Source organism: Anastrepha obliqua, chromosome 3, assembly GCF_027943255.1.
Source record: "Anastrepha obliqua isolate idAnaObli1 chromosome 3, idAnaObli1_1.0, whole genome shotgun sequence".
NCBI lineage: Eukaryota > Metazoa > Arthropoda > Insecta > Diptera > Tephritidae > Anastrepha > Anastrepha obliqua.
This window is the reverse complement of record NC_072894.1, coordinates 84,674,599-84,746,687: the sequence shown is the minus strand read 5'-3', so window position 1 is coordinate 84,746,687 and position 72,089 is coordinate 84,674,599. Positions and strand designations below refer to the sequence as shown.

At 36.5% G+C, this 72,089-nt stretch overlaps 4 protein-coding genes and 1 pseudogene across 5 annotated transcripts; 2 read left to right on the top strand and 3 right to left on the bottom strand.

Annotated features, from left to right (window-relative positions):
- Nucleotides 1-29,139: 29,139 nt before the first annotated feature.
- On the top strand, nucleotides 29,140-40,630 carry LOC129240257 (ribonuclease Oy). Of its 2 annotated transcripts, none has more exons than XM_054875942.1 (2): nucleotides 29,140-29,277; nucleotides 39,078-40,630. In XM_054875942.1, the coding sequence occupies exons 1-2, from the start codon at nucleotides 29,219-29,221 to the stop codon at nucleotides 39,997-39,999; spliced, it is 981 nt and encodes a 326-aa protein (XP_054731917.1). In that variant the 5' UTR covers nucleotides 29,140-29,218; the 3' UTR covers nucleotides 40,000-40,630. The 2 variants fall into 2 exon arrangements, with proteins under 2 accessions (XP_054731917.1, XP_054731916.1); XM_054875941.1 differs by having other exon boundaries at nucleotides 29,182-29,793.
- On the bottom strand, nucleotides 34,665-36,917 carry LOC129240256 (serine protease inhibitor 28Dc). Its single transcript, XM_054875940.1, has 2 exons — nucleotides 36,251-36,917; nucleotides 34,665-36,162 (listed from the first exon to the last, which is right to left on the bottom strand). The coding sequence occupies exons 1-2, from the start codon at nucleotides 36,811-36,813 to the stop codon at nucleotides 35,199-35,201; spliced, it is 1,527 nt and encodes a 508-aa protein (XP_054731915.1). The 5' UTR covers nucleotides 36,814-36,917; the 3' UTR covers nucleotides 34,665-35,198.
- A 100-nt stretch (nucleotides 40,631-40,730) lies between the features above and the next one.
- Nucleotides 40,731-42,256, bottom strand: LOC129240258 (UBX domain-containing protein 1). Its single transcript, XM_054875943.1, has 3 exons — nucleotides 42,099-42,256; nucleotides 41,436-42,011; nucleotides 40,731-41,366 (listed from the first exon to the last, which is right to left on the bottom strand). The coding sequence occupies exons 1-3, from the start codon at nucleotides 42,146-42,148 to the stop codon at nucleotides 41,036-41,038; spliced, it is 957 nt and encodes a 318-aa protein (XP_054731918.1). The 5' UTR covers nucleotides 42,149-42,256; the 3' UTR covers nucleotides 40,731-41,035.
- Nucleotides 42,257-43,608: 1,352 nt separating this feature from the next.
- Nucleotides 43,609-47,120, top strand: LOC129241579 (probable ATP-dependent RNA helicase DDX20). The gene is made up of 4 exons (XM_054877987.1): nucleotides 43,609-43,916; nucleotides 43,971-45,586; nucleotides 45,647-46,108; nucleotides 46,170-47,120. The coding sequence occupies exons 1-4, from the start codon at nucleotides 43,727-43,729 to the stop codon at nucleotides 46,947-46,949; spliced, it is 3,048 nt and encodes a 1,015-aa protein (XP_054733962.1). The 5' UTR covers nucleotides 43,609-43,726; the 3' UTR covers nucleotides 46,950-47,120.
- Nucleotides 47,121-56,912: 9,792 nt separating this feature from the next.
- Nucleotides 56,913-57,502, bottom strand: LOC129242099 (NADH-ubiquinone oxidoreductase chain 5-like; annotated as a pseudogene).
- Between the last annotated feature and the right edge of the window lie 14,587 nt (nucleotides 57,503-72,089).

Below are 72,089 nucleotides of genomic sequence, written 5' to 3'. Positions count from 1 at the left end.
CGTTTACCAGCATAAACAACTGAATGGTTGTTTGTGGTTCCTCTCGGCCTCTACTCCCTTTTCCAATAATGATTAGATATGGTCGCAAATTCGTTTTTGAGAAGAGGCGAATCAGATTACGAAAAGGCAAAGATTATACCTTTGTTGTACTTGAATGGAGAACCCTGGAGCTGCAATACTTGATAATTATAATTATATAAAAAAAAATTAGATGCAATCTTAACTTTGGAACTTTTTACTTGTGTGACCTTTAAATCAAGAAAAGTCTTTTACTCAGTAATATTTTCAAGATACTTCAATCATAGAATTACATCCTCTTGGCTAACAAGGTTCAATGTTCCGTTGAAATGTTGACCGCTAATGTTGACGCTCTGAGTCAACTGATTTGAGCTTTGGTTTTTTTGTTAGGTTGTCACATCTGTGATTAACCTTCCTACCAAAATTTTATCGCCATTGCTTGATTTGTAAAACTTACGCCATCTTGAGTAAATCCTCTGCACGTGTTTTCGAGTTTTTACAATTTTACAAATGGATTTGAATTTGCTACAACGAGTTGATATTAAATTTTGCGTTAAAAATGCGATGCAGATTCAATGTTGTGAAAACTTTAGAAATGTTGGGAAACTGTTTTGCTAATGATACTTTTAAGAAAACATCCATTTACGAGTCTTATAAACGCTTCAGAAGAGATCGTGAGCCCATCGACGATAACGAATGTCATGGCAGCCCATAGACATCGAAAGCTGATAAAAACATCACTAAAGTCAAAGAAAAGTTCATCAAAAAGAAATTAAACATCAAGGCTGGCAGAGGATTTGAACATCGCTTACAGATCCGTTCAGGACATTGTAGTTAATTATTTGGACTTACTCCGTGTTGCTGTAAAGTTAGCCCCAAAGGACCTGATTGTTTTGCAAAAAAGTAATGTGCTGATATTGCCAAAGAAATGATTTTCAAGGCTGAATCTGACCCAACATTCATCAAGCGAATCATTACTGGAGACGAGACGTAGGTTTATGAGTACTACACACAATCCGGGTATCCGACAAGTGAGTGGAAAGCTCCGAATGGACCGAGACTAAAAAAACCACATCATTTTCAGTAAAAAAAGTCATACAGTTAATAATGATTATTATTTGGGCGTTGTGAGACCTTTATGTGAGCTAATTCGCCAAGAAAAAAAGGAGTTGCCATCAGTGAATAAGAACGAAACGAATACCATCTAGCAGCATAAATTACTGAAACCTATTAACTAGGAATATGAGGCATAACACAAATAATACTCCATGCAAATTACCCATGGGTTGCACACGTCACGATGAAAAAGAAATATGAGACTGTCAATTTCAATGCTAGTAAAGCAAATTAAGTATTAAAGATGTAAGATTTTACGAGAATACTCCAAACAATATGAATGAGCTAGTGAGCGTTTACTCCATACGATGCTTTACTTCGATTGTGTTTGAAATACATAAACACTTTTAAACATTGGTGGCTTATTTAAACAATGATGCTATGTGCGGCAATATTTCAAAAATATCGTCAAAAAATATGGTAGCGAGCAAACGACTTCAGCACTCGAACTAATTCCAACAAATACATCGATGCACATCTGCTGACAGACTTCCAAGCTTCACTTGAGATATGGAGAGGAGGCGTAAGCCCGACGACTTCATCTCGACGTCTATGTTAACAAGCAAAACTGCCGCATCTGGTGAATTCTGGAGAGACATATACACGATTTTTCGAACCGCTAATTGAAGACAAGAACTTGGACGATATTGAGCTCCAGCAGGGCGGCCCACCAAGCCGCTGAGTCCATGATACTTTGCATTCATAAATAATGGAAATGTTTTCTCTTTCGACCAATCCAATAATATTCTGAAAACAATTTTTTACTTTTTTCAATTTTTTTAAGTGAAACAACAATATGAGCTATTCCATATATAAAACTATCAGACGAAAACTAACGAATCCTCTTAATTGGGCAGCAGCATCTCTTTTAAGGATGGTGGCCCTAAAGATGTATGCCGAATGTTGAGGAGTGGTTAGACAGAACACATTCGGATCTCAACTTCCACTTAACATAGATCCTTCTAGGCACAGCATTTTTAAGGGTTGCATTTTCAGATTCCGACAGGACTTTGGTACATACTGCCCGACTTGTCCTTCAAGCATGGAATGCGTAGGAAACGTTTTACTCTTTTATTCCCGGTCGATATACCCGGTCCCATATACCATAAATAACCCTCAACCTTAGATGGCACCCTAGAAGCACTGCATATCAAATTAAAATGGACTTCCTACCGATAGTACTGGGTAAATAAGTATTAGTTATACGAATTTTTGAATAAAATTTGGTACCAAACCGAGTGGTGACTTTTGAGCCATTTTCGATAGCTCATGCCTAATTAGGATTTTGTACGAAACAAATATTAGTGCATAGAATTAAGTTGGGCAGTTAGATTGTACTTCTCCAAGCCTTTTAAAACCAAGGCGGCCCACTTTAATGTAAGAATTACAAAGAAAAAAAGTAACCGCACTTTGAGCAAAACGATACGACAGATCCTTATTATAGCCACTCCAGTACTTAGATTGACGCATTCGGCATGTGGCATGAAAATTTCAAATATTTTTACAAATTATTTAAAACTTAGAAGAAGGATATTTAAGTAATATTCGTTTAGAACTTCAAAGCTTTTTAATAGTAGTAAGTCGGTTCATTCAAGTTATCTCCCATCAGCCATTAGAAGATTTTTCACTTAGTCAATAATTCAGAATCAATTCAAACCAAAAAACCACAAATGCAATAAAAATATAAAAAAACAATAGCAAACAAAGAGCTTGACGAAAATATGAGCACACACACGCAAAAATCATTTAGCAAAATCAACACAATAAACAATATTAATCTTCATTAAAATGGAATTTCATTGAATTTATTATTGAACCACGTCTTTGTGGCGCCAAGCTACTTACTTTCGCTCACTTACATACATACTTATCTAGACACATATATACAAACAAACAATTTATGGTGTTTACATTAAATTCTGTAAGATGCCTTGGCACAGAGTGCGAGAAGACCATTTGGCCCTCCTGTAATTGGTGATTTTATTTTGCCTTTATTCACATTCGCACTTCACTTAGCAATAATTTGAAGATAAATAAAAATGCAGAATTTTATTATTTTAATATTTTATTGAAATGTTGTTTAGCCGTTGTGCTATTTACAGGCTGTAATTTTGAGTGATTGGGCTACTGAGCGTTTTCACACTCCACGACGACGCTCACGTGAAACCAATGCGCACTCAATGTGGCAGTCCGCAATTTAAATAATCATAGAGGCATAAGCTCTGCTCCCACCATCTTCTTGAAAGCCGCGAACAGTTAAACATTCGCAGCGAAATCCACCATAACCTCTACCGCAATTTACTTTGCCAAGGAAGCAGCTCTATAAATGTCATGTAAACATTTCAGCGCAAAACAAAGTCGACGCTTTTATCGCAGTTTGTAGGGCTGCGTAGATGTCAGCATATTCGTACAACGATTCTACACCTTTTGGCGTATTTACAATACCCTACCGGATTTACAATACCACACCATCACAATCTAAACACTAATGGGTAAACACGAGCTGCTGTAACTTAAATGCATACATACATACACATTCTGTTTTAACTGGTGGTTCTTTTATTTTTGCTTTAGAGAGCTACGAGTACTAGCACAAATATTTCACCGCTAAGTAGTAGAAATTTTGTATACATAAGCGTGGTTTTTCGGTGTTTGTAAGCATTTCTGGTATTTGGTAATTGGCATTTCAGGCATTTTTTTATATTTCTTAAATGAATACGACTTTAAATCACAGTTTCAAGAATTTGTTAAGTCAGCTATATGAAACCTTGGAGCAAGAGTAAAATCGAAAGAATTTTGTTGGAACATGCAGGGTTGGGCATTTTTGCAGTACAACTAAATTGCACTGCCAGAGTCGATTCAGTATTAATATAGTTAAAATGCAAAATCGATTATCAGTGGCCCACTAAACTTTTAGAGACAGTTAATTTTTTTTCACTATCACTTTTATATTTATATTTTATGCCCGATATTAGTTATCAACTAGTTTGTTGATATACTATAAATGCTTCTCGGTGTAGGCGGTGCAACTAAACGATGTCATTAAGCCATGACATTTGGCACTGAAAAAGCAAAAACAGGTTAGCTAAGCTATGCTACAAGCTCGAAATTTCCACTTGGAAATATATGCAAGAGTAATGAAAACCTGAGACTTTAAAGCAGCTTCCGACAGCATAATTAGGAACCAGCTCTTCTTAGCGATGGCAGAGTTCGGTATTCCCGATAAGTAATAGTTTAACACGCTCGATCATACAGAATGTAAGGAACGTAGTAAAAGTTCAGAACAATCCGCCGCGAGAGTTCGCCACCTTGAACGGACTTCGGCAAGGGGATGGGCTCTCATGCCTCCTCTTTAATATTGCCCTTGAAAAGGTTATCAGACACTTTGCCGTAAACACAAAGGGAACTACAGTAGATTCTGTTTTTATCCGGTTTTGAAATAGTGCGGTTTTTTTTTAAATTAAAAAATGGATGTCGACCTATCGGGAATTATACATATAAACAAGATTCTAAACCAGCTAAGCAAAAACTCATCACACATTATATCAAAAATGCTAACCCTACAAGTATGGACCCGCCTGCATCACCATCCAGATCAGACGTGTACATTTCCTCAAGTGACGGAAGTGATTTTACGCCAAATCCTAACCGAATGCGCAACATGCTGGTATTGTCTGATTCTATTTCTGACGATGTAAATTTCTTTTTCGATTCTGACGTTTCTTAAATAAAGATATAATTTTCAAAAACACAATTTTTTGTTTATGCGATTTTATTTAATTATTTCAGATTCATGCGGTCTATGGAACGTATCTATACATTATTTCAGATTTATGCGGTTCTTAGCACTTTTGAAACGTATCTATAATTTTACTATAGAACTGGTAGCTTTTTTTATGCTGTTTCTTGCGGAACGTATGTACCGCATAAAAACAGAATCTACTGTATTTTGTTTAAATCGGTTCAATTGCTGGCTTACGCGGTCGCTGCCGAGTTTGAAAGAGACCTTCGCAAGTATTGAGAGAGCAGCAAAATGTAAGGGTTTAGAAATAAAAACTAACTAACCAAAACTAAAGCGCTAGTTTCAACTACATCGGACTCTGTCAGAGACAATATGTGTCAAATACTAAAAATCGGTGACTATGGTTTCGAGGTTGTTAAGGAATTTAATTACCTTGGGGTAATCATTAATCATGACAACAAAATTTCTGCAAAATCCTTATGGCCAACCGCTGCTATTTTTCGCTGTGACAACACCTAAAGTGTCGCCTCCTAGACAGAAAAATAAAGATTTCACTGTATCGCTCAATTATAATTTCCAACTTGCTATCTAGGTAGTGCAAAATGGACACTCAGATATGTAGATAAACAGAAGCTACTGATTTTCGAGAGGAGACTTCTGCGAAAAAATTTTGGCGGAAACGCTACAATCATGAACTCGAAAAAGTATCTGTGGTAACCACAATCCTGATCAAAAGATTGAAATGGGTAGGTCACATATACCGGGTTAATACGGATTACCCACCTCAACAAATACTCTTCGGTAAATTCCACAGACAGAGAAGAGGGGCAGCCCACCGCTTAGATGGATAGACGGCATAGAAGAAGATGCAGGTTTATTGGGATTTCGGGCATGGAGAACACAGGCACGAAACCGAGACAATTGGAGGCATATGCTACAGCAGGCGAATACTCGTCCAGGGTTGTTAAGCCAACAATGATTATGATGAATGAAACCTATCACGGTAACAATCGACTTCCTTCAAAGGGAACAAAATAAATTGTTTGGTCATTTTATTCCCGCTTTAGAGTCCAACAAAATAAGAATGCGACGTTTAGCTTTCGAAAACTTAAAATCTCTTTCGGAAATGAATATTCAAATGCAATCAAAGTTGCTGCAAATGTTTGAAAAATATTTTCGCTTGCACCCTCACTCCTGGGATGCAGTTATTGCAGCAATCATCTTTCCTGTTATCAAATTAAAATTATGCAAAGTTTTGATGAATTTGATAAGGAGTCGTCAGGTATTCGATTAAATAAAACCAACCTGCGAAATTTTTGTAAACAACTTTCTGTTTTTAGATTAAAATTAATATAGTATATTGTATAAGTATTTAGTTTAGTATATAATTTTGTACTTGAATGACGATAATAGAGTAGTGATGGTTTGCACCGCTTTCCTGTGATAAAAGAAAATATTTTTAAAATATAACACACCTCTGTGCCAGTGGAAAGACTTTTCTTTGGCGAAATCGTCAATCGATCGATACAACAAAATCTCACTGACTGTAATTTTGAAAAATTTGTTTTAAAAAAAAAGTTGATAAAAATTAAATATATTTTCCTATTTTTGATGAGGTATAATTAGAAGCTTTTATTCAAAATTATGGTTTATTTTGAAAACATTTCCTTATACTGCTTCTACTCATTAGTTTTACTTTTTTTGAACAAGAAACAGTGTTATGTTATTGAAAAATCATTAATTATCACTAAAGATTTTCACTGTCTCTAAATATTTAGTGGTAGTGCAATTTTGTTTCACTGTTCAATATAAACTTATCGGTTTACTTTTTCCAAACTGAAATGCTAATATGAAGAGGCACATCATTGTGATTATCTTGGAGTAGTAGTAAAATAAAGCAGACTCTTTTAATTTGTCCGCATTCGTGGTGTGAAAAACGTACATTACATATTTTACAAACTAATACTATCATACATTTGTAGTTAATTTTATTTTCACTTACGATGTATGTAAAATACAAATCTAACGAGCATTCTCTAATTATTGTGTCGCATATTTTTTTTAGCTGCATGAGAACTATCGACACCGATAATTATGGCTTGACAGCTAAGAATCTCAAATTGTGCGGATATTTCTGTTCAGAAAAATTTAGCCAGGTTTTGACGAATGGCGAGCGCGATCGAGCCATGCTGACGGAATTTTTGTTTCTAAAAATTAATCAGCTAAAAATCAACGACATTTGGTTCCAACAATATGGAACAACTTGACATACAGCGGACTATATAACTCGTAGCCGCGCGGATGCCAGATATTATATCCATAAAACAAATGCCAAGAGATTCCAGTATATCATATGATAATAAAAAAATCATTCGAACAATATTTCTATCATTATTTTAAGTTCTCAAGCTCTTAAAAAACGCCCGATCTAATGTGGGCAAAAAGTAAGGTGAATTTATTTTTATTTATTATACTTCGCGGGATTAAAATTTCGCTCTAGTTATTTTTTTCATGAATTGGCAGCACTGTAATTAACATCTGGACCAACTTTCATGTGAATGTCATTATCAGTAACGACCAAGAGTGCATTTTTCGATTTTTACAATGTCTGATTTGATTGAGCAGAGAAGTGCCATCAAATTTCGGCTGCGGAAACGTTTAGCATGTTGCAGAAGGCATTTGGTGATTCGACCATGTCGCAGAAAAATGTTTATAAGTAGTACAAAGACTTCAAAGAGAACGTGTTGATGACTTGGAACGCTCCGGACGACCATCGACGTCAACAGATGACCAACACGTCAATAAAGTGAAGGAGTTAGTGCTCAGAAATCGTCGGTTGACTGTTAAAGACCTTACTGATATGATCGGAATATCAGAAGGATCTGTGAAAACCATTTTGAAAGACCATTTGGGCCTACGAAAAGTCAAATCTCGTTTGGTACCGAAAACTCTCAATTTCTTGGAAAAAAGTCGTCGCGTTGATGTGTGTGAAACAATGCTTTCAGACTATCAGGACAAGCTCAAATGCATCATTACGGGAGATGAGAGTTGGATTTATGCTTACGGTCCTGAAACAACTGACCAATCAAGCGAATATCGTGCTAAAGGCGAGGCCAGACCGAAAAGTCGTTCAAAAATAAAGGTCATGATGACAGTTTTTTTCGATTTTCGTGGTGTGTTGCACTATGAATTCCTTCCACCTGACCAAACTTTTAATAAGGAATATTATTTGAGCGTTATGCGTCGTTAACGTGAAGCAATTCGTCTAAAAAGACCAGAATTATGGGCCAACAACTCTTGGTTTTTGCATCACGATAATGCACCGTCTCACACTGCACTCGTTCTTCGTGACCATTTCGCCAAAAATTCCACGCATATCGTTCCGCAACCACCGTATTCGCCTGATTTGGCTCCGTGTGACTTCTGGCTATTCCCAAAACTCAAGAGACCACTCCGGGGAACGCGTTTCGAGTAGATTGAGGAGATAAAAGCTGAATCGAAGAAGGTGCTGATGGCTATACCGGAAATGGACTATTTGGCATATTTCGGGGATTGGAAAAATCGTTGACATAAGTGTATTTCATCGAGAGGGGATTATTTTTGCCCACAGTAGTATACACACGCACACATATACATACACATCGTACATCAAAGATAATCACACTCAATCTCACTCTCACCTGTTCTAGCAAGATTTGTAAAATCGGTGTATGCAATTTAATAATAAAATAAAAAGTTTACTCAAAAACAGTTTGCTCGTCCCTTACTAAAAATACGCGTTCGTTTCATTTCGTTGGCAATTTTCGTTGACTTTCTATCTCCAACTTTTTCTTTTTATAGCATTTTCAGATTTTATTAAATCTGACGATAGGAAAAAAGAGTTTAAAATATCGATATTAATATATATGCTTTAGATTCTTTGCTCAATTTTGTACTTCTGTCCTCCCTTAAGAATTTAAAATCCCTATTTTTTCTCTCCTAGCTAACCTATGGGTATAATTGCTTGGTTTGTAACCTCTGGTTCGTGGTTAAAATCTTTGTGATCACTTGTCGGCATATTAAATGAAAATAAGATAACAAGTTAGTTTCCAATGTATTGAGTTGGGGAATAAGTTCATAGCGTTTTTATATTTTCTTTTATTTAACAACGATTTGTTTGCTCTTTGGCAAAGGATAAGTATTCAGTCAATAGAACTTTTTCTGATCTACAAAACTAGATAATTGTATATCTTTGAGTTATTTAATTTTTTATTAATCTCAAGATTTACCTGTAGAAATGGAATACCCAGGAGGCAAAACTTAACATTTTCGACTGAAGCTGCCGGGAGCTTTGCGACGTGTATGGAAAGGTGTTATAGGCGAGTCTATAGCACGGAAATTGTTTGAAAAGTTGAAAAATGGCGACTTTGACGTCGATGATACGCCGCGCAGCGGAAGACCTTCTAAATTCGACGAAAAACGTCTCAAATCACATTTGAAGGAGAAATTCCTTCATTCAATAGGGAGCCTGGGTGCCTCACGAGCTCACGCGATTTTTGGCAGAACGGTATGAACAAATTGATTGAAAGGTGGGAAGAGGTTGTAAACAGCAACGGCGAATATATTATTCATTAACTTTTTGACATAATTTTGGTTTTTTCGTTAAAGAAACCCTACGTTCAAATTCTTTATTTGATCACTTGCTTCTAATTTAATCAAATTTCTGCATAGGTGCCCGTGATTTTTTAATGCCGAATCTAAAATCTAAATCTTTAAAACAGCTACACTGCTAGGGGACTCTAATGCAAATTAAAATTCTTTATGGATTTCCTTTTACCTCAAAGTAGGTATGTATGCATGTACATATGTAGGTATTACGTTCATTGTATGCACGACGCTTTATTATTTACATGCTTAGGTATTTATATTGGTATATTTATATATTTTTGTTTAAGCCTCAGCGATGATGGTCACATCGGCAAAGATCAAACTATCAATACCGTTTCCCATGTCAATAAAAAGGCATTTATGTACATAAACTCGTATATGTATGTATGTTATAAGCAGCGGCGTCAAAGGCAATGACTCTGGAATCCCCATTATGGCGGAGATGTACTTGTCGTCCATTGTTGAGTTTACTTTAAACGGTAGCTTAACAGTTGCTAATGGCATAATTAAGCGATGCTTATTTACATAAAAGAGGTGAAATTTGATTTTTGTTTGCATTTCAGATTTTAAAATGATTTACAAACATTTTGAAAATACGGAGTATTATTTAATGCTATTGTCAAACTTGTGCGGACACACATAAGCATACAACTTGTAAGTATGTACAGGGTTAGCCTCTTTAAGTAAAAGAAATTTCCGGTTCAACACCAGCTCTATTACGGCTGTTACAAACCCCTTTGGAGTATTACAGTGAAACTGGGAAAGTAAAGGCAGAAGTTGTTCTCTCGCACATTTTGTACATTGACAATAGTGAGTTGGCTGCAGACTCTACTGAAAAATTAAGGTAATAGAAATGAAAACTTGAAATGCGTTTTTGCTTTTCAGAATAAATCAGAATTAATAAATGTTACTTTTAATACTTTAGTACTAGCACAGAACGTCTAAATAAAAGAAACTGCACTTCCGGTCCGTTCCGTTCTCTAAAAATCCACGCGGCTCACTTCATCACGCATAAAAAAACCAAATTGGACTGGTCGCTGCTTTAGGCGCAAAAGGCAGATTTTCTTGCTATTCCAGAAGCAGGCCGTCGGCAGATGTACTAACAGGGACACCTGCAAAATAACTAAACAAACGTGGCCCAATTTCAACAAATCCACAACTGACGAATTGTTAAGAAAGCCACGAGCAGACATATTCAAAATTACGTCAAAAATAACCGGCCACTGGCCTTTGGGAGACCATGCCAAGAAGATGGGGTAGCCGTTCGATGATAGATGCAGAAGCTGCAATCAAGAATCTGAAAAAACAGTATTTCACTACCTGTGTGAGTGGCCAAGTCTACGACACAGAATGCTGGGCGAATTCTCAATGGCTAACTTGAAAGAAATTGCAGAAAAGAAAATAGACGACACAGGCAGATTCATAGTCAAATCAAGATATTTCGACTAATAAAAAGCAGTGATTCATTTTCGTGCAAATTGGGTCTGGGCTGTGTCACTCAGACAAGACCTCCCCACCGTACAAGTAGATTTCTCTGTTTATAGGCAATTAGAGAGATAACATGACGACATACCCACGAAGTGTTACTTAATTAGTCCTTTCTGTTAGGAGTTCTGATGTGTTTTCTTTTCTTTTGAACTGAAAATGCATACCTACTTTGAAAATTATGAAAATATTTACAGATACAGGCTTCCCAATGGAAGCGTGACCACTATAGCTTAGAAACTATTTGACCATATCGATTCTAGCAAATTGCATTGCAAAGGCTTATCATATTTTTTAAATAAAATGTATAGTCACCAACATTAGCTATAATGGCTTCATATCTATGAGTCGTATTATGAATTAATTTATGAGCAAGTAGTGGTCTGCGGAGCTGATAGTAATAAAGCTTTTTGATAAATTTTATTCATTAAAACGGGTAATTCCGTTTCCGGAGGAGCAGCCCGAAACATGAACTTTAACAGTATGTTGAAGTTGTCGATTACCAGCAGTACATCGGGACCGACGTGTGCAACTATTCGCCCGAAGGAAAGCGTCATCCGTAAATGTTACTTTTGCTCCATTCCGTTTTGAATTTGTCTTATCCCATGCAAGCATTTTTTGAATGTGCTCCAGAATTTGACATTTTCTGCACGTAAACGTCCGCGAATTGTGTCTTTGGATACATTAACATCACTTTTCCTTAAGTCTGTTTCACCTTCATGCAACTTTAAGTTCACAAACAAATGAATAGCCTTGCACTTGCTTTGCAGAGGTCGGGGAAATCATTAATGTTTTTAGCTTCGGTATACCGTTTTTTTATTTATGAGTATCTTCGACTTCTTCAAATATTTTGCTGCAGATGAACGTGCCACTTTTGGACATTTAGGATATGTACCTAGGAACACCGCTTCGAATCGTTTTGCATGCGCTAACATTTTTAAAAAACAACTAACAAATTGCACAAAATTTTTCTAATAACTGAACTCTAAGTTTAAATTTAGCCGATCACGCTTCTACTAGACAGACTGTATATTAAACAAAATGTGTTCCAAAGTAGTTATACACTTTTACGCGTTAACCGCCGAAAAAACCGTTGGAAAAATTTGTTTGTGGGTTTTATAAAAAAATTCACGTGGAGGTGGAAATTTTGTAGTTTAGTATACATTTCTTTTCATGAAAAAGCGAAAGAAATCATAGTTTTAATGATTGGCTCTCTTTGTGGGGCGATTTACACAAAAACCTAGAGCCTCAAAATGTAACTAACAAAGAACTTTCATTCCCTGTCCATCGTCAATGAACTGATGCGATTTTAACAGTGTAAAGTGGTAAATCTGTCAATGGTTTTGTGGGAGTTTTCATGAGTAGTTATTTTTAAGTGGTGGGCACCAAGGATGGGTCACATAGCTAAATCCTGTGGTCACTGATTTAAGAACATTCTGAAAAGGGAGCCGCTTACTCCAAAACAGGTGTTACGGGTGTTTGGTTGCTAATCAAAGTAATATACATACGTACAAACATACTTATATACATAGGTATGCACAACGCAGAAAGCAACTAAAAAATCAAAGCCTTCCAGAAAATATCCGCAATAAAGAAAATCTACAAGTAATGACTTGGAAATCTATCCGACTTAATTTATAACTAATTGTCATATGACCACAATTAAACACACTACTTAGTGAAGGTACTTAAGTGCATACTTACATGCATAGGTAGTGCATACGTATTTGTAATCAATTTTAGTAAATTCATTGTTAATGTGACTGGGATCATGCAGTATTGTGAAGTGCAAACCAACGTGCACAGCTCAACTCCTCAAGTGTAGCCAACCACTGATGTGAGGAAGGTGAAGGAGTATCGCGCGTTTTATTGGCGCGACAAGCGTTAGCGGTTGCTCCTCGATAGCACCATTTGTTCAGTTTCTGAGTGTGATATAATTAATACTTTCGCGAGTATAAGTAGTAATTGAATAATAACTGTGCTTAAATATATTTATAATTGTTGACAACATTCACCTACACATTGGTGACATCGTTGACGAGTTCTTTTTAATGAGCTTCACTATTTATAACACCCACATCAATATTTCCAGCGATAAATGTTATAAAAAAATACAACAACAAATTCATTGCATATTCGTCGCACCGTACGTAATACTAGTAGTCAGCTATTTACTTACTCAACTGCAGCGCCGCTCCCTCGGCAAACCAAACATCTACATAAATAAGGCTCCTTCAACCAATGATAAGCTTAGTTTAGTGGAAATACATATGTCAATATTTGAAATCAGTTTAGCCACCCTCAATAAAATTGTTCGTTTTTCATATTTGTTTTATACTGGCCACATATTAATGCCTAAAGTTTTCATGGCATGTAATTGTGGACTAGTCATATAATATAGCTACAAGGCACCAATGGCTACAAGCATCTAATAGATTAACTGTGTTATTAGATTGACGATAATTAATTCCTTTATTGATAATTGAAATTTTTTATCAAGCAATAAACGAACACAAGACTGCGTGAATAACAAGAACTGCAGTGGTCTGACTCGAGTGAAGCATAGACCGAATGTACGATACAGTAGCTGGAAGTATATGCATAAATATGTATCCAATATGCCTGTGTGCTGAGCTAATATAATATAAATATGTAAAATAAATACATTTTTGATAAATGTTGTTGTAAAATACGATTAACGGGCACGTTTCCAAACATTTGGGAGTGGAATATTTATCAAGCATTGGATAGTTTTAGTACGAGAGCAGGTCACGCTGCCACCTCAAAACCAAAAATTTACTTGTCAAGAAACATCTTTCATTTGAAACGCAGCATAATTGTCCGACTAAAATGCCTAACATATGTAGGGTGACCAAGTAAGAGCGCTAGGAGAAAATTTAATTAAAACAATAACGGTGTGAGGCATGCCTCGTGCAAATCGGTTGGCTTGTTAGCGCAGACTAAGAACTTGACGTGGCACCAGAGAAAATAATCGAGAGGTGTCAAGTCACACAATCGCGGCGCCCAATTGATAGGCGTGAGTTGGCACAATCATAAAATTTCTTCTTCACACTTTCAAAATTTGCATCGCTTATGTGGCATGGAGCGCCATCATGTTGGTACCACAGCACGGGTACATCGATGTTGTTAAGCTCTGGTCGATTATCATTGGTCTATACCTAGAACCATTGACGATAAGACTCCATCAAAATTTCGAAAGAAATAAGAATGGCGATGCCACCGTACCACAAACCGCACCAAGCAGTCAATTATTGTAGATACATTGATGCCTGTGTAGTTGAGCAATAGTGGAGTATGTGCCGTTCACACTGACCCTAAATAAGCCACGTCTGAGAAGATGATTTTTAGGCCAAATCAGGATATGCATATTTACAATCGAGCTGAAGTTTCGATAACATATTTTGATAACTACGGCACGATTATTTTCGTGGAAATGGAACGAAGTTAGTTTCGTGTATACATATCTTACACACTTACACACTCATACCTTAGACCAGAGTGACCAGTACGATGGTGGAGGTCAGCGAATTTGTCGCGTACCTGAACAGAGTAGATATTTCGTAGAGGTCCAAAATCATCCTTGACTCTATTCCATTGTTATTAGGGAGGGTTATGTCTATCGGGAAACCATCGATGATTTTGAATACTACTGATATTATTTCTGTGCAGCTAATACATATTTAAACCTTACGAATAGAACTAGAGTCGGATCACACTTCTGCTATTATAAAACCAGGATAACATGAGCGTTGCCCTCACTGCCAACCAAAAGATATAAGATAAATAAATAGGGTAATTTAATTGATCTTATCAAATAGAGAGAACGCGGTATTCGATTAGGAAACCCAGTCGCCACCAAGTGTCAAGCGACTGAAGCGAGTATGCGTAGAATTTCGAATGATTTGAAAATCATACCTGGAGAATTTACTGGTAGGGCAAAAAGGGAATTCAGCAATAACTGCTTCCACGTTATTGATTTCGACTGAGAGACGATGTAGCACAGGCGTAAAGAGATCTAAATTTCTAGTGCTTGAGTTGAAAAGACGGATCCACTTGGATTTGTATTTCATTCCAGTTAAGATGTGTATACGACTCTGTGCTGCAAAAAAGTGAGTGTTGATCTCAGCGGAGATCGTACAGGCAATTATAATTAAAAAGAAAGCAGCGAGGATTGTTGGAATACCAGCTTTCCAATTCTTACTTATATTATTGAATTATAATATATTATTTTTGCCCAAATAACCACGGGATTCGGAAAATTGCTGTCTCGACTGGTATCAAAAAAAGGTAGGAATATGTATCAGGAATTAGAAGATATTAACAAACACATATACCCATACACACATTCGATATATATACACCCTTTGCTGGGCATTTCACCTCCTTCAATCTGTGACGTGCGTCTTGATGTTGTTTCATAAATGGGGGACCTACAGTTTTGTGCCGCCCTCAACCTCGGTTTTTTATGAGGAGCTTTTTCGTGGCAACAATACACTCGGAGGTTTGCCATTGGCTGCCGAAGGGTGATCACTGTTTGAAAAAACTTGTTCTATCATTTGATATTTCGTTCCCGAAGATTGGAACCTGCGCACTTACGAATCGTAATCACGCACAAATCCATTTGGCTACGGCGGTCGCCATGTATGCCCAGATAGCTTAAAAATCGGTGACAAGGTGCGTGGAGTAATATATCCCTAACATCTGAGGATCTTCTTTAGTTTTTGGCTCTCAAACTATTACAGTGTTTTTCCAGGCTGAAAAGATTGCAAAAATTAAGGCCGTGACCCTGACATCCAGTCGGCGATAAAATCAGACGCAGGGCAGTCGACAACCTCCAAGGTAGCCATGAAATGCAGCACATCTCTTAACGAGATGGCTGAATCATTTCGCCTAAATGTAACATGGGTTCCTAGCCATTGAAATATCGAGAGGAATTGAAAGGCCGTTTAAGTAACAAGACTTGGCACCGCAGCACCACACCTCCGAACGAGTGCATATAAAATGGTATTGTTATACCCCTACAAACCAGCTGCGTACTTTTGAGAAATTTTTAGGAATAGCGAATGAAAGATGGTGTAACGAACCCACCTGCAGAATCGCCGAGCATTTGAAGTCGAATGGTGAATTCAAAGCATTGCTGCTAAACGAAAATAAGCGTACCCTTACCACACCGATTTGTGTTATAACGGGACACTGCCTTATAGGCAGACTCGTTCTGAAGCGAGACTTACAGGCACATGACGGTGCCGTGGTCTTGCTCTACCCAGCCGAAGGTTCACCACCTTAGGTAGACATTTTTTTTATGAGTTAGAAGGTCTCAGCGCTGTGGGTATCAGGGATGTTCCAAAATTTTTAAAAAATTCACATTGGTTTTAGGGGAATCAGAGGAAATTCTCCATGCTTTATCAAAATGACCTGAGTGTGTCACCTGCTGTAGTGGACAACCGCTACAACCTAACCTAACCATACTGCCTAAAATATAAAGTCCGACGAATCCTAAAAGAGTACAACAATAAGTAATAATGACCACGAGTAGATCGCGGGCACTCGAGGGAACTTTTGAGGTTAACAAAGCCGCATCCCTCGAATATTGTGGATGTCTTTACTAGGCAGTGTACTTTAAGTTTCCATGCTGTGAGACTTGGGATTGCTTCAAGTCTTTTCTGTAGAAGTTGTCTGGAGAATGAAGTGGAATCATCTCAACACCTTCTCCTCAACAATTTTGCTACACCTGCGTATATAGCAGGTTTAAATATTTCACAACTGGTGTATTTCATCAACAGCTTGAAGCGGTTAGTGCAGCAATTAGTCACAGTTTAGTTGTCATCCTCCAATCTAAAGCCCTTTTCCCCCTGTTCGATTTTTCTCCCTCTGTTTTTCTTCTATGTGGCACCGCACTGGACGAACTTGAATCTTTGGCCAAGTGGCCCCTCACGGGGTAGCCATTATCGAATGTGGTTAAATAAGGCGTTTTTCAATAGGTGCGCTTCAACTTTTTTCCGATAGAGAGGGCGAACGACGCAATATTTTTTATTTTTCGCTTGTCATTTGTAAACTTCATTAGTATACATTTCATCATGGAACGCTACACACTTGAGCAACGATTGCAAATCGTGCAAATTTTTTATGAAAATAATCGTTCTGTTGCTGCTACTTTAAGAGCATTTTTTCCAAAAAATCATCTTCAGTGATGAAGCTCACTTTTGGCTCAATGGCTTTGTCAACAAGCAAAATATGCGCTACTGGGCAGAAAGCAATCCACACGTGATTCATGAGGCACCGTTGCATCCCGAAAAAATCACTGTTTGGTGCGGTTTACATGCCGGCGGCGTAATTGGCCCATATTTTTTCGTTGACAAGAACGATCGCCACGTTACTGTGAATAGAAATCGATACCGCGACATGATAAACGATTATGTTTGGCCGCAATTGAATGGTATGGACTAAGACGACATGTGGTTTCAACAGGACGGGGCCTCAAGCCACACAGCACACGCTACAATTGATTTGTTGAAGAGTAAGTTCGGTGAGCGCATTATTTCCAGAAATGGACCGGTCGAATGGCCGCCGGGCTCGTGTGATTTGACGCCTCTAGACTATTTTCTTTGGGGTTATGTGAAGTCATTGGTCTACAGTAACAAGTCGGCGACGATTTGTGAGCTCAGAGCCAATATTGAACGCGAAATTGCTGGAATTTCGGCCGATTTATGCAAAATAGTGGTCGGAAATTGGGTTCAACGATTGGACTTCGTAAAACGTGCACGCGGTGGTCATGCAAAAGAAATCGAATTTCATACTTAAATGTATATGTTCAAACTCGATAATAAAAAAAAATTAGTTAAAAAAGTCAAACCGTTTGTGTTTTATTAAAAACAAAAAGTTGAAGCGCTCTTACTGCAAAACGCTTTACATTTTTAATAATTAGCCTTCACTACAGTGGAAGTTATAAAGATTACATCGAGCGAAAACGTACTAAAAACTTATAAATTGTAGTAGGTTATTTTTCCACCCAAAAATGTACTAAAAATACTTATTTTTTAAATGTCATCGATACTTAAATGCTACTGATACTGCATTCTTGTCCTTTTTTTGGCTTCTGCAAAAAAATTTTTGTTTTTTTGCCTTTGTTCGCAAAACTCAATGTGTGTACGATTAAAATGTGTTACCTTTGATTACAAGTTTCGAAAAGTCCATCTGAAACGAATAAAAATCAAAAGCAAAAAGTAAACATCCGTCGAATGTACACAAACAAAGCATTAACATAATAGTTCCTTACCAATTACTGACTTTGTGGCCAAACCATCTTTATATGTACGAACTCTATGTGTAAGAGTATAATAAATAAGTAGATTCTCTTATTTTAGCTGTCTCACAAAAGAGAGAAAATGAGGTTTAAAAGAAATTAAGAAACGATAGCATAGCGATAGAAACAATTGTAGAAAAGCTCATTGATGTGACCGCTTTGAACACAATACCCACAAACAAAGTTTAAGTAGCTTCCGGTGATGCCGCCAAGATAAAGATTGTTCCGCATGGGCTGGATCTTGAGATCCAGTCGCATGGTCAAATAGAAGACACCGCTTCCAAAGGATGAAATTAACGCTTGGTACGAGTATCATGATCAAAGTGTCAAACCGGCTGTCATTCAATCAACTCGCCAGCCAACCGTTTATCATCCCACACTTGCAATTTGCATTTTCAAGCGTGCACATATGCACCTAAATATGTATGTACGGCTTATAATTCTACAAGTATATGAGTATATGTACATATATGTACATGTGCCAAAGCGGGTCCACGAGAGGGTGGGGTAGTTGCTTTATGATATCCGAACCTCCTTCAGAGTTTTTTCGAATGATATTGACAATATGATATGTTCCTTATCTAGCGTCGAGCGACTTTTATAAGGTCAGTTATTACTTCCTCAGAGCAAATTTGAATTGAAAATAATAATATTTAGGTCCGTTTAAGCTGTAATAAGAGGGATAATGCTTTAGGGTAGTTGACAAGCAACTATCAGGTTTGTTCCGAGCAATGGAAGATTCACAAGGAGAATGGGATGGGCTGTATATTGAAGGGATATAATAAATTAAAATAAAATGTTTTACAGCGTCAGTATTAATCAAGACCGTAGAGAGCATATCCGGGCCCCGGGGGAAAATTGCAAATGCGGGCACTTTCCAATTATGTCTTATTCATATAATTCGCATTACTCTCGAGTCCGGACCCCTCTGAGAACTCCGGGCCCGTGGTAAAAAGTACCCGATCCCCCCACCGCCCCTCCCCCTTCTCGTCGGGCCTGGTATTAATATTTTATATTATTAGATTTATTTAATATTAAAGTTCGTCGACAATTACGAACACAAACACTTGTTCCAGGACCAATACGGATTCCAAAAGGTCGTAAGAAAAATTGGACATTTAGTGAGCGAAAAAAACGTTTACACATCCAATAAGGGAACATTAGCTTTCAACATTTGGGCATTTGAGTTACTGGGCGGCTATAGCACCAATAACTAACCATATATTATACAAAGTTAAGAGGGTGGTGTTGAACTTTACTATTGTTTCTCATTCATAAGTATGCCGTTGTTAGTTACTGTAATAATTAGTTCTCATTCTAAAGTGCGTTTGGGGCGAAAAGTGGATATTTGCGGCCTAATTCGAGGTTAATACTAAGAATTTTATAAAAATATTTCTATTTAGTGAATATTAGTCTGCAGTGGATACTATCCAAGCCTTCCCACTATGCTGCTGCCAACAATTTACACCGACGCCGTTCATGACTACCTTTTTTAGCATTTATAAACAGAATTTAAAAGTATTTTCAAACTTTTACCAGGTGCAAAATTGATTGCTAATTTGATTTTAGTGATCAATTTTATGAAAATAATCTGGAATTAGCTTATAACTTTCTTAAAACAAACTAACGATCCTCCCAACTTGCACGCCAGTGTGCATAGTGCGCGCACATACGGACATGCATATTTACAATAGAGTACTTACTCGTAGTATATGTAAGCCTCATGCCTCTTACCTCAAGTCTTGATTTGATTACTCGTTTGCTCCTCCACCTGAAGGGCTACTACGGTAGCATCTCTTAAATGCACCAATCCAACTGCATATCTACTTGGCTTTATGGACTTGGATTGCGTGAGGCCAGGCTTGTCCATATGGAGTTGTGCAAATAATCAATATTTGTGTTGGCATCATCATTCGTCACCTTCTGCAGTTAATGATCGTTGCGACTCTCTGTTAATAGTTTTTATTTTTTGTTCGTGAATATGCTGATATTTACAAATTTTGGACATATCTGCTTGTGGTATACCATACTTGCATTTGTCTTCAAGTACATACCATATGTGCATACTTAAGTGCCGTCTTAAAATTTCGGAAATTTTTCTCTGTATGCATATTTATTTAATTTGAAGAAATGCCTAGTTATAATTGAGAATTGTCGAAATATACATACATATGTATATACATATTTTTTAACTACAGACCTTTTACGTTAAATGTTTGAAACTCAAATTAAGAGCTACTCAAGTGGGTATAAATGTTTATGGTAGCAATAGGATACATATTCGACACGAGTTTAAACCGAGCTCTCCCCTCAATTAATGGCTATTTAATGGTCGAAATTTATTTGGAAGTCGTCATAGATCATCTTAAGCGGGTCAACCACTATTAGAAAAGATTTTCCTAGTGGGGATTCAACCCAGGCACAACGGCCGCTATATTAGGCAAAACCATACTACTTTACAGCGGCCACTATGCATGGATATAAAATCGTAACATTTTTGAGGCTATACAGTTTTCTTACGTAGTAGGTTTTTTGGCCGAAACTGAGTATAACCTTTATCATCTCCTGACAAATTCACTTTGATTATTTATAGAGATTATTTATTTCTCTACAACAAAAACTTGATATTTTATAAAAATAATATATTTGATAAATAATGGTAAGAAATATACATTATATAGTATGGGACCAAAAGAACGAGTAATACGAGAATACTCCTACAATGTGTTTTCCTACAACGCGGAACCAATCCACCGTGTTATAGAGGGGATTACTGTGTATCGATGAATCATTGGTACATAGAATCAGAAAATCCACATTAAGAAGAGTCTAAAGCCGAACTTTATATGTTTTAGTGTTGCCCTTATATATATTTGTATGTAATAGGTGTGCTTATATTTACTTATAAATTAAAGGAATGCATTTTTTTTTTAGTTTTTCACAATCACATGTACAATTTTTTTCTTTTTTTGTATTGGCATAACAATGGAAAGTTTCATTTAAAAGAGTTAATCTTTTTCGCCTTGGTATCGTTATATTAATCGTAGTCATAGGATTGTCTTCTTCTTCTGGATTGGCGCAATAACCGCTTAAGTGAGTTTAACAAAGTCCTTTTTTTCTCGGGCTGGACGGCACCAGTTGAGCTCACCCAGTGAAGCCAAGTCCCTCTCCACCTGATCTTCCTCTTCCTGATCTACCATCAAATACCGGAGCGCATTGAAAAACCACACATTGAAAAAAGACTTGCATGGGATAAGGTAAGCTCAGAATCAAATCGAGCAAGCTTGATATTTACGGACGAATCTTCGTTTTAGGCGAATAGGGGGGAAGGAAATCTTACGTAGATATAGAACTTTAACAGGAAGAATTTAGTATGGCCAACTTGGAACTCCAGTGACCAATAATATATTTGAATAAACGCACTCTTATGCTGCAAACAGTCACCGACGTAAACGCCAGCTGTTACGATCAAACTTATGAGAACCCCATGTAAATGAAAAATTACTTCGCTTCCGTATCGTAGGCTCCTAGATTTTATCGCAGGATTTTGGAAAATCCCGTAGAATCCTGTCAGCTGATTGCTCTCTTACCACACAGTGTTGAAAAACATTTTGTTTATCGCAGGATTTTGGAAAATCCCGTAGAATCCTGTCAGCTGATTGCTCTCTCACCACACAGTGTTGCCAAACATTTCATTTCAAAATCATTTACAAAATAAACTTGGAAAAATTTTAATTTTTGTTAAAATAACTTAAAAACAATGTTGAATAATATTAATTATAGATAAATGAACTATTTGCATTTGTTGGTCTTTGGCTTTGGTTTGGTTTATTAAACAGTGAAAAATTGTAACTGATAACGCGGAAGTGTGAAAAAGTGTGTAAGCAAAAATATCAATGGCAACATTGTGTAGATACAACCAAACACATAAACACACAAACCGATGTATTGTGTAAATATGTAACTAAAAGAACGCAGTTGTTCCCCACGGGATGAGTTTTGCTCAATGTTGTGCTCGTTAGGGGTTGCGGTAAGGCACTGCGTACGTCGGTCACTGTTTTCAGCATTAGCAGCATTAATTTTAGCTTTACAAGGTTCTCGCGCTCTCTCATTTCTCAATGCATTGTTCACAACAGCTTCTAAATCATATTGTTTGTCAAACTAACGGAAATTGAGATTGTGTATAAAATCTATGATGGAAAGAATAATGAGGTGGTGCCTATCATGGTACCATCACTTTGCTCTCAGCGAATTTGACAGTGACTTACGTCGTTTTAGCACCAGTATGGCCAGATTATCATTTTCGTAACTTGATTTAGCATTTTTTTTTTTGTTATTTAACCTCGGAGGTTTAGTTCTTTTTCCGTGACATTTTTCTACCCTGTTCTAATTAAAATGTAATGTTTATAATTTTGTAAAATATCTATTTTTTTTTTAATTAGTTCAATAACTCACTCAGTTTTATTTAGCTTTACATTTTTTAACATCTGGTCGCATTGCCCGCGATTGCAGTTGTTGTTGGGGTTCTTCTGCTTTCAACAGACAAATCTCTCTCTCGCTACTACAGTGTTGCCTAGCTTTGGATATAACAACGCACTCTAATTCCCGTTTAAAGAAAATAAAGTACCAAATTTCTATTGACCTACTTAAAGAACTTTGTAGGCGTGACCAATTGTCTTTAAAACGTGCATTTTTTTAAATAAATGTGTTATGATTATGTACAATTTAATTTATGAGTTTTTTGTTAATAGAAATTCTTGCGTTAAGAGAACGACTTTTTTGCTATATTTGAGGTTATGTGACAAGATAAGGTACTCTTTTTGTAAAAATATCGTTATGGTTTCTTCAGTATTTTCCGGTATTTTGTTGCTTATTTTTACTATGAATACACCTCTTGATGCCCTAGGACCGGAAGAAACGATTACACCTCTATGCTTTTAATTCGCATTCAGTAAATTCAAACGCTCTTTAAATGGTAAAAGGGTTTTCAATCTTAAGAAGAGTTGAGAGAAGAAGATTTAATATTCTAACATAACCTTTGAGATGAGGAGCAAAAAATTAAATTTTCACTTTGAAAATATCAAACTTTATAAGAATCAACAAATTTGCATTAGCACTTAAATCTTCTCAGAATGACCTTTTTTAACTTCAACTTACAGTTTCGGTAGCTTTAAATTAGAAACAAAAAGAAACAAACACCAAACTTAAAAATGTTCGCATTTTGGGTATAAAAAAGCACCCAAGAGCAAATGGTTGGCAACACTGCACAACTTGGCAAAAGCGGCGTCACGCACTCTCTGATGGGCGCAATCCTTTTTCTACATATCATTCTTGTATAAAATCCAAGTTTCGTTGTAGCTGTTAAATGTACATATTTAAATCGTTGTTTTTTAAATATCATAATAAAAGTAAAAACATAAATGTATACATACGTATGTACATGTAGAAATGTGTGTTATATTTCACCTTAGGAATGATAAAAACCTTTAAAATTTGTGTGTAACCGCGTTGTTATTAATTACTGAATAAAATTGGTTTCTCAAAAGAGTAGCAACGTCGCACCAATCATTTGTAGCTGACACAATGCGAAGTATGTATGTATGTATGCGTGTACATATGTATGTACCTATTTTTCGAGACATTGCGACGCTGTTATAGTGTAAATATGCGACGTAATAAGTATAGACTTGTAGAAGAAAACTTTTTAACCTTTTTTAATTGGATTTAAGATGACTGCATGGGTGGTAGGTTCATAATTCTCTATAATCTACAATTATTTAAAAGATTTGTAGTTTAATTGTGTTAAGTATTCACAGAACTGAAGGTATTCCGGATACGCCACTTTTATAACTAACTGTATATATTTATGTATTGTATTATATGTGTATGTACATATACGTGACTCTGTCCTTATGTGCGCGTGTTTGTATAATATAATATGAAATATTTGTTTACTTAATTTTCTAATTTGAATGCTTCGATGGTTACTATTAATATTAGAAGAAGAAACACCGTTTCCGGTTTATGCCAGCACTCTTTGCTATAAGCTTCAAGTATAGATGGCGCTGTAGCCTGTTGTGGAAATAATATGTTCCTAAAATCATTCTTGCATTCTCTTAACATATTCCCTCTTCCGAATAGCCACACACTTCTTTAAGGGTGGTGATTTTATTCAATTTTAGTTTTTGTACCCCCGCCTTGTGCACAAGTAATTTGGAATAATTACTTTAATATTTACAAAGATAGTTTTGAATGCCGACATATGTATACCAAAGTGCTCAAAATGATAAGAGAAGTCGATTTAGCCATGCCTATCTGTCAAGCAAAATTTATATATTTCAATGCAACCTGGTACACATAATACACTGGACAGTTTCGCAAGGACAATTGCAATTCTTTCACCCCTTTTTTCTACAGCATTCAAAATTCTCATTGTCTTGCCGGAGACAGTAAATTTGGCAAATGATTTCACGTTGCTAGCCAATTCGGTGATGTTTCGTTTCAATTCGCGAAATAATCGAAGTCAGAAAAAATAATGTGTACGAAATGGCACTAACGGCGGTGGCGTACAAGTGAATCATCTTTATGACTGTCTGGACGCAAACACTCTTTCTCTTTTCTAACAGCGAATACGTATTTTCCAAGGTAAGGTTGTTTGGTATTGAGAATTAGTGAAATCTGTCTGCCGTATATGTAGCTGTAATTTTCAAAAAGGAAAAAAAAAGTATCTTTGTTTTAAATAAAGCCAATTTGATAGAATTAATGTGCCCAAAAAAATACATACGACACAAATAAAGCTTTAAAAAGTTTGCTCCCCACCTTATTCATATGCGACGACATTAATGTTAATGAGATCAGATATAACCAGGCGTATATTTTTGTGTGTTAAAGTTAAATTTTAATGCAATGCTCCGAAGCTCTGGAAAGTGGCAGAGATTATTGCATTGCCAAAACCGGGTAAAGATCCAACTACCGTGTCATCATATAGACCAATAAGCTTATTACCGACAATATCTAAAATTGCTGAAAAATTACTGCATGATCGAATAAGCCAATTTCTAGACCAAAATCGTATGATACCGGATCATCACTTTGGATTTAAAAAAAATCATTCAACTATTCAACAGATCCATAGAATTACAAATAAAATCCAATCAGACCTTGAAAACAATCGATACTGTGCCGTAGTATTTTTGGACGTAGCTAAGGCGTTTGTGTGGCACAAAGTGTGGCACAAAGGCTTACTCCACAAAATAAAAAGAATGCTACCTTTTAACTACCAGCTCATCATAAAAAGCTACCTAACCGACTGAAGCTTCTATATTAAATATGACAATCAATGTTCACATATTCATCAAATAACTGCTGGAGTTCCGCAAGGAAGCGTTCTTGACCCTCTACTATATGTTTTACTCACCGCAGATATACCACCTCCTGACGAAACTAATTCTTCAATTGCTACGTTCGCAGACGATACAATATTATTAGCATCAGACAAAAGCTTAATTATCGCTACTGAAAAACAGCAATCTAAGATTCTTCGAATTTTGACCATGTCTGTCAGGTACACGAAAAATGATGACATCCACAGGACTTTTAATCTAGCTAGAGTAGACGAAGAAATCGAAAAGATAATAACAAGGCACTTTGAAAAAATACACACACACAGTAATGCAGAAATCAACAAACTTTTTGAAAGGGGAAGAAACGCAAAAAGGCGTTTAAAGAGAACTCAACCAAGCGACCTAGTATGATAAATGCTAAAAAACCATGAATACCTATGTAAAAAAAAAAAATTAAAAATAGTTAAAATAGTTGTAAAATGTAATCATGTAAATGAAACTTGTATTGTATTATTGTATATTATTTAATTGTATATTATTTCGTTTATTTTAATTTTATCGCTTTTGACACTGGCCACTAAGCGATGTATATAAATCCTGACCAAATTGTTAAACAACATACTTAATGTCAATGGACAGATGTATAAAATAAATGGGGACAAAAAAAAACAAAAAAAAAAAGCTAAATTTCCGTTCGTCTTCCGATGTTAAAAGCTAGATATAACTCGAGTTTGATTCCAAAACTTAAGAGCTATCTCGGTTCCAAAGTACAACGTAGCATAATTTTGAATGCCACCTTAACCTACTAAGTCAAATAACTACATTTCGCCCACATTAAATATAACTTTACTATTTATAACCGCTTTTCTGTCTCTGGAATTGTAATAATACATTTATTCGTAGTGTTTAAAATTATATTTTTAACCGTGTATCCATACTTTGGGATTGGATTATAAATAAAAGAGTTATGAACAAAACTCGATTTATCTATTTTTAGAATACGCCAAGGACGAAAATTGTTGTGTTCCTCTCAAAGTAAGCTTGCAAACTAGGTGGTCCGGTCAAGTATATAAAATTCGATCCGAAGCGAGTTTAACTTTCCTTTTCGTTTTATTTTATTTTGTTACTTGGAAATGGGCCCAGCCTTAAAGAAATGTTTGTAGCCTTATAACCACTTAATCGAACACTTGGTAACAAACTTTGTACTTGATTAAGTAGGGCTTGGAAATTCTTACAAACGAACACACTCACACACTTCTCACGGTGGAAATTTAAATGATGTAATTTTTCACATAACTATTAAGAGACGTATTTTGAATGAAAATTGTGAAGCCTGAAAGAATCGAAATTTCTTAATGTGTTATTTTAAAACAATATATAGACACGTGTTTTGAAAGACCCTATGTAATATTCAATATATGTATCTATGAGTTATCATATGAAATTTATAATTTGTGAAAGTATTGCAGTTTCCTTGTTTTATTCTCAGTTTTCGATGAGTAATAGCGTTTATTTAAAATGAAATGCATAATATTTTTTAATGAGAATATATTCTCAAGACCTTATATTATATATGAAGCGTCGCTTCATCGGATTTTGTCATCGTCCAAGCTTCTGCGCCATACGTTAGGACGGGCATGATCAGAGCCCTGTAGAGAATTAGTTTTGTTCGTCGAGAGAGGACTTGACTGCTCAGTTGCCTACTTAGTCCAAAGTAGCACTTGTTGGCAAGAGAGATTCTACGTTGGATTTCAAGGCTGGCATTGTTATCGGTGTTAATGCTTGTTCTTAAATAAACGAAGTCTTATATAATATATATTTATATATATATACATATACATATATATATATATATACAATATAATTGGCGCGTACACCCTTTTTAGGTATTTGGCCGAGCACCTCCTCCTATTTGTGTTGTACATCTTGATGTTGTTCCACAAATGGAGGGACCTACAGTTTTAAGCCGACTCCGAACGGCAAATGAGTTTTTATGAGAAAAATTTTCATGGCAGAAATACACTCGGAGGTTTGCCATTACCTGCCGAGGGGTTACCGCTATTAGAGAAATATTTCTATCGTTTTGTGTTTCTTGCACGGAGATTCAAACCTGCACACTTTCGAATGGTAGTCACGCATCAACCCATTTGGCTACGGCGACCTTTACATTACACATAATTATAATAAATAAGTAGCTTTATTTTTACCTGAAGTAAAAGGCTTGCATATAAAATCGGAGCAGAAATACAAACAGTGAGGTCTCAAAGCCGATTTTATTGCTTTACAAAACTTATTTCATACTAATTGAGAATAATTTGAAGTTTGTACCAAAATTAATGATAATAACTTAAGAAAGTTTACAAAAGAGCATAGTCGTTTTGGGTAGTTTGAAGTGTATTTTATAGGCATAGTATGTCTATTTGAAACAAAACGTACGGAGACATGACTACTTTCAAAAGTGTTTAATGAATCCCACTATTTTTCTTGAGATTCCCTCATACCAAGTGTAAGTAATTTTTCTTCAAGATGCTCGTATTGCTTAAGAGGAGTAAAATTTTAGCAAGTTACTCATTCTAAAGGAAAACGGAAGAACAGGCATAAAAAGAATGTGCATATGGCAGGCAGCGCAGTTCTTGTACTATTTAGTTATTTTTTTGCATTATTACGTTACATTATTAAATACATATACATATGTATATCATGTTCTAATACAAAGATTTATCTAAAAGTAAACGGCGCCATGTCTATTAACACAAATTTTTGCACAGTCATAATTTTTTACTAGAATATCGTTTTTTTTTAATTACCGATATTTGGAAATGGCGAGGCTATTTTCTGATTTCTTTGTTTTAATTTACCAACCCACCTTAGACCAATTTTACATAACTTTTACTTAAGTTATCGGGTGCAAGGATATACGTACAGGCAGGATGGCTTAATCAGTTCCTATAGTCATCTATGTAGAGTATTTTCTTACACATATATAATGTAGTAGTCTATATGTATATCAATTCTATTGTCGTGAAAAAAGTTATAATAGCCCATTACAAAAAGTATATTTCTAAAATTTTTGTATAAAATAGTATAAATATTTGTATAAAATAATAAACGTTTTATAAATTTTCTTATCACCTGTGCTTGAGTTCATTAAAAACATTTGTAACTTTTAAATATTTTTATTTACCATAATTTTATACTAACACCCATTATAATACTGTACAAGCGTTTTCTCTTAGTCACCCCTTAAATGCGTAATTCGACTAATTCTCTTTGCAATTTCATTGTCGTTTCTCTTTGGAAACGTCTTTTGTATTTTGTTTGTTTGTTGCTTAACTGAAGAATACCAAAAGCACCACAGTTGAGTAGAAAATGTACCTACTCGCGTAATGCCTCATTAGAGCACCACCAAGATGAAACGAGAGAAGCAAGTAGGTAACAGATATACATATGTACGTACATACGAACTTGTTTAGCCAGAGAACGTGTATAACCTTATAGTCATTTGTAAAAATTTGTTCATACAAATATCACACTAGTAATTTAATGCAATTGAAAAAAGTTACAGTAATTTCGACAATTTGCTGCGAAAAAATACGAAAAAGGTACAGCAAGCGCGTAGTGAAAATTAGTAAAATGAAAAAGGAAATACGAGAAATGGAAAATGGTCGGAAGACCATAGCTCTTAAAAAGCTATGTGAACATTAAGAGAAGAACGCATTTATTAGTCCAATAACAATGGTTAAACTAAATCGACAACAAATAGTCGCATCAAAAAGAACGTGACAACAATATAAATAAAAATAAGTTAAATAGACAAGTAAAAAGTCACAATACGAAAAAAAAGAGAAGAGCTACTTTATTGAGCACAAATATAATAGATTGCCAAACAAGTGCCGAACAGTGCTCATCAAAAAACGAAATTTCAATAAAACACCTTGAAAATAAAACCAAATTCAATAAGCAGACAAAGTGTGAATTAACTGGAAGTTATTAGGTAAAATAAAAATAAGGGTATCTTTCTCTGGTACCTTTATAATACCGAATATGGGAGAAAAACGAATATTATGGGCCACTTTCGGCCTATTGATACTTGCCACACAATGGCTGACCGTGATTAGGTAAGTGACGATACTAACAACAAAACGATCGATAATAAAAAGAAGTAACCGAAAAGAGGTACTAAAACTAAAAACAAATAATGGATTAATGTCGGCATTTACAATCACAGTGTGAACATTTGCAAAATCAATTGGGTTAACAAGGAGGCAAATGTATGTACAGAAGTGGGTAGATGTATAGTGACCTCACAAAACTGAAAAAATTTAAACATACTCATGTAATAAGCAAAAAATGTACACACATACATATGTACACCTATGTACTTATAAAGGCATTATGAATAAATAGTAATGTCAGCAAATATTATGTGTACGCGTGTTTACAGTGCACACAGTGCCGCGAATAATATAACAATAAATGCTGCTAATTCTTTTATAAAAGTAATATTAAATGGCTACTCTACTATGTATGCATATATATGAAAAAATGGTAAAATAAGTGAATCCCTGCGGCCGGCGTAACCGAATGGGTGGTGCGTGACTACCATTCGGGAGTGCGTAGGTTCGAATCTCCGTGCCTGAATCACCAAAATGATAGAACGTTTTTTCTAATAGCGACCGCCTCTCGGCAGGCAATGCAATCTTCCGAGTGTATTTCTGACATGAAAAAGCTGCTCATAAAAAACTAATTGCCGTTCGGAGTCGGCTTAAAATTGTAGGTCCCTCCATTTGTGAAACAACATCAATACGTACACCACAAGTACGAGGATGAACTCAGGCAAACACCAAACAATGGTGTAAGCGCCAATTATACATATATACATATACATATACATATATGTATATATTAGGGCGGGTCGATTTAAAAATCGCTCACTGCTCTGTGAAAATCGTATTCTAGGGATCAAAATAAGAAACTTTGCCGAAGGAACCATACCTCTAAAACGAATTCTGATGTCCCCCAATTCGGGTCGAACGAAAAATCCCACTTTGATCCATTTAGAGTGCTCCAATCGAGTCCAAATGTATAATATGACCGACCCTCACTATCTTTGGACGGCCGATCCACCCATGCCAGTGGCACACCCCCTTGAACTCCCCTGGGGGGTTCCCCATACAATCATTTCAAAATATCACCATTTTTGGCGTTTACATGAGAAAAGAAACTAAAAAGTTCGACCCAAATTGGGGGACATCAGAATTCGTTTTAGAGGTATGGTTCCTTCGGCAAAGTTTCTTATTTTGATCCCTAAAATACGATTTTCACAGAGCAATAGGCGATTTTTTTGCCTCCCCACAAAAGACACTAAAAGTTCGACCCAAATTGGGGGACATCAGAATTCGTTTTAGAGGTATGGTTCCTTCGGCAAAGTTTCTTATTTTGATCCCTAGAATATGATTTTCACAGAGCAATGGGCGATTTTTTTGTCTCCCCACAAATCGACCCGGCCTAGTATATATACCTATACCCCGTTGTTGTTATTGTACCAACATAAACATTGCCCAGGCATATTCGGGAATGCTGCTGGAGTGCCAATCCTTGGCCGGATATCCGCACTCCTGTTCGTTCCTTAAAAACATGGAACCGACTGTGGGGCGAACGATTAAAAAATTTACCCTCTAGTACCTTAATAAAAATTCAATTATATTTTCAATGCAATTCAATACAACCTTATAACAAAAAAATACTTGCGATATATGCATGCGAACTTGCGAGTGACACTGTGCAAGCTCAAAATCTGGGCCAGGGCTTTGATAGTTGATCTTACATAATTGGGCATTTTTTAATGGAATGGCCCCCCATTGTTACATTGTCTTCACTTTTCGAAAAACGCTATTAGAAAATTTGCCTTAACGCCGCTGAAAATAGATAAAAAATGGATGCCTAATCTGGCGGTGCTGAATAGACAATATTCATTCGATGCAAAAAACAATTTGCAATTAATTTTAGTTTATTTTTTTTTTCAATTTTCGTAGATTTTTTTCCAACAAATTTGCTTAAATTTTGCTTCTCATTAAAGAACTTTCTTACAGCCTTTCTCGCTTCTTCACTGCGAGGAACTTACAACTCTCTCCCACTAAATCCACGGCGACCCTTTTCACCACCTGGACAAAGGAGGTCAAGGTAAAAGTCGATGATACACAAATTCCGACGATTAACAACCCCAAAATATTGGGAGTTACCTTTGACAGCTTGCTCTCCTTCTCTGCGCATGCAACTAAAGTATAGAATCGAAGCATACATTTTGGATACTGTAGCTGGTAAAACTCCTACTTATCCAGAATCGACCTCGACATACTACACATATGTTCAGCATGTGAAGGCACCCCGCACGACACTAACCACCTTTTCACATGCCCCATCAAACCCACTCATCTAACACCCCTCTCTCTCTGGACCCAATCCGTCGAGACAGCTAGTTTCCTGGGTCTACCGTTAGATGAGCTAGACGAAGACGACCGGTGATTACACTACACTGACAGTCCAAAGTTACTGCAACAACAACAGCAACGACCAAAACCATTTCTTAGAAAAAAGTAAAAAATTCGAGCATAATGAAATTATAAACTGAAAATAATGTTTGCCCATTTTTTGGTAGACCAACCCTTTCAATAATCGACGAGGAACATTTTGTAGAAGAGTTATATAGGCTCAGTACAAATTTCTTTCCACGCGCTGACTTAAGTTGATCATAAGTTTTGCTCAAAAAATATTATATTTGGTTAAACGCAAAATATGCATCTAGACTTAATTGCCTACCTACATTTCTCAGATAACAAAGGTAAATATGGGCATCGATAGAATTTATTGACAGTAGTGGGTTTTGGGGACTTAGGCCACCTATTTTTATTTTTTGACGTATACCCGCTTAAGCGAAATTTTTGAAAAAGGTTAACCAATCTAAATATCGGGTGTTTTCTTACCTGCATCATAACGGCAAATGTGTTGACATTTCATCATGAATCGTTTAACGCCAGAACAACGCTTCCAAATTGTGGAAATTTACTTTGAAAAAAATAGAGATAGTTGATAGAGCGATTGTAGTGTTGAAAAGACACCGAATTGTAGTTTCGTCGTCGTCTCAACTTATTAGTCTTTGCTCTTCGACTATGTGGAAAATTTCAATATATTATAAAATACAGCTCGTACCAGATTTGAAGCCAAATGACCATCGTTTGCGTAGCAGTTTTGCTTAATGAGCTCATTTAGAGTTATTATTAAGATTTCTTGGAAAAAATGGTCAAAAATTAGACTGATCGACTCGTAGCCGCGGCGGAAATTTGCCAGATATCCTATTCAAAGAATAAATGCCATGAAATTATCTACTAGATTATATTAAAAATAATTCATTCCAACAATATTTCTGTTCTGTATTGTCATTTTAAGTTCTCAAGCTCTTAGAAAAACATACTTTACATACATACATATATAAGTCATGAAGAACTTATAAAATTCGATTTGTTCCATACTATTTATACATAAATAAATAGTAGTGCACGTAAAAAAAAGTCCCTGCTTTACTCGTATTTTTAAACTAATAAAAAATACGTTACCGGGTATTAGTATTAGTATTGCTGCTACAACAACATCAACGTTAACGGGCAGTCGGCCATTTCCACGACAGTCGGTTCTACGTTACCGGAATGACTCGGACTTATATCCGGCTAAGGACTTGTCACTCCAGCACCATTCCACATGTATATTATATTATATATGGGGAATTTTTATGCTGCTACAACAACAACGTATCGTGCTTGCATTGGAAAATTATCAAAAAAATCACTCATAAATTATTGAAATTATGGTTTGACTTAGCACCGTTTCACTGTACCTATCATTGTTGGGCAATATGATTATTTTTTACGACTCGTAAAGTAGAGTTTAAAAACAAAATTAACAAATCTCAGTTTCACGTGCATTCAATTCAGTAGCGTGATTCGCAGATAATCAGTAGAACACAGAACACACATACAGTTGCATATGTAGGTAAATATGTAAATAATAAGCCAGCGAACTTATCGCTTTCAAAATATCAACGACCGCTTGTGCTAAAAATGCTATTACGCATCGTTATTATAAAGAATTCTCGCTATGAGGCTTTTCAGGGTTTTCACCAGCAAAACAAATATATATACATACATATATATGTACTCATATGTACATAAACATACACGCCCCATACATGTCCATACATATCCATAGATGTAGAAATAAGTAGTTTACATTCCCTTTTGATAATGAGAATTATCAATCCTCAAATGAGTTTTTAGAATCATTTTTAAATTACGTTTGTAAAAGTTGTTTACGCCATAATTCTATTGTTTATAACTATGAATATAGTCGACCCAATTAAATGTTTTTATGCTGATACAAATTTAGCTTTTTTATCACAATGGTCCAGTGACCAAGTGGCCAATGAGCGAGTTGAGCTTCTGCATAGATTTCATGTGAAATCGATCTATAATTTTTGATCGTACCCTTCTTTCATAATTATACACATTTTTGTGTTGTGTGCCGCTGATTTAGCAACAGTTTCTATGTACATACATACATATATTCATAACAAAAAAATCACAAACACACGAATTTACCGCTGTGAGTGATTAACAAAAATATTAACTGCCAGTAGTAATTGAATTGAAATTAAAAAATAAATATTGTTTTTTTACGAAACCAAAAATATTAACAAAAACAAACTTGGCACATATTGGATCTCATTTTCTGCGGCTTATGTGCATTTTTTCCTTTTTTTAATTTAAACGAAACTCATTTAAATACATACGTTAAAAAGAACATCAAATTTTATTCTTCAAAAATGTTGGATAATGTAACTATGTATGTATGTACATGTATTTTATTTTGCCGTAATAGAAAAAGAAAAACAAAATTTAATAAGTACCAAAAATTATAGCGGTATTTATTAAAAGTATTTCATTAAAAGAAAATTTATATTTATTTATTTAGCGAGGCATAGTAAATTAAAAACTTTAAAGCTTGCTTTTTCGACATTCAGGTTTTCTTTTCAAAATATTACTTCCTTCCAGCAAAGTAGTTACGTATACACGTACAAATATCAGTCGAGCAAAAATATGGTATCAAAACAAAATAGAACAACACTTAGATATTTAGTATTTGTATAAACTTATAGACATGTTGTTTTAGAAACAAATTCCTTGTTCTTAGGCAAATGGATTTACCTTCAACTTAAAGTTAAAATATTTTAAATTTGTTCAACTCTACTTTTGTTCGCAATAAAATATTACATTTAACAAGCTCATTTGTTTGTACATACAAATGTATATAAATATATCTCAGATGTGTTAAAACTCCTAAAAATATAGAGAAAGTTGTATCAACAGTAATATGGATGCTCTTAGTAGAGTAAATTGGCAGCAGTGGGCGTACCCACTTTTTGTGTGTTTTGTAGGTTTTAAAACTTAGGTATTTGTTCAAAATTTTAATTTTAACTGAAGATAGGTGAAGGAATATTAATGATGCCATAAAATAGCGGTAACTTCGTAGGATCGTGGCGAACTAATAGTAGAAATGGTGTTTCAGCGCGAAATAGAACGTTTCCACCCGAGCGTTTAAGGTAAGTCACAGTTGCGGCTGCACCTTCTGTTCCTTTTTCATCAACCATAAAATCAACTTTGTGTACAATGTCCCCCACGAATAGATCCGATAGTAAATTATTGCTTGCATTTCTATTGAAACTCCATTGCTCCAGCAGTTCTTCTGTCGAAGTATAGGGTGCACGCACAGCCATTGCAGGGTTATCAGTGGGAAATGTTACGCTACGCCTGGCACGTGGCCACGCTCTATTAGCTAAATTTCTTATAGGCGGAATAGTACCCCGATTTTTCGCAAATATATCTTTGATACCGAGTGCACGGAATACATATTTCATATTTATATTTTGGGTGAAATGCATTTTCGGCAATGCAAATATGGCGTTTTGGTAAACCATTTTCGATATCATTGATTCAATTTCTTCCGAATCTAATTTATTTAATAGATTTCGTAATTTACTACGACTCGAATTGTCGGGATGTATTACATACATTGTGGTAAAGTTATTTATATACGGTATGCCGATTATTTTGCAATCATGCTCAACTGAAAAGTAGTAGGGATATGCACCTGCTGTAGCCATCATTTCTATTTTTATTGGAGGATTTTGCAAGCCGTCTGGATAGAAATTGTCGATTACTGTAGCGCCTCGAATAAAGGGATTTTCCCAAAAGCCTCTAAAATACAATGCGCTTGCGATTATTGCATTAGTATCTGAAGGTATGTTGTCTGTTATGATGCCGGCGATTTTTCCAAACGTACTTTTGTAAATCCAATCATTAATGTAGTCACGTGCTAAAGGTGTATTGAAATCCAATGGAATTACGTCACTCTTGTAAACTGAACTGATAACGTCCCTGAAATATTACATATAACGTACATCATACATATGTATATATAAATACACGCAAATTAAGTGGATTTACAAAGTAAAATATAACTTACCTATACATCGGATTCAATTCGTAGCCATTTTTAACAAAAAGTCCATTTACAACCTTTATAATGCTATTAACGGCAGTCCCATTTAGTTCGCTTACTTTGGGATTATCTCGAATACTGTACGCTACATTCGTGTTGCGCCAGTTGTCGCGATTACGTAACTGGAGAGAAACTGAATTGTCCTGCATTTCTTGCATCATAGCTCCGAATTCGGCATGGAATGCGTTAGAGGCATCCCCCGTTGGTGGAACATCCAAACGCAAAGCATGTCTTAAATCTTCATAATGTTTACCTCGTGATCCCAACATTAACAAAGCCATAGAAGACATAATGCTTACAGGTGAAAAAATTGAGGTTTTTCCAATTTGCAAATCCTCATTCAATAGCACGCCAACGTCATGTGCAAAATTCAAAACGCTTGAAGATACAAAATCCGCTCTTGCTTTGTTTACGTCATTTTTTGGTGCCGTATTCGCAGAATTATTCTCCAAGTCATTTGCAGTACCGTTGGCGAAAATGCACCATTGTATGCAAATTGCTAGGATAAAACACCTTGAACTTATCATTGATACGAATATTCAATACAATACACAGTGCCTAATTGTTTATGAGTGAATTATGATCAAAACTTATATTCACGATGGGAAATTCCGGCTTAGTCAGAATTGGTGAGCTGTCAAACAGGTATTTATAGTTATCAACCAACGTGGCCACCTAGAGCCAAATATTGTTTTGCGTATTTCAAGTCGGGCTTAGGTGAACATGAAGCCAGATTATCGAAATAACGTTGTTAATTAATACGATTATTTTTAATAATCAACTAAATAATATAGCACGAAATAGAAGTAAAGATATGCATACGAGTATTTTTGTTACAAAAAACCGATTATGACTTCCTATGAAAATTTTTATTCTAATTATAACGGAACTAAAAGTTGTATGCGCTAATTAAAAATTGAGGAGATATCGAATGTCAAAGATCAATATTGCACATTAAAACCGTAATATCTCTAAAGCTATACCAACCGCCGTAGCCGATTAGGTTGGTGCGTGATTACCATTCGGAATTCACAGAGAAGTCGTTGGTTCGAATCTCGGTGAAAGCAAAATTAATTAAAACATTTTTCTAATAGCGGTCGCCCCTCGGCAGGCAATGGCAAACCTCCGAGTGTATTTCTGCCATGAAAAAGCTCCTCATAAAAATATCTGCCGTTCGGAGTCGGCTTGAAACTGTAGGTCCTTCCATTTGTGGAACAACATCAAGACGCACACCACAAATAGGAGGAGGAGCTCGGCCAAACACCTAACAGAATGGGTACGCGCCAATTATTTATTTTTTTATTTTATATCAACCGTCAACCGCCAATTGCATTATAGAAATTAATTTAAATTAAATTTTATTCAAAAATTTACTCAAAACCTTAAAAAGTATATGCATCAAGAGAAAGTTGTTTTAATTATATTATCTACGATACACAGTTTTGTAAATAGTCAAGTAGTTTTCGAGATATTGAGGTTTTAAAATGCGTAAAGGTGACGTTTGATCTTCGATATATGTATGTATATACCTAAATTCTAACCTCGTTTTAGTGAAACGGTGCGTATTTTTTGTATATTTTTGTTCCAATAAAAAAATATTAATGGCAAAATATAAAACCCTCCCATAAAAAAAATAAAATTATAATAAAAGTAACGAGCGTTATATTGCCGGTACAAAGAAACATAAAACATGGCTTAAATGTCGTTTGATATATAAAATTTGAGTACTGTCACTTTGTTGGCATTAGATACGTCACAAATGCAAGTGTATGTGTTTTTTAAGCTTTTCTCATTTTTCAAAGCTACTGCTCAGAGTCTGAAGTGAAGTACCGCTCTTTTCTATTTTTCGAAATTACAATTATTTAGAAGATGGTGGTTATTTTCTCGTTTTATAAATTTTTCAACTTTCTACAGTTGTTGTTGTTGCAGCAGCATACTAAACCCTGTCAGTGCAATGTAGATTACCGGTCCTCTTCGTCTAGCTCATCTAACGGTAGGCGCAGAAAACTTGCTGTTTCGGTAGGATGGGTCCAGACGGAGAGGGGTGTTAGATGGGGCATGTGATTTGATGGAGCTTGTAGAAAGGTGGTTAGTGTTGTTTTTGTTGTTGTAGCAGCATAAACATTCCCCACAAAAATACAAGTATACTATATATGGGGAATGCTGCTGAAGTGACAGTCCTTGTCCGAATATAAATCCGGGTCGCTCCGGTACCGTAGAACCGACTGTCGTGGGAACGTGGGTGGTTAGTGTCGTGCGGGGTGCGTGCACATGCTGAACATATGTTTCGTATGTCGAGGTCAATTTTGGTTAGGTAGGAGTTTAACCGGCTACTGTATCCTGAACGTTCAAACGCCCTTATGTGCACTGAATTTCATAAAGATATCCTACTTTTGCTCCATTATGTGTAAGTTTATATCTATAGCTGTTCCGCTAGGCTTTAGCAATAATCGTTACTTGAACAAAGCTATAATGCCCTCATACATTAATTGCACTGGGTATAATAATAACGGTAATAAACAAAGGGAAAATCTCAAAGTTTATATATATTTCTTAATTTCTCATTTGCTGCAAGATTCTTTTTAAGAAATATGCAGAAATTACTACCAACTCTTCTTTTATACTGTGTAAAAAATTCATGGCGATATTTGTTAACATTAACTCATTCGAAGAAAATATACTAAAACTATGACATGAGCAAAAATACTGTTTATAAAAAATAATTATATTATATTAGAATAAACGAATATTGGGTAAACTGTTTCTGAATAGTTTCAAATACTCGTTTCAGCTCCACAATTGACAAACACTCAGGGGAATCGTTCGATAATACGAAAACATCAAATACCGATCAATACAACGACAGCGATCTTCTAAGTAATGAACTGACACCTTTATTTGATGATATTTCTGATGACGATTTGAGCACTGAGAGTGAGGAGAATGACATTGATTGGGATGTATTGATCTTTACTCAACAGTGGCCCGTCACTACGTGCTACCACTGGCGGGAAGAGGACAAGAATCACGCATGCATTTTGCCTAATAAGAAAGAATTTTGGACTATACATGGTGTGTGGCCAACAAAATTGGGTCATATGGGTCCCAGTTTTTGCAATAAAACTGCTGATTTTGACTTGGACCAGCTAGACCAGATCCTAACAAATCTAAAGACATATTGGCCAACAATTGACGGCGAGCAAAAATTAGGTTATTTTTGGAAGCACGAATGGTTAAAACATGGCACTTGTGCTGCATCATTGGAAGAGCTGGACAGCGAGTTGAAATATTTTAAACAAGGGTTAGCATGGCGCGAGCAGTTCTTAATGTCTAACATATTGGGAAATGCAGGTATACATCCGGATTCAAATAACACAGTAGTTGCTTTGCAAACAGCTCTACTAAAGATATTGGGAAAGAACCCATTCATACATTGTGTATATGACAACAAACGGGATGTGAGTTACCTCGAAGAAATACGTATTTGTTTTACTAAACAGTTCGAGCTTACCGACTGCGACGGCGTGCTGCCAGGCGATGCTGTTTCAATAAATTATCCGGGAGGAACAGTCATCACCAATTGTCATATATCAAAACCTATACACTATCCCAGCAATGTGCCGCCATTGCTAAGAAAGCGAGAAGAGCATTGGAAATTTCCTGTGGTAAATACTTACAAGTTATTACAGTTCATTATGTGGTTTACGCTGTAAAATGGGAACATTTCTTGGAGCGGTTTACGTTTCACATCGACAAGGTCATCTTAAAACGAAAGATATTTCTTAAAAAGTAAATGATTGTAATTGGAAAACGAAAAGTATGCCTAAAAATTTATACATGACTTGATAAGTATTTAAGAATGTATGTTCGTAGGTAGATGAGAGAAATTTACATATATTTTTAATAATGAAAATAGAAGTTTTTTAATGAAAGCAGAAAACTATTAAGATTTCCCACAATTTATATACATACATCATAAGGTAACGTACATATATATATATATATATTCGTATTATAGATAATTGAGAGGGACAAATGCTGTATCATGTTTAGTACATATTACCGACGCTATATTAGCAATCTTATATTGCCACAAAATAATGTAATGAATTATGTAATTTTTTTTTTTATTTAACATTTTACTGTATAATGTAGAGTCCAATTATGTTCAATAAAAATAACATATAATAAAAAAACTAAAAGATCTTCATTTGAAACGCTGCAGCCAAAATTATCAAAAGTGTAATTGCTACTAGAAAATAAATAGGAGAAGCTATCTGCTTTAGTAGTTTGTATTCTACTGAGCTTTTCGATTCCACAAAATACTGCGCATAAAACTTTATAATAAAAGCAAGGCTCCACACTTTAATACGAACTTTCTAAGCCAGCCTATATACACTTGAGCTAAGACATTTTATGGTAAACAGAAGCAAAATGTCCAATATTCTTTTGGCACTTAGATAAATTTTTAATTTTTTCTTCTTTTAATTAAAGGAATATAAAGCAGGCAATTACAATGGTATGTATGACGTCGTATATATGTATATGCGATAATTCACCATATGCCTATGTTTCCATAGATAAGTCACCTGTGTGTTGTTTTATAATTATACTGGCTCTTTTATTTGAGCATGCCTCACTAATTCTACAATAAGTTGAATATAAAACGCTACATGAATTACAGCAGTAAATTTATGTCGACTCACACCCAAGTGAAGATTTATGAATTTCCCATACCAAGAGATAGCTTTATTTGGTCATAATGAGCACAGCAGACGGCACCAAACCGAGAACATCTAGAGGTTTTTCGAAATCTTCGCCTGTGAAGACCTTTCGTGGAAATGTCGTCATTAAATTAAAAGGTGTTTCTTCGCCGGTTTTCAACTGGATAAAAACGCGTACGGCGGACAACTGTTCTTTCACGTTGAATGTTTCAGTAAGTGTGGAACCATCTCGCAAACGAACTTGTATGCGAGTTTGAGTGTAATCTTTTGGCGCTGATCGGGCAGTGGTTGTTGATGTCGCAGCCGGCAGAGTGGGGGAAGTAGCCGGTGAAGGTTGTTCAGTTTGATTTTGCTCCCTAAATTTAAATAGGCATATATTAGTTGTATGATTTTGGAATATATGTATGTGCGCTTGAATAAAATACCTTGCTTTACGAGCAGCTTTATCCGCCTCAATTTGAGCTCGAACTCGTTCCCTTGCTGCTTTCTCCTCAGCTTTCTCGCGCTTACGTTGATCCACAATTTTCTTCATTTCTAGCTCTTCCATACGTTTCCGTGCTTCGGTCATATCCTTTCCTGATTTTATGCGATTTTTCTCTCGCTCCAATGCATCGGCTTTTTCGCGTTCTTCACGTTCTCGCCGCTTTTGCTTTAACTTTTCCTCAATCAAAGCGAGTTGGGCTTTCTTCTCCTCTTCAGTAAGTGGCTTTTTCTCTTCTGTCGATTCTGAGAAATTACTATGTCCTGTCTTAGCCGCATGAAATTCTACTTCTGTTTGATCTTTGCATAGTTTTCCACAATCGTCACATTTTAACGACTTCGCTTCAGCTCCAGCCGATGTGGAGGGATCAACATTATCACCCACGGCACCACTGTTGTCAACCGCGACTGCTGTGACTGCCGCGGCTGGCTCTACTGGAATATCTTCATCAGCATGAGCCAACAACCATTCCATAGCCGGCTCCACACCCTTGTTATTAGTCACTTTCATGGCATATTCCCTGTGGCGAAAAATTTAGGCAAATTAAAAGAACTTTATGTATATAATGTTGCATGACAAAGCCGGACCTATTTTAAAGCATACTTACGCCTTTTCCTTAGCAAATCCCATATCAACAAGAGTTTGTATATCCCCCATAACGTTGTTATAAATTGGTACTGTTGATAAGCCTTTATATCCGAACAAACTTAATATTTCTTTAAAATACTTGCGTTTTTAGCAAAAAATGTAATATAATGTTTTAATCATTGCCATAGTTGCCAGATCAATAAAAAGCTACAGACTTTGTTCGCAAACATTTGTAATAATAATGAATATAACAAGTATATGTGAGATCAAAAAAAGCTTAATCACTCACGTTGTACGGAATACAAAGGTGTCATTTATCTTCTACTAATATAAATATTAGTTTTGAGTTAATTTGATAGAATCAATGAGCTTGTGACGTCACAGTTGTGCAATTTACTTTTTGTTTGTTTAAATGCTTCATTCCTGCATTCCTGTGACGCCACTCCTCGACTTCTGCCATTATTGAGATGCACAATGATATTCTTCTTATATAAATTTTCTTGGAAATCAAGTACTAATTTTATTATGATTTTGTCATCGGCATATATTTTAGCTTAACTTATGTTTTATGTAATTTTATCCGACTAAAGATAGCCGTATCATAAAAAAGTTGACTACCCAGAATGGGTTTTATAAAAAACAAATATTTATTTGAGAAGTTATGTCAAAGAATATTTAGCTTTTAGTATGTTAAATGTCGGCGGCGATTTCTGTTCGAGGAACGATCACGAACGTAACTTCTTTGATGTATGCGTTCTTTGGTTGTCTCACTTTTAAATGCATACTTAAGTTTACTTGCACTTACATACATTGCTGTTCAGGACAGTTTCGAGACCCACTGGACAAATGAAACATGAACGTATAGAAATAATTTTTTTGTAATAGCGATTGCTCCTCGGCAGGGAATGACAACTTTCTGAGTATATATGTACCATGAAAACACCAATCACGAAAATCACCTCTATAAAACTTTAGGCCCTTGTATTTGTTTCTGAGGGTACACAGTAGAAATTTAATTTGTTTTTAATAAGAGAAAACTTGGGCCGAATTCACTTTATAATTTAATTTATGTTAGACGATTTAATTATTTTACCTATATAGATCAGCTGCTGCAAACCGCATAATAATAAAGTAGAAAACGTATTAAAGGATTTTATTAAAATTATCTTCAATTCTTCTGCTGAGCAACCGCATCTGTTCTCTCACTTTTAATAATAATGGTGTATCGCAAGTATTATCTAAACACTTTTGATTTCGTGGTAACCGATCTTTTACTTACTCGTATTACGGAATTGAATTAAACTTTTAGCAAAAACATACTGCATTCCATAGATAAGCAATCAAAACGGTAGGATAAATAACCAAATGACACGATGGTAATTTACAATTTTTTTTGTACCATTTGAACTAACCTAATGCCAGCTAAACAGAGCGGTAGTTGTTACAGAACAAGTTCAAAAAAAAAATTATTAGATGGCAATGCCTATGTAAACTGTAGTATCAAAATGCAAGGCAGTGAACAGCTGATTTTATTTGCAATGTTTGGCGCAAGGCACATCTAAATGTTGGGTTGACTTGTAAATTAGTAGCCGGGTTTTATTTGTCAGCATTCTCAAATAAAGTGAAAACTTGTGTGAGGTAAAAAATATGGAAGGAGAATGTGTTGCGCACAGCCTGGACGGCAAAGAACGAACAGAGGACATAAAACTTAAAGAATTATCACCCTTTAGTAAAATGCTTTTATCAGAATCGATACGCAAGGGCTTGCAGAAAACGGGATTTATATATCCTACAGCTATTCAAGCTATGTCAATTCCGATGGGAAAATCTGGACAAGGTAAATAAAAATTGCCTGATTGAATATAATGAATTCATATTCGCTCTTTGCTAGATTTACTTATACAGTCGAAGTCCGGAACAGGGAAAACGCTTATATTTTGCGTGATAATTCTGGAAGCTTATCGAGCGGATTTGTCAGAACCACAATCTTTGATTGTGGCACCAACACGTGAAATAGCCGTTCAAATCGAAATGGTACTGAATCAAATTGGCAGTTGCTGTAATGGGTTCCGAGCTGTCAGTGTCATCGGTGGTTTAGATGTAGCTGAGGATAGAAAGCGGTTGCAAGGTGCTAAAGCAGTTGTGGGCACTCCAGGCCGGTTGCTACATTTGATCCAAAATAATGTTCTTAATACCTCAAAGATGCGTTTGTTGGTGCTGGATGAAGCTGATAAAATGTATACTCAATCTTTTAGGCAAGATCTGCGACGTATTCAAAATGCTCTGCCGGCAAAGCGACAGACCGTAGCTTGCAGCGCTACATTCTGTGATGGTTTAGACGTCGAGTTGGCCAAGATAATGCGCAATCCCCTATTGATTTCCACCGAGGAAAGAGCTACTCTGCTGATTGGAATAAAACAATTTGTCTATGAACTTCCTGATCAAAAAACGAGCATACTTGAAATGCAATCAAAGCTAGAAGGTCTTCGATTTATATTTGGACGCATAGCATTCAAACAATGTTTGATATTTGCTGGCTCACAGTCACGAGCTAATTCTTATTGCAATTATTTGGAAAAAGAGGGTTGGCCTTGTGAATTAATTTCTGGAGCACAGGACCAGAAAACGCGGCTGGAAATGTTTCACAAATTTCGAGAATTCAAATCAAGAGTTATAATTACGACTGATCTTATGTCACGCGGCGTCGACTCGGAGCATGTGAACTTGGTTATCAATCTGGAATTGCCAACAGATATGGTTACTTATTTGCATCGTATTGGACGTGCCGGACGTTTTGGCTCACATGGCATTGCTATTAATTTCGTTGCTACTGAGAAAGAACGTTGCATACTTTCCCGTCTTATTTCCCGAATTGGCAATGGTATGAGTGTATTAAAATTCCCCCAGAAGCAAATATTTCAGGAGGGCGAAGTGGACTTTTGGGACTTTACAAATTTAGAAAAAGATAAAGAACACTTTGGTCAATTTGGATGCGAGCCATTAGCACCATTAGCTTCGCAGGATCGTAGTTCATTTTCCGATACACAAGAGTATATAGAGAATCAAACTGATAATTTTTTGAACTCGAGCTCATCAATCGATACAAATACCTTTCGCGTAGACTCGAAAGATAGTGCACTAAATATACAGGAAAACTTATTAGAACGTCCGGAATATAATCAGCAAGCACTCTCTCCTTCACATAAGTTAACCTTAGATTCACGACAGGGCTCTTCACAGCAACTGCCGTCTTCAAATACTATTGATGATGCTAGTAGTATTGCCGCAGACAGTCTTCGTAGTAGCCAGCAAGATATATCTCGATACCAATCTGTGCTAATGCAAAAAGCCGCAATTCCTACGTTATTTGAATTCCTTGTCGATCCGAACAGCAGCGAGAGCAAAATGGACGCTAAGGAAGGTGAAACTAAAAAGAAGCCCCCATTAGATTTGTTTGACGACTACAAGAGAACAGTTCTTACCAATTCAAATAGTTCCTTGAAAGAGGTAAGTTTAATTCGTAGACTTATTTTCAGTTGATATTTTTCAACGTACCATTTTCTGCAGACTGAAGAGAAAAATATGGAAATACCGGTTATATCCCACAAAATAGCTACTTACAAATCTATGCTTATCGACCAGCCAGTTCCAACTAAGTTAGTCGAAAATAAACATGATATATACTCCGACTACGCTAATTTTAATACCGAGGAAAACTCTAGTAGTTTGAGTCAAGAAACTGGTTCCAACAAAATTGATGAAGGAACTTTTATATTATCGGTTGCAACTCCTTCAAAAGTACAGGATTCTATTGAAGAATTCGTCAATACTACGACAACTAGTGATTTGAAAAATTCACGATCTATATCTGACAGCTTAGAAGTTTCTAAAGTAAAGCATTTTACCTCACCAGCTCATAATCAAACGAACAATGCAATACCTGACGTTATCCCCGCTTGTCAACGGCTTATGGGTATGCCGTATAATTCTCAACAATATCATAATTTATCAGTCAATATTGGCGCACACGTAAGTCTTTAAAAGCAATGCAAAAATCAATCGTTTATTAAGAATTGCTATACTTTTGTAGATTGAAATTCCGCCTCATCAACCATCGCCTGCGAATTCTCCGGCTCTAAACGATTCCATTGTACATTCCCAAGACGAAGATCATTCTCCCTCTATTAGTGGCAGTGATTCTTTAAATTCGCGATCAAATTCAGAACGTGGAGGTAGTAGTGGCTTTGATGAGCACAATACTACTAGCGTTTCTTCTGGAATTGTGACATCTGATACGGAACCAGAACGCTATGTTGAAAATGGGTATTATTCTTCCCCAGACACTGAAACAGCTTCAAGTTACGAAGTTGATCCAGAATTGTTATTTCCATATGCGGAAACATATGAGGAATCTGGAGAAGAAGAGGAAGATGAAGAGGACGATAAAGAGGTTAATGTGGAAGATGAAGTAGAAAATGATGAAGCTGAAGATGAAAATGACGAATTAGATGATAGCGACGACAAAGAACGAAATGACAGCGAACATGGTAGCGAACAAACACCAAACGCAGTTAGTACGGAAAGTGAAACTGCAACAAACAAAGATAATGAGGAAAATAGATCACAAGAAAAGAATAGTGCGAAAGCAAGCATGAAGCCAACGCATTCTAGGGGTCGTGGCAAAAAAACGCATTCACAAAAAGCCAGAAAAGCACAAAACGATACGCACTCGTCGCAGTGTAATGCCTATGGCAGCAACTACGAAGCAGCATATGCTTTGTGGATGGAAATGTACCGGACACAGTTAAAACAAATAAATGATTATGTACAAATGACACTTGAAGCAGGAAAGTCGAAAGATGAAAAGTAATTGCTTTATATGTATGCAAGCTTTTCTTTTTCTAGTAGCTACATATACATAAGTACAATATGAGATTAGCTCTTAAATTTAATGTTTATTTTATTCAAGCATTTCATTAAATGAATTAAATTTTTGTTTTCTTGCAATTGAAATGAATTAAAAAATCGATACAATTAGAAACGAGTGTTTTCTCTTCAGTACAAATGTACATACTCTATTAGAGTTAACTACAGTCGATTCTCGTTAATTCAAACCTGCGATATTTCGAACCTCTCATTAATTCAAAGTTATCACGAGTCCCCTACAAAATCTCTTTATATTTCAAATTATGTCCATACATTTTTACGCATTCGGTAATTCCAACTCATAAAGTCAAACACTCGACAACCCAAATTTGCAAAGTTTCTTGGTGTGTTAGTAAGAACTTTGAATTTTGGGACTCCCCTGAAAATACCTTTAGGTTGCAAACACAGTGCGCGCTGTGACGAAGACGAAGATGAAGACGAAACGCAAGCAATCAGCTTCAAACGCTGCTGTACTGAATTTGAAGACGAATCGCTTGCTAGTTTCCGTGGTTTTTGTTTGTTTGTTCTGTCTATGCTTTGGCACGTTAATTAAGTTAAGACAGTCGATAAATAAGTAATTAAATGAGAAGTAATAATCAATAAAAGGCATAAAACTAAATATATTTTAAATTATTTTTTACCTTAACGTCACAATTAGCCTTTCAGCACATATAATTGGCGTTTTATTAAAATTAGTCCAATTTTTAATAATAAGTGGCTCAATTTTAATTAGAATATAATCAAATGTGCTAATTGTCATTCTGGTATATTCCACAAATTTCTTTTCATCGTGGCGCAGCTCATCATACAAATGATGGAATTCACCAAATGCTTCTCTTCCCAAATTTATAGGGTGTATTTTTTTATTAACTTTTATACGTTTTAATTTAAAATATAAGCTTTGCTCAATCAGCAGGTCATCATCTGATGAGGAATCCATTGCGGCTAACATAACAAAAGCGCAACCAATTCGTCTTGCACAAGCAATTTCTCTTCAGCTTCGTCTTCATCTTCGTCTTCGTCTCAGCGTGCACTATGTTTGCAGCCTTACTGTGCGTGGTCGCATGTTACGCATAAAACATAGGCACATTTTGACGCACGCTTCCCCACGAATCGTTTCGTTGGTATACAGATTAAAAATTTGTATTAAATATGAGTCTTAAAAAGTATAAATGTTTGACGATTGCTGAAAAGAAGAAAATAATTGAAGAAGTGGAAGGAGGTTAGAAGAAAAGCGATGTGAGTTTTTCTGACTATGTTCAAGTGGATGAAGGTATTACTGTCTCGTGATCACTAACTGATGGCGAAATTTTTATCTGCGACAGATACGAATGAAAAGAGCAACGGTGAAGATGAAGACGATACATCAGAACCTTTGGCAGAGGTCCGGCATGTGAAGGAACCCCGCACGACACTAACCACCTTTTCACATGCCCCATCAAACCCACTCACCTGGCACCCCTCTCTCTCTGGACCCAACCTGTCGAAACAGCTAGTTAGATGAGTTAGACGAAGACGACCGGCGATTACACTACACTAAGAGGGCAAAGTTACCGCTACCACAACAACAACAACAACAGAGGTGTCAGTTAAGGTAGCAAGAGCCTCATTCGATAACTTACAAAGCTTTTGTCTACAAAATGAAACTGATGAAACAGCATATCAGGCACTTTTTCTACTTAAAAAAGAGGTTGTCTGTAAAGTCGATTGACTGACGATAGTTTAACGTGACAACGTCATAAGAAAATATTGATGGAATGGTTGCAATTTTCAAAACAAAATTTTAATTTTATTTGTTTGATAGATATTTTGTATGGATATAGAGGAGGAGGTAAATGGAATTGCAATGGAATAGGTCAAATTACATTTACACAAACGTGAAAAATGACGAAACATTTATCAAATTCATGAAAGATACATATGTTCAATTTCGATTGTGCATCAGACGTTAATAAGTCAACAACACTAAGAGGCACCATCATCGATTTGCCTTTTTCAAGACACTTTACACTCGAAACACTCCCTTTCATTTCCTACTTTTTCTATCATCGTCCTATTCTCAACAGAGAAATGGTCCATGCACACAGGAAGAAGGCATATGCAAATACAAGTATGTGAATTTATATACCTACATATGCGCATATACATACATATATATGCTCACTCAAGTAGGACAGAGCCAGATGTCGAACGTTGCCGAACGCGGGGGCCGATTGAGCTCTTTGTCGTTCGTTCCGCGCTCTCGCTTGCAGTTCAAGCAATGTACGTTAGCTTACATTTGCTTGCGTACGGAATAGATGATATGATTTGTATGCATCTTTACATATAGATTTGTTCTTTTTGAAAATTGCGCGAAATTGTATATGTACTATATGCATGTTTATATACATATATTAGTATACAACATATCTTATAAGGTATGTGGTAAATATTACCATACATTTTTTCCTTCATATATAATAAAAAAATTAATAATAATAACATTAAAACAACAGGTATTATTAACAAACTTGGTTTTATTTTAAATTCTTCAAGTAAATGAAATTAATAATAATCAATAAGAAGGCATATGCAAATACAAATACGTGAATTTATATATGTACATATGCGCATATACATACATATATACGCTCACTTAAATAGGAGAGAGCAAGATGTCGAACATTGCCTTTCGTTTGCTTTGTTTGCTTTGTCGTCCGTTCCACGCTTTCGCTTGCAGTTCATTCAAGGTAACGACAATGAGCAAGATAACGGCAAATAAGCAAGGTAACGACAAATGAGCAAGGTAACGACACATTTTTTCGTGCGTGCAGCCGGCTAAATCGAATTATAAGACGTTATCACGTCAAAAAATTATTGAAAAGTCTGAGTAGCAGCAATGTCCTTCGAAGCAAAACCGTATAAATGAGCTCATATAAAATATTAATTAATTCACATTATGAATATGTAAAACATTAGAAGTTAAATAAAAACACTTGATAATTCGAAGTTTTATTTATTTTCTCTAAAAACTTGCAAACCACTTAATATAATATTTCAAACACTCGATAATCCGTAATATTATATTTTAAGAGCCCCACGAATTTCGAATTAACGAGAGTCGACTCTAGTTAAAGAATGCATGCGCCAATGATATATTTATTTAAATGTATCGGGTGTTTTTCAGCTGCATTAGCACTATCGATATCGATAACTATGGTTTCACAGCTGAGAATGGCAAACCGTTTTGACATTTCGGTTCGGTAAGATCCGGATAAAAGTAAATAAATCTGACGAAACACGTCTTACTGGAATTGCTGCCAAATCCAGACTAGCCCATGAATCAGTCATAAATTTGTTTTGTCGTCGTTTGATAGATGGCAGCACACGATGCTAACACCAGCAACGCACTCTTTCATCAAACATGGGTACTTATTGAACCCCCCTCGTATACACATATAATGAGCTTTTGACTTAATGTTGTTTTTCGTGCTTTTGGGATATCATCGGGGAGTTATGGGAAATGATATCAATATCGAGCAACCATCAGTTTTAAAGATCAATGAAATTCCTTCTGGTGTCGCAAAACGTTTTCTTGCAGAGTCTTTCTCTTGAGTATTATTTTTCTCTACGTTTAATACGTGTCGCGATATTCAATAGGACGGGCATGATTAGAGATACACAGATTCGATATCAATGTCAAGAGTTATATGGTGCTATTGTAATGCATTTTCGTCAACATAAGAAAATAAGTAAAAATTTTCATATATTTTCTGACGAAGTGTAATTTCTTATCGACTGCTGATTCTGGGGATCGAAAACCCCACACGTGACCGTCGAGAATACAACGCATTTCCAGACAGTGACAGTTTGGTACGAATTTTAGAGCGCTGAAAAAATTTGTTTTTGCCAGAAATTGAAGGCATGGAATTGGATATTATTTGGATTCTGAAAGATGGTACCCCATGCCACAATCGAGCTTTTGAAACCCCGATATAGCATAAGTGTTATCAGCCATTTCGGCGTTATCAACTGACAATGTCCGAGCTGCCATTTGACTTCGTGCGACTTACTTTGTGAAGTGCCGTGAAGCACCGATATTATGCAAACAATTCATTAACGGTTCAGCCCTTGAAGCGATTATCGAATAAGCCTTTCGTAAGAAAGAGGCAGCAGCCGTCACCAAGGCCTTGGAAAAATGGGTAAACAGGATGCGCTACTAAGAAGCAGACCAGGTAGTCCCATTAATGGACTTCCCATAAAAAATGGGAATGTTTGCACTTTCGAATAAACTAATAATACATATATTGCAAAAAAAAAATATTTGTGCGGTAGTTTACACCTCCAACAAAGGCGGAAAATTCATTATTTGCAGCGATAGTAAATCCGTAATGGACGCTATATTGAACCACTCTAACGAAACTCCAATAATCACTGAAATCCGAAATAATATCGCATTAAATAAAAATTCCATAAGGATCATGTGGGTTCCGGGTCATGCCGGAATACAAGGCAACGAATGCGCTGATACTAGAGCCAAAGAAGCTGCCCAAGAACCCCTTCACATCAGTGCACATTTTACTACCAAAGATATTCGAAAAATTGCACTAAAACCTCTTCAGGATGCATACAATAGCCAATGGTTTAATTATCAACACCACTACAAGAAGTTCAACCCTACTGGCATCAAGCCGATATATCCTACACACATGCCTTCCAAGAACCTCAAGATATTTACACGCCTTCGAATCGGTCACACTATAGCCACCCATGTTCACATACTAAACAGCACAGTCAAACCAGCCTGTCCTTTTTGCAACTCAGACGACTACACGACTTCACACCTCCTCGATACCTGCCCAGGATTGAAATGCACCAGAAATGCAATTCACCCTAACTTTGAACTTTCGAAGCTACTCCACAACACAGATGACAATAGCATTAATTTAATTTGTAAATTTATTAAACTAACTAAATTAAAACTTTAACTCTTTGCGAAAACTAGATATACATACATATATAAAATTATACTCCGGTCAAACTCACACTACCCACTAATCTTTTAAAACTCCCTCAACTCCTCTCTCCCATCCTCTTGTTTAGTTACTTACCTATATTATTACTCTAATTAAGATACCATAAGCCGAAGGCCCTGGCAGCCAGTGCTTATTTCGTAAGTGGAATAGTTATTAATAACTGTTACTCTTTTAAATAAATAAATAAATAAAAAAAAAATATTTCTTGCAGCTAATTTTCAGAACAAGTTCGGTAATGTAAAAAATAGCCAACTTTGTAAATATTCTAAGCCTGAACGAACATTTTGTTGCCCCTCTTTCTCGCTCTCTAAATCTCGCTGACATTTAAGTATTTTAAATAAATAATCCCATAAACCGTATTTATTTGGTTGAGGGATAAGTTCGTAGCGTTTTTACCGAATACTTTTATTTAAACAAAAAACAAAAATTATATCAATAAGTTAATCAATTATAGATATATTCGCCGTTGCTGTTTACAACCTCTTCTCGACCAATTTGTTGATGGCGTTCCTCCAAAAATCGCCTGGTCTTGTGTCAATGAAATTGTTGTGCCAGTTTTTAAGGACTTCTTTATTATCGAAGGTAACGCCTTTCATATGGCTTGGCAGGGATCGGAAAAGATGGTAATGTGTCGGTGCAAGGTCCGTAGAATAAGGCGGATGCTGAAGGACCTCTCATTCGAGCTCTTGGAGTGCGGCTTTGACTACTTGTACAACATGGGGCCTAGCGTTGTCGTGAAGGAGTATGGTTTGACCATGTCGATCAGGTATTTTCAGTCGAACAGCCTCATTCGCGTGGTGTAGCTGGGCAATGTAGAGCTCCTTTTTAACGGTGGCATTCTTTCCGAGCATGTTGCAGTGCACCATGCCCTCCCTGTCCCACCAAACACATTTCATGTACTTCTTTGCATGAAGATCCGGCTTGACTCTTGGTTTTGGCGTCTATCCTGGGGCCACCCACTCCTTTGTTTGCTTCATTTTGATGTATAGACACCATTTCTTGAAATTTGAAGGCGACTTTCTTTGTTTTTTTGTTGAGCTCGTGAAGCACACAGGCTCCCAATTTTTCGGTAAATCCCATTGAATGAAGGTGATTGAGAATCTTTTTATGATCGCAGCTCATTTTTCCGTCAATTCACGACTGGTTTGGCGACCGTTCTCCTTCAAAAGTGATTAGAGACGTTCTTCATCGAATTCAGAAGTCCTTCCGCTGCAGGACGTGCCATGGACGTCAAAGTCGCCATTTTTGAACCCATTTCCGTGCTGTAGACTCGCCTATGACACCTTCTCCATACATGCCACAATTGTCCCGGGCTGCTTCGGCAGCTTTTTGACCTCGATGAAAAGCAAAGAAGAGCAGGTGCCGAAAATGTTGATTTTTGCCTCCTACGTATTCCATTTCTAAGCCTCAAAACTAACAAAAAATTAAATAACTCAAAAATACAATTAACATAGTTTTGTAGAGCAGAAAGAGTTCTATCTAATGAATACTTATCTTTTGCCAAACAGCAAACAAATCGTTGAAAAATAAAAGAAAATATAAAAACGCGTTGAACTTATTCCCCAACCCAATAAATTAGCTGTAGAGCTTCTTTGCCATTTTCTCCTTCTTCTCACCTCATTAGCATGTCATTTGTTATTTGGTGTTCAGGCAGTTTGATACAAATAAAGTACTCGCTAAGTATGTATTCCCGAATACATACCGAAATGATTCTTTACCGAGCTCGGTATAAATTTCCATTTGTGTTACAAATTTATATACTCGTACATACCTCATTTATTTATATACGCACGCACACTGACAATGTCGGCAAAAGTTTTATCAGAAATTTGTCGATCGATGTTTAGTTGAAATGTAGATTTCTATCAGCGGACATTGTTGCCACTACTAAAACGACATATGCAGTGGCTATCAGTTAGAAATATCAAACAGGCCAATACAGATTGGTCTGACAGTGCCTGTGCGCAGGAGTACCACATACGCACCCGCAACTGAGATGGCACCCTGCACCAACTGTAGCAGTACAGTGAGTGCAATTAATTCATTGCACAGATCCAAAGCAAAAACACCAATGCACTCATACCAACACACGTCTAGAGCCTGTGAGAAAAATGGGACGAAGAGTAGAGTTTTTACTTGTAATAGGTCTATGAATAAGTTCGTGCGGGTTTTTTTCGAAATTTGAATTTCGGATCATTCCCATGGCTTTTAAACGTTTGGAAATGGTTGATTGATCAACTCCCAAAGTTTTTGCAACCTCTTCTTGCGTTTGAGCCGGATCTTGATCGAGCAATTCCTCCAATTCGGTATCCATGAACTTTGGCGGCGCGGCCAAAATCACCACTTTTAAAGCGTGCAAACCACTTCTGGCACGTTCGCTCAGCTAGAGCATGCTCACCATAAACTTCCACCAAGATACGATGACTTTCGGCTGCTTTTTTCTTCATATTAAAGAATTCCCCGCAAAAACACATTATTTGGCACGAAATTCGACATTTTCAAGTGTGGTAAAAATATTGTTGTTTACGCTTCAAATAAAAAACTTATACTGACGTTTGTGCCTTACGACAGTAGCTCTCCAATGAATGTTTGGAAATGTGGATCGATGGAATAATAATCAAGTTACGCCATCTGTTGTAAAACCGCACGAACTTATCCATAGACCATTATTTCTGCTAATGGTTGCGTCGATCTGGCCTCTGTAGTGCAACTTCGACAATGTAAATTGAAACCATAATGGAAAACAAATAATATTTTATAATAATAAATAATATTTTTACATATTTTAATTTTATACCGTATCTGTAAGGATTTTCCGGAAGATTCTGCTTCACAGCTTTTTATTGACTTGTAAAACATAGAGTTGTTGTTGAAGTGGTTGAATATTTCTACATAGAAGACCAGAACCGACTACCACTGTTTTCGTGTATTGATGTCTTGTGTGTTTTTGTTTTTTAAGTCAGATCCATTTTGTGAGATTCAAGTATAGCCACAAATTCTTTATCTCGATGTCTGAGAACTCATTAATTTGCTGTAAGGAAGGTTTACCGAAAGAGGGAAGTCTTGCCCTAGCTAGTCCTGGACATTCACAAAAATAGTGGAAAAGAATTTCTTTCACCCCTTCTGCTATGACGGCCATGTTTTTCTTCTTGTAGTACATGTAGTTCATTGCTTCCACCTTCTTTCGGCTAAAGCATGATCGTATGAAGCAATGGAAGTTTTTATTGTGTTGAGTGGGGTGGCGACTGCCACCACCTCTGCTATGTCTAGTGCCGAGCCTTTTCTTGCTAGCTCATCCGCTATCTTATAAACCCGTATGTTCTTATGATCGGGAACCCATATCAGAGTAATTTCAAGCCAACGACTAAGCAATTCTAGTTCCTCTCTACACTGTAAGACTAGTTTAGATGATGTGGAATTGAAATCTAAGGCCTTGATAGCTGCTCGACTGTCTGAAAAGATAGCTACTCTTGCTCCAACTTCCTTGTAGAGTTTTAGTGATTTTCATGCTTCTCTGATCGCTAATAGTTCTGCCTGGAACACGTTGGCATAGTCAGGAAGTCGAATTGACTGAGATAGTTTGAGCGGCTGCGAATGGAAGCCAGCTCCCCCACCACAGTCCATCTTAGAACCGTCAGTGTAGATTTCAATATCGTATCTTCCAATCATCTTCTCTTTGCGCCATTCGGACCTCGGTGGAAAACGTACCGTAAAGACTTTCTTGAAGTTGAGGTCGGGTACTGTGTAGTTTGATTTGTTTTTGAGCAATGAGGGTCCCTGTAGGAGGATCTTGCTGTGACCGTACGATCTTGTTGTCCAGCTTCCTATATCTCTTATTATCACCGCGCTGCAAGTAGCAAGTTTTTATATGTAAGTCTTATGGTAATAGATGTCTTAGTATATTAAGCGCTTCAGTAGGACTGGTGCTAAGCGCTCCTGTGGTTAAGATACACGCTGTTCTTTGTATCTTGTTCAGCTTGGTTTGGTTGTATTTCTTTTCTAGTGCCGCATAAGTTAGTATTGGCCTTACAATGGCTGTGTAGGACCAATTGTATAGTTTTGGTTGCAGACCCTATTTTTTACCCAACATTATCTTACACATGTAAAGTGTTATATTCACTTTCTTTAACCTGTACTCTACGTTGGACCTCCAGCTGAGTTTGGGATCTAAGATGACACCTAAGTATTTTGCCTGTTGGGTTAGCATAAGACTAACGTCGTTTAATTTTGGGAGACTCAAGTTCGGTATCTAGGTTAGTGAATAGCATCAGTTCAGTTTTGCTCAGGTTTACACTTAAACCACAATGTGTGGCCCAATTGCTGGCCATAAAAGGTACAAATTTATTTCAATAACTATTATAAAGAAGACAAGCTCGGATTTTATTCTTTTTTTTTTAAATTATTTCTTCTAAATGTTCACCGTTACGTCGGTCTCTTACACTCTTGAAACCTGGCCCGCGTACTTCGTGCCATTTGCTGGAGAAGTGATGTCAGGATGCCACTAATCTCGCGAACAATATTTTCTTTTAGTACTGAAATGATCACTGGGTATGTTCCACAGATTTTACTTTTGAGGTACCCATACAGAAAAAAGTCCATAGGGGACCAAAAAGGTTATCAGTTTGTTTGGGAAGAATTCACGCAGTATCGCCATGGTCCCTTTGGCTGTGTTTGCGGCTTGGCGCCATCTTCCTGGAACCATGTGTATGTACTAAAGGAAAGATCTTCTCTCATTATTAGCAGAAACTAATCGTTCAGTATTCCCCGATAGGAGACGTGGTTCCCAGAAACTGCTTGCCCTCGACGATTAAAAAAAAATACTATGGTAAAATTACTCCACCTCTTGATAATACAAACCAAATTGTCACTTTGTCTGAAGTGGCTGTTAATGTTTAATAGTGAGTAACTAAAACTAAAGGAGGGTTAATTACACCATAAGTAGAAATATAAGGTATAAATCATATTGAACCTGAAAAATAATTCACTAAATAATTATTTAAAGACTTATTAAAATAAAATAAAAATGCATTAGAAATTAAATAACCTAATAATCCACCACTAATACAAACAAATAAAGTCAATAATTTCAAATAAATTGGTAAACAAATTATATAAGGAGTTGGAAAAATTTATCATCTAAGCATACTACCACCAATAATTCTCATAATCAATAACCCTCTTATACCACGCAATATAACTCATCCTTCATCTCTTAATATATTTAAAGAACCACAATTCAGTTCACCAGTTATAGAATAATAAACCAAACGGAAAGAATAACATACTGTTAATCCAGTAGAAAAAAAATAAAGAAAAAAGAAAATATATTAATATAACTTAGAGACACAATTTCTAAAATTAAATCTTTAGAATAAAATCCAGCTAAAAAAGATATCCCACATAAAGCTAAATTAGCAACATTAAAACAACCAGAAGTTAAAGGTATATAGTATGTGGCGAATGCGCCACATTTATAATGCATTTTTAAGTATCGTAGGAATACATTTTTAATTTCTTACCTTTTTCATTGGTTTTACCCTGCATTGAACTACATACAGAAGCAAAAATAATCGCAGAAAATATTTTGATTTATGAAAAATGAGAGTTTTTTGCTTTGTTCTTTATTTTGCCTCAATTCGAAGAAGGTTACAAAAAATTGTTTACAATGAAATTTATTCACGGTGAAAGGCAAGTAAAACATGTATAAGAGATTTTTGAGTGCTGTTGACATACTAGATTCTTGCATACAATACTCGTATAATAAAGGGTGTTTTTTTTAGAGGTTAGGTTTTCAAGATGAAATAAAACGTATATAATTTAATGTTATGACCAAGAATTTAGCTTTATTATAAAGATAAGGGTTTGCTATTATGTTTTAAAAATGATTTCGGGCAAGTGGCCGCCGCGGCTGGCTCGAATAAATTCCAGCCGAGAGGCCCAATTTTCGACCACTTTTTGCAGCAATTGGGGCCGTATGTCAGCAATAACGCGCCGAATATTCTCTTCCAAGACGTCAATCGTCTCGGGCTTATCTGCGTAGACAAGCGACTTCACATAGCCCCACAAGAAATAGTCCAGCGGTGTTATATCGCACGATTTTGGAGGCCACGCCACAGGTCCACGGCGCGAGATAATGCGCTCACCAAAAGTTTCCTTCAATAAATCGATTGTTGCGTTGGCTGTATGGGATGTAGCGCCGTCTTGTTGGAACCAAAGGTCGTCCACATCAACATCGTCCAATTCAGGCACGAAAAAGTCATTAATCATGGCTTTATAGCGCTCTCCATTGACTGTAACATTATGGCCGGCTTCATTTTTAAAGAAATATGCACCAATGATTCCCTCTGCCCATAGAGCACACCAAACAGTGACTTTTTGAGGATGTAACGGCGTCTCAGCAATGGCTTGTGGATTATGTTCACTCCAAATGCGACAATTTTGCTTATTGACATACCCATTCAACCAAAAGTGAGCTTCATCGCTGAACAAAATTTTCTTCGATGCGTCGCGCGAACCGAACCATTATTTTCGTAATAAATTTGCACGATTTGCAAACGTTGTTCAGGTGTAAGTCTATTCATTATGAAATGGCAAACCAAACTGAGCATAAATCAAGTGACAGCTGTCAAAAAGACTATCTAGGAAAAAAGTAGTGCCAACTTGAAAACCTAACCTCTAAAAAAAAACACCCTTTAGAAACTGGAAACTTTTCGAAGAAGCTTTTCGCCTCCTTGTAGACAAAGAAGAGAATCTCTCTTCGCTGTGAGTGAGGTTCCGGTTGATTGGATGACTACAATATTCTCGGGAATAGTAATTGATTTGTTGAGAAATGATTCCATAGCCAAATGAGTAGTGAATTGAGAAATAACAGTTGGATAATTATACAATTTTCGATGTTTGCAAGCACCAATGTGTTCGATAAAGTCGTCAACGGTGCCCAACCGAAGGTTTTAAAAAAGGTGTCCAACAGAAGGTTAATACAATTTCCCTAGTCCAAACTAAAAGTCGCATCCGATCTCATTAATAAATATGGTATTATGCTGTTGATCGAGGAGTTCAGTCGATTTACTTCAATTGTGCCACGAAATATGTGAAATAGCGCATCTTGAATTCGTCGAAACGCAAGACAAAATTATTCAAAGGAGAAGGGTATATTTATGCTTAATTCTGCTGATATGAGTACTGATGGCCATGTGGGGCGAGAAGCGGCAGTTTACGAGCGTGTGCTTGTAAACAAATCGCGTGCATTCGCCTCGCCGTGTCCCAAATCCAATGGGGAGCGTGAGAAAATCAATTGAAGCGCATGCGCAAGTGCAACCGTCCAACCAATGAACCAAACAACAACAGAGCATACAAAATATTTAGCTTAGTTGAGAGGTATAGACAGCCATTGGAAAGGTGCGAATCAACCACACAGATGGCCCATTGTTGTGCTGCTGACTGCTGGCTGCTGTACTGCTCAATTGGCTACGAGTGTGCAATAATATATTGCCCAACATTAAAAGTCGACTTGTTTACCTTAAATGACGCAAACCAAGTTGCAGGTGTTAATTTTATAATATTATAATAATCTTACAAATTTGTGGATGTCCACAATTTGTTTTTGTTTACGTTTTTCTTTTTTGTGCTACGCTACTTCAGTGGCGGTAAAATCACCAGGCGTCGCGAAAAAGGAACTCCATTTTCAATTACTGTGCCGATGAAAGGTATCGCTTTTTGCGGATTTGAAATTTGCAGCAATAAATCCAAGTTTGGCATTTGGCACCATCATCTCGGAACACCGTTGCTGTAAATGAAGTTATGAGTTGAATGGGTCGCTGCTCTATTCAATCCGCGCAGCAGCCATAAATGGTAGTTTGTGTTGCCGAAAAAGCTGAAAATTGGACGAAACTTCACATAATTGGGAATCTTTATTACTCGTACTTTAACTCCAACTGCCATTGGAGTGGTAATGAAGACGTTTTATGGTGCTCATGTATAACTAGCTCTATACATACATATGTATGTATAAATTAATGCAAAAGAAGTCCATAAATTCATATTAATGTGTGAATTGTGAAAATGATGGTTTTGTCTAATAAATTAAGACTTTTGTGTCCAATGGGGTGATTGAGTGCCAATTATTTAAATGATTTTCAAAGAAAAAGTATTTCAAATCTAGTTATTGCCAAAAATATATATATGTATAAGTATATGTAGAAGTATGTATATACAATCATGTTTGAAATAGTAAATATATCAAGTACTAGCAATAGTTTCACGCACCTATAAAATACCGATCTTCTCAGAAAGTCTCAAATAGTGATAACAAGCATGCGTATAGGACATATTATTTATAGAATCAGGTACAACACCTCATAAATAAGAACGTTGATAGAGAATGCAAGAATAAAATTATTGTTTTTTTTATTGATTGCAGTCAATCGACATTGGCCATATTTCAACTTCATGCCCCAACTTTTAACAGCATAGGCAGTATTTCTCGTATTTCACCAACAAATCCACAGTAGATTTATTAAAAGAAACTAATAAAGACAACATTCAAATAATCTTAAGTTTTCTAAATGCTTCTAAGCGAAACGACCAAATTTAAGCCTCTTCGACTTACTCTAATATTGCTCATTTTCTCTTTGGTACATGGTGTGATCGCGATCAAATTTTATTTACGGTTACGTTCTTTATGTGGTGATCGCCGTAGCCGAATGGGTTCCTACGGGGCTACCATTCGGTAGTGCCACGGTTCGAAATTCCATGCATGAAACACCAAAATGTAGGAAAAGAGTTTTTCCCCTCGGCCGGCAATGGCAAACCTTTGAGTGTATTTTGCCATGAAAAAGGTCCCGACAATACTAGGGATGCTAGAGTGGGTATTTTTCACCTATTATCATTTACTACCAGTCTAGAGTTACCTGGACAAGTATTCACGGAAATACTAACGGTGCACTGGACTAGTGGCCATAAGCGTTTGATTTTCCATTTCAGAGCCGGAGCGTTTGTATCAATTCTTCTTCTGGATCTTTATTCGCTGCGCTATTTCTTTGTCGTCGTAAAGCTCATACAGCTCATTGTTCCATCGCCTGCGATACTCGCCGTCACCAACGTGCACAGGTCCAAAAATCTTCCGCAGAATCTTTCTCTCAAACACTCCAAGTATGTTTTCATCGTTCAAGCTTCCGGAAGAGGCTGGGTAGTCACTTCTTCGACTTGGAAATATAAGCAGTGCAGGCTCATTATGGTAGTATCATCATTGTCGTCTGTCATCAATGTACCTTTATCCATTTTTATGTGGGTATATACATGAATATATGTGTATGTTTGTCAAAGTTTTTGAATCTGTTGCTGAAGTTCGTTAAAAAAGACTTTTTTTTTTTATTTACATTATTTTAAAGTTGGAACCGAGCACAAAATTGACTCCAACTTTGTTCGCTCTGCGCTTCCTAGAAACCTAAGAGTGCTAATTTTTTTCTACCTGGTACTTAAAAATGGACAAGCAAATGTGGCCTTTCTTACATGTTATTGCTTTCCTCTCTGGCTTTTCCAATATCAGCAACATAATGAGTTGTGGATGCGACGGCTGTGTGCGAGTTCGTCTAAATGCTACCTAAAAAAAGACAATTCTAAATCACTAGAAAGTGTCGACAATGCAGTGAATAGGATAGATTATTTTTGAGCATACTTTTCAACCTGCATTGAATTGTCAAAATTGTTAGAGGTACTAGACAGAGGGACCAAATTATAGACTATATATTTGATAAATGAAAAATTTGAAAATAATTAATTTTGGTAGTTAAATTAAGTCGCACAGTTTAGCTTTTGTTTCCAGTGGAATATTAGCTTAGCTACTGGGGGAGTACGGTCAAAAGAGTTTTAGAAAATTCATAACCCTCCCTAAGGATAAACTGAGAATGCTCACGAGGCTTCTCACAGGCCATTGCAGGTTCGCAGTAATTTGCACAGGATTGGGATATGGTCCAGTGACTCTTGTCGTTTCTGCGACCAATCCCCGTAGACCCCAATATACCTTCTCCTTGAACGCAGTGCTGTAGAGCGGAGAAGACTGGGACATCTTAACCGAATGCAACCAAAAGAAAGGCGCATACATTTAGCCCAATCCAGCTCAATCTTAAGTTTAATAAGGGAACTGGGTTGGGATGAGGTACTGTGATGGGTAGAAGGCGCAAACGACCAGGAGTTCAAAGAGCAGTTACGCTACGTTTGTTATTTTCAAAACAATGGATCAAAAATAGTTTCATGTTTTAATTATGCACTGCTTCTTGAAAAGAAAAGGATCAAGCGAAGCAATGGCTTGAAAAGTGTTATGGGACTCCGCTCTGTCTGAAACAACAACAAAACGATGGTTTGCTGACTTCAATCGTAGTCGAAGAGACACCGATGATGCACTACGAAGTGGACGGTCAAATTAGGCGGTAACACCAGAAAACATTAAAAAAAATTGACAAAATGGTTCTGAATGATCGAAAAGCGAAGTTGCGTGAGTTAGTTGGCATCATGAAGATACCAAAATAATGAAATAAAGGGTGTTTTTTTTAGAGGTTAGGTTTTCAAGATGAAATAAAACGTATATAATTTAATGTTATGGCCAAGAATTTAGCTTTATTATAAAGATAAGGGTTTGCCATTGTGTTTTAAAAATGATTTCGGGCAAGTGGCCGCCGCGGCTGGCTCGAATAAATTCCAGCCGAGAGGCCCAATTTTCGACCACTTTTTGCAGCAATTGGGGCCGTATGTCAGCAATAACGCGCCGAATATTCTCTTCCAAGACGTCAATCGTCTCGGGCTTATCTGCGTAGACAAGCGACTTCACATAGCCCCACAAGAAATAGTCCAGCGGTGTTATATCGCACGATCTTGGAGGCCACGCCACAGGTCCACGGCGCGAGATAATGCGCTCACCAAAAGTTTCCTTCAATAAATCGATTGTTGCGTTGGCTGTATGGCATGTAGCGCCGTCTTGTTGGAACCAAAGGTCGTCCACATCAACATCGTCCAATTCAGGCACGACAAAGTCATTAATCATGGCTCTATAGCGCTCTCCATTGACTGTAACATTATGGCCGGCTTCATTTTTAAAGAAATATGGACCAATGATTCCCTCTGCCCATACAGCACACCAAACAGTGACTTTTTGAGGATGTAACGGCGTCTCAGCAATGGCTTGTGGATTATGTTCACTCCAAATGCGACAATTTTGCTTATTGACATACCCATTCAACCAAAAGTGAGCTTCATCGCTGAACAAAATTTTCTTCGATGCGTCGCGCGAACCGAACCATTATTTTCGTAATAAATTTGCACGATTTGCAAACGTTGTTCAGGTGTAAGTCTGTTCGTTATGAAATGGCAAACCAAAGTGAGCATAAATCAAGTGACAGCTGTCAAAAAGACCATCTACGAAAAAAGTAGTGCCAACTTGAAAACCTAACCTCTAAAAAAACACCCTTTAGCTTTATATTGTATGACCCTTTGGCTATGAAAAATCTCTGTTCAAAGTGGGTGCCGCGTTTGCTCACTTTCCAGCCGACGCACCGTGTCCCAATTCAATCAAAACAATGGCAAAACTTCATGAATTGAACTTCGATTTGTTCCTACATCCACTATATTCGCGAGACTTGGCTCAGAACAACTATTGCCTGTTCGCAGACCTTCGTTCTATAATAGTAGTATTGCATTGTTATAGCGACACTGGAATGATTGAGTTATACTTGATAGAAATTACGTTGATGGGCAGCTAATTTTGGACAAAAACACTTGTTTTTTGTTAGGCCCGCGACTTTTTAGCCCATGTGTTATTTATCTATCTATTAAAATTTAGACAAACTCGTACACAGCCTAAATAGAATAATCTCTTCGCATTCGATCCGTTTACTGCGATATCGGCACCACTTAATTAAAAAAATAATAAAACATCAAATGATTATGCGATTTGTTTTCTTCGACAGTTTTTCTAATTACATATATATGACTTAAGCTTGTTCAACAAAATTGTTGCCACTTTAATTTTAATTATTTATTTAATATATGTGTGAATGTATTCTCTTTAAAATTTTTTGTTTGCCTGCAGTTAATTTTGCAATCATTTTTGTATTGCCGTCTGAATGCCGCTGCGAATTGCCACAGGCATTAGCTATATGTACGTATAAGTATGCACTTTGTTTCTTTCGCAGCATTTAATATGCCACCCACTTGCATACGTTAAAAGCATAAATTACGCGCAGCATTTTAATTTTGCTTTTTCGATCCTTGCTAAACCAAAAACAAAACAACATTAAATACATAATAATAGAAAAAACAATCGCCACCGACGGCTAGCCTCGACAACGCAGGCGTAACGCCAATATCTGTACGAGTGCTGGCGGCAGCATAGACTAGCAATGACAACCACAGCAACGCATCGTGCAGCACCAACATCAACCATAACTAACTTCCAATTGCCAACTACCAACTACCAGCCGCCAACTACCAATTGCTAACTGTTACGGCCCATTGCGACGAAGCGACGGCCAACAAATGCAAATGACACCAACATGCTGCGAACGAAATTACCTTTTTGCAACATTGTGACCACATTGCTCAATGTGGTAATTGCATTTTGTGAATTGTTGAAATTTTTATTAGAATTTCATCTTGACATTTTTATTCTAATTCTTTTATTATTACCAATAAATTTTATTTATTCTATTTTTCAATACATAAATAAATACAAATGAGGAAAAGCACTTATAATTATTTTCCGTCATACATACCTTAGCCCGCTTCTTGTATACTAAAAACTACAACTTTAACTAAGACGCCATGAAGCCCAAAAACTATATGTACGTAGGCACCGTAGATACCTTAAATGTGTGCAATTTTTCTTGCATTGGTACAATAATAGTTGCACGTAGCTCTTGTTAGCATTTGTGGGTGGGTGTTGGTGTGAGAGTTGACAGTTTACTTGTATTGGAATACATACCCCGTAGGAAAACAGGCCCTATGCTCCCAGAAGAGATCAGGACAGCAGTAAGTAAGTAAGGAAAATATGAGGAAGTGAAATACATTTGCGCAAAATGTAAATGTTTCGCAGGGTTCAGTTTGAAATCAATTCAAAAGAGGTAATTACGAGTACTGCGATTTTCCTCCGGAAGGCATATGTAAATATGTAGCTCTAGAATTTTAATTTAAAGCCTTTGACCCCGCATACGCTTATAAATATATAGAGGTAATGGCAACGAGGTTGTACCTCACTGAGATAACAACTCGCCATCAATAGTTCTGTGAATAAAAGTAGGAGGATTTCATAATGTTTTGCGACTGTGGAAGTTGGTAATCGGAAAGGGGCAGATACATAGATCTTTCGGTATTCCAAACATTATTAGAGGCTATGCAATTTCAACAAACATTTCCCATAAATACTTAGAAGAAGTTTTCTAGCGTAGAAAGAACTATACGAATATACAACTCGCCGTATTTGCGCTAAATCTACTAAGCGGTTCAATATAGAATTAGGTGTGTAATGGAGCCTGACTCAATCAACCGTGTTTCATTTCTTAAAAATTTGTTGAATCGAACATTTTAGAACTGTAAAGAGAGCACAAGTGACACGACATCGACATATTCAAGGTAATGAAGATATCGATTAATATTTTAGAGGAGGAAGTTTTGGATCCTCAATTTTCTTGAGATTAGTATTCTCATTATTAGCTAAGCTTGATAAATCGTAGGTAGAACGAACTCTTCCTCCTTCACTGTTTGCTGCGACTTATTTCGAACATATGTCTATACTTAGCACAGTTTTAACAAGGCCTTAACCCAGATGTGTCGACGAGCTTACAACTGAAAGAAATTTATTGGTTTTCATGGACTCCTTCACACTGACAAAATGTGTTACAAAACCATGGTGATGAATATGTCTTGTAAGGCAACAACAAATGGGTTAGCAAATTTAAAAGAATTAGCGCAGTACTCTGAAAAATGTACGAAAGCATGCAGTATAGTATATTAGGTTTATCTGGGTTTATTAAAGAGCATTAAGGCCTTGTTATATTCATATGACTTTTCCGACCTTATACAGAACTAGGAATGCGTTTTCAGGATATTTTCCTTAAATAAAGTATCTACTAAGTTTCAGTACAGATGATTTTCTTTTTATTTCTGTAATTATTTCTTTTCAGATTTACTTGTTTGTTGAGTTGTCACGCTATACCGAGAAAATTTATTATATTCTGTCATAATCAACAGCCGTGGCCCGATGATTGGTGCGTGACCGCCATTCGGAAGTGCACAGGTTCGAATCTCCGAATATAAAATACCAAATTACAGAAAAAGTTTTTTCTAACAGCGGTCGATCCTTGGCATTTGGCATCAGAGTGTATTTCTGCTTTGAAAAATTCCCCTTAAAAAATCATCTGCCGTTCGGAGTCGGTGTAAAATTAGAGGAGAAGCTCAGCCACACACCAATTACATCTATAGATATTACTCGTATATGTCCCATTATGAGTAACTTCATTATGTAAAATTTATAGAATGGTTGAATAACTCTCGTTTTTGATTAGTGAATTTTCCTCTAGGGATATATGAAAATAAAATATGACAACAAATAGCATGTTTGAGTAAATCTGGTCGCCGACTGCCACACTTTGATTGATGTATTTTGACACGTCTAGAGGCAGTCACTAGCTGGAGTTTAATTCAAATCAATTCCATTTTTAAATGCATATAAATCAAAAACAAATCACAAAGCGCAGCTGGCGTTTGGGCTGGTGTTGGCACTGTTGTGCCTGTGCCGTTCACATTCCATACAAATGCAAATAATTGAACAGAGATACTTTGTTTCAGAAAACTTAATTAGTAATGTATGTATATGGAATATATAATTTAATATGCATGTAAGTGTAGCTGCACTAAAAGCTATTTAAGCAATTAATAAAAATTGTGGGTTTTGGCAGAAAATATTCTATTGTGAAAAATATATTCTTGAATGGTTTCAAGATAACCCGATCACAACGCGGTCAAATAAAATATCAAAATATTTAGAGTGTCACGTTGCCGCGCAAAGAAAGGGCGCAACGCGAGCTATGTGGGATCGCTATCGGAAGTTGAAAAAGTAAGAGAGACGTATTATCGGAAGGATGAAACGAGATGCCGAAATATGTGAGTGTGAGGAGCTTGAGATGACGACCAATACGAAAAACGCCCGAAAATGCAATCAAAAAGTTCGGTGGCTTAAAGCAGGTTTCAAGACCGGGAGATTTTCCTGTACTTATCGAATTTATTAAATAGTGACAACTGCGCATGTCACAGAGAATATGAAGATCTCCATGCCCCAATCGTTGACAACGAGACTGTCGTTCTGCTACTCGACCATGACGATATTAAAATATCGATAACGCGGCTAAATAATAACAAAGCCGCGGGAGCCGACGAATGACCGGCTGAACTATTCAAGCATGGCGGCGAGGAGTTGGTAAAATGCATGCATCAGCTCCTATGCAAATTATGGTCAGATGAGATCATGCCTGCCGATTGGAATCTAAGCGCATTCTGCCCAATCCATAAGAAGGGGGATCGTGCAATCTATGCCAATTACAAACGCTCCGGCTCTGAAAGTATTCGATGCGATATCAGCTGATGGGAGCAGAGGAAGGGCTCCTTTGCGCAGGAAGGATCAGGTAGAAAAGAACTTGGCACAAGAAAAAAAACGACTGGTGCGCTTTGTTAAACTCTGCCAAATGTAGCGGTTTTTGGCGCCAATCAAAAATAAAAGAACTGTCAAAGAACCACAGTTGCCCTATATAATGAATGATTATTGAATAGTCGGATAATTCATAGGAGCAGAAATTTTGAACATCCAATATCGGGAGTGTGGGAGATTTTCGGAGACGATTCGAAGATGCCGTTGTCTCGTGCATGTTATCGATAAATATCGCGTGGACACAATTGACTGGATATTCTTTTCTAAAATTACGAAACCAGATGAGACACTGAGCTTCAAAATGACTTAGACAGCTTGAAACTATGGTATGTTATTTCTCGACTTTCTTCAAAGTCACGTCTTGGAAAACACGCAATATCTTAAGGACGTCTTAAAACATTTTCCATTATATGTTGCAAAGTTTGAATGAAATGAAAGATCTTGGCGTGATTTTTTTGAGTAACTTTTCATTTAATAGACATAAAAGCCAAACTCGTAGATCAAGCTATAAAACTTACATAAGCAGAACTAAATGGGTCCAATAATTTTTGCTTACCAATTCCAGCACATCAGTCGTGCTTGTTTTAACTTAACCTAAAACGTATAATTATAGATATTATCGCACCGATCATTTTATTTTCGTCATCATTGTCATTTGTTTACAGCATCATATCATAAACGGCAGTATTGACCGCTTCTTTCTTTGGGAACGAATTAATTTTAATATATATAAATATATATATAATTTGCGCATACACCCTTTCTGGGTGTTTGACGGAACTCCTCCTCCTATTTGGGGCGTGCGTCTTGATATTGTTCCACAAATGGAAGGACCCCACAGTGTTTTTGAGCTGACTCCAAACGGCAGATATTTTTTATGAGGAGCTTTTTTCATGGCACAAATACACTCGGAGGTTTGCCATTGCCTTCGTTCTCTATGAATTCCAAATGGTAGTCACGCACTAAGCCATTCGACCATTTGGCCACGGTGGCCGCCCACACACACACCTACACATTAATATAATATAATTAATTAATTTAATTATATAACGGAGTTTCGCGTAATCCTCCTATTTTTCGAGCCTTAAACGAATTTTTTTTATCTCGGATTCTATCCAACTAGATTTTTAATCTACAAAAACAGTATTTTAATTAAACTTTAAAGGTATTTAAATCTTAGTCGATAGTTAGCCGTCAATAGATAGTCTGTAAGCAACTTGTATTCACAGGCTAAATAAATGAATAAATTCTGTGCCTACACCTTCACTTATTACAATGGAAACAGCAGAACTTTTGTGTCTTGCTTTGAAAATAGTCATTCATAATTGGCCACCACAAAAAATTATTATGTAAAGAGCTTAAACTTAGACTTTATGTTATTTAATTCAACAAAACATCTTCCACAGCTATGATTGGAACTCCACAAATTGCTCAGATCAAAAGCGAATTGTGCTTTTATACACCATTTCTTTTAAACGGTTCTTATCCATGCCTAAAATTGATGTTAGCGTTAGTTTTAATCATATTTTAATTGTTTATTGCTGAGCGTTTAAGTAGGCTCATTCGTTGATTTCAGTTAAAATGCGGATACATTTATTTTTTTTAGTATACCCAGAGGTATCCTTATTACATACAAGTACAAATGTGTATGTATATATAAATTAGTTTATTTGTGATTAAAATTAGTAATGTAGAAACTATTTAATCTTCCATTGCACAAGCCTAAGCCGCTGCGAATTGAATAATTTATTTCTTGGGAAACACTTATTTGAAGTCGGAATTGCACTCGCAGTTTAGACATCAGTTGCAATGTACTACTTGAAAACAATAGTACGAGGGGTGCCTTTTATATGTCGGGATTAGAGAACAAAAACAAATTTTGATCATCGAAAATCACTTTATTGTTTTTCAAAATATTCTCCATGAAGATCTATACACTTTTGCATGCGTTTGAACCAAGGAGGTACCAATCTGAATGGGTACCTCCAAAACATGCATTCTGAATGCCGCAACCGCTTCTTCAGGTGTCGAAAAACGTTGACCTCTCAGTTTGTTTTTTACGTACGGGAATAAAAAGAAGTCATTCGGTGCCAAGTCAGGACTATACGGCGGATGACCCATTAATTCGATGTTTTGGGTGCTCAAAAATGCAGTTATTTGAGCCGATGTGTGAGAGCTCGCATTGTCCTGGTGAAGAGTGATCCGTCTTTGGCGATTGGTTTTCCTAATTTCTTGGAAGACAACTGGCAAACAAATGGTTGTGTACCACTCAGAATTTATTGTTCTGCGTTGTTCTAGTGGTACGGTTGCGACATGTCCAGTTTTTCCGAAAAACCAGGCGACCATTTGCTTGGAAGTGCTTCGTGCTCGAACAACTTTTTTTGGATTTGGCTCATCTTGAAACACCCATACAGCCGACTGCTGTTTACTTTCGGGCTCATACGCGTAAATCCAAGATTCATCACCTGTCACGATGACATAGACGTGTTTCGAAGTCCCGCGATCGTATTTTTTGAGCATTTCCTTCGACCAATCGACACGAGCCTTTTTTTGAGCGATTGACAAATTGTGTGGGATCCAACGCGAACAAATTTTTTTGACAGTCAAATATTTATGCAATATTGAATGTATGCTGGTCCCACAAATGCCTAAGATTGTCTCAATCTCACGATAGGTCACATGACGATCTTGCAATATCAGTTCGCGCACAGCATCGATGGTTTTCGGAACAACAACTGATTTTGGACGACCTTCACGAAATTCGTCTTGGAGTGAACTACGACCACGATTGAATTCACCATACCATCGATAAACACTGGTCCTTGATGGAGCTTCATCGCCAAAAAATGAATTAAGTTCATCCATGCAATGTTGTTGAGTTAATCCACGTCGAAAGTTGTAAAAAATAATCGCACGAAAATGTTCACGATTTAATTCCATTTTTGGACCGAGATGAATCTTTTAAGTTACAGTAAACAACACAAATAGCGCTGGTATTTCAAAACGTTCTGAGTACGTAAAAGCCCAAAAATGTCAAACTTTGCGATACAGCTGTCAGTTGCCAGATTGCAACACCAGGGTTGCCAAATCCCGGAATATAAAAGGCGCCCCTCGTACAGTTAAAATAATTCCCTTTCAAAATTAATACCCTAAGGTCTGCTTATGCGTTAGAGGGTAAATTACGAATTATAGTATAGCAATTTTTCATGAGAATATAAATAAAATTGTACAATAATGTGAATTGCAGTAGATTAACTAGCATTTCGTTATTTCTTAATAATTCACTCAAATATTGCTTGCACGGCATTGCAACAGGCAGAACAAACGTAGTATTACATATATTTATAAAAAATCTTATTTAAAATTTAGTTTCAAAATCAGTGTTCTGTTCGCCAAAGGTTCCGCGTGCTGCATTTCTGGTTTAGTGGCTTCGTAACAATTGGCGAACTCGGAGCGATCGAAACCAACAGAAGATTCACACTTCGAAAAAGTCAATGTTTGGTGTGAAGTTTAGTTCGGCGGTATCATGGAACTTTATTGAATTGAGTTCATCCTCATCCAAAAGGGGTCACTAGCATGAGCCACCTAAAGCGGACCCGAAATTACAATATATTTCACACAAAACTTCAGCGAATTCATATGAAAACAATTGTGGCACTATAACTTGAATTCCTTGTTTGATTTTATTCCAAAGTTCGAGCATTCTTATTGAAAAACCCTATACAGATAATCACGTATGATCTTTTAACACTTCTGTAAAATTTTTATGCAAGTATACTTTTGTTTTTAAAATATTTTCCCTACTTTGACAACTTTGCTATATATTACGGGAAAGATTAATTTCTCATAAAAAGTTCACCCAGTATTATATTAGGGGATAAAACAGTACCTCATCCTCACGATGCATTAAATCGGGTCATACTACATACAAGGCATTTTAAAGTTTTATGAGATGAAGAAAGTTCTGAGTAACAGCGTTCCAAGATAAATATACAATAAAAAAGAGGCAAGTCGATGCATTCTTCATTACCATTATGACAAAAGTGTAAAGTCGCCAGCTCTGCATAAAAATTGCTACTTTAAAGGATCTATGATAGGCCAATCATTGAAATGACGAAAATAAGGAAAGTGGAGTCGGACCGATATGTGAGCACTGTAAATTTTGATATAAATTTCATGAAGTGCTCAACATTTGTGCGAAGAAATGCTAAGTATTTTGAATAAAAAAAAACTTTACGGGAAAGTAATATTACAAATATTTACGCAGGGGTTCAGACAGTCTACAGTAACTTGTGATTAGATACTGTTTGAATATGAGTACTAGCATAAGGCTTGTGCGTAACTACCATTCGAAAGGCGTAGGTTCGAAACTCCGTGA

What these genes read in the sequence shown, in the direction of transcription:
- LOC129240256 (XM_054875940.1), bottom strand. Translation starts at nt 36,813, where the DNA reads ATGATAAGTTCAAGGTGTTTTATCCTAGCAATTTGCATACAATGGTGC. An exon ending in GAATTGAATCCGATGTATAG is followed by an intron (nt 36,163 to 36,250) that starts GTAAGTTATATT and finishes GTAATATTTCAG; the next exon opens with GGACGTTATCAGTTCAGTTT.
- LOC129240258 (XM_054875943.1), bottom strand. Translation starts at nt 42,148, where the DNA reads ATGGGGGATATACAAACTCTTGTTGATATGGGATTTGCTAAGGAAAAG. An exon ending in GGATTTGCTAAGGAAAAGGC is followed by an intron (nt 42,012 to 42,098) that starts GTAAGTATGCTT and finishes TTTTCGCCACAG; the next exon opens with GGAATATGCCATGAAAGTGA. An exon ending in AAAGCTGCTCGTAAAGCAAG is followed by an intron (nt 41,367 to 41,435) that starts GTATTTTATTCA and finishes ATTTAAATTTAG; the next exon opens with GGAGCAAAATCAAACTGAAC.
- LOC129240257 (XM_054875941.1), top strand. Translation starts at nt 29,720, where the DNA reads ATGGGAGAAAAACGAATATTATGGGCCACTTTCGGCCTATTGATACTT. An exon ending in CAATGGCTGACCGTGATTAG is followed by an intron (nt 29,794 to 39,077) that starts GTAAGTGACGAT and finishes TACTCGTTTCAG; the next exon opens with CTCCACAATTGACAAACACT.
- LOC129241579 (XM_054877987.1), top strand. Translation starts at nt 43,727, where the DNA reads ATGGAAGGAGAATGTGTTGCGCACAGCCTGGACGGCAAAGAACGAACA. An exon ending in GATGGGAAAATCTGGACAAG is followed by an intron (nt 43,917 to 43,970) that starts GTAAATAAAAAT and finishes GCTCTTTGCTAG; the next exon opens with ATTTACTTATACAGTCGAAG. An exon ending in CAGTCAATATTGGCGCACAC is followed by an intron (nt 46,109 to 46,169) that starts GTAAGTCTTTAA and finishes ATACTTTTGTAG; the next exon opens with ATTGAAATTCCGCCTCATCA.